At 46.1% G+C, this 69,664-nt stretch overlaps 19 non-coding genes across 19 annotated transcripts; all 19 read left to right on the top strand.

Annotated features, from left to right (window-relative positions):
* Positions 1-11,770: 11,770 nt before the first annotated feature.
* On the top strand, positions 11,771-11,841 carry trnag-ccc (transfer RNA glycine (anticodon CCC)). The gene has a single exon. It is a non-coding gene; the product is annotated as a tRNA-Gly (tRNA).
* A 4,714-nt stretch (positions 11,842-16,555) lies between these two features.
* On the top strand, positions 16,556-16,627 carry trnae-uuc (transfer RNA glutamic acid (anticodon UUC)). Its single transcript has one exon. It is a non-coding gene; the product is annotated as a tRNA-Glu (tRNA).
* Positions 16,628-18,688: 2,061 nt separating this feature from the next.
* On the top strand, positions 18,689-18,760 carry trnae-uuc (transfer RNA glutamic acid (anticodon UUC)). Its single transcript has one exon. It is a non-coding gene; the product is annotated as a tRNA-Glu (tRNA).
* A 1,036-nt stretch (positions 18,761-19,796) lies between these two features.
* Positions 19,797-19,867, top strand: trnag-acc (transfer RNA glycine (anticodon ACC)). Its single transcript has one exon. It is a non-coding gene; the product is annotated as a tRNA-Gly (tRNA).
* A 2,062-nt stretch (positions 19,868-21,929) lies between these two features.
* trnag-gcc (transfer RNA glycine (anticodon GCC)) lies at positions 21,930-22,000 on the top strand. The gene has a single exon. It is a non-coding gene; the product is annotated as a tRNA-Gly (tRNA).
* A 954-nt stretch (positions 22,001-22,954) lies between these two features.
* On the top strand, positions 22,955-23,026 carry trnae-uuc (transfer RNA glutamic acid (anticodon UUC)). Its single transcript has one exon. It is a non-coding gene; the product is annotated as a tRNA-Glu (tRNA).
* A 1,909-nt stretch (positions 23,027-24,935) lies between these two features.
* trnag-acc (transfer RNA glycine (anticodon ACC)) lies at positions 24,936-25,006 on the top strand. The gene has a single exon. It is a non-coding gene; the product is annotated as a tRNA-Gly (tRNA).
* Positions 25,007-27,068: 2,062 nt separating this feature from the next.
* Positions 27,069-27,139, top strand: trnag-gcc (transfer RNA glycine (anticodon GCC)). Its single transcript has one exon. It is a non-coding gene; the product is annotated as a tRNA-Gly (tRNA).
* Positions 27,140-28,093: 954 nt separating this feature from the next.
* On the top strand, positions 28,094-28,165 carry trnae-uuc (transfer RNA glutamic acid (anticodon UUC)). Its single transcript has one exon. It is a non-coding gene; the product is annotated as a tRNA-Glu (tRNA).
* Positions 28,166-30,074: 1,909 nt separating this feature from the next.
* trnag-acc (transfer RNA glycine (anticodon ACC)) lies at positions 30,075-30,145 on the top strand. The gene has a single exon. It is a non-coding gene; the product is annotated as a tRNA-Gly (tRNA).
* A 4,194-nt stretch (positions 30,146-34,339) lies between these two features.
* On the top strand, positions 34,340-34,410 carry trnag-gcc (transfer RNA glycine (anticodon GCC)). The gene has a single exon. It is a non-coding gene; the product is annotated as a tRNA-Gly (tRNA).
* A 954-nt stretch (positions 34,411-35,364) lies between these two features.
* Positions 35,365-35,436, top strand: trnae-uuc (transfer RNA glutamic acid (anticodon UUC)). The gene has a single exon. It is a non-coding gene; the product is annotated as a tRNA-Glu (tRNA).
* Positions 35,437-36,472: 1,036 nt separating this feature from the next.
* trnag-gcc (transfer RNA glycine (anticodon GCC)) lies at positions 36,473-36,543 on the top strand. Its single transcript has one exon. It is a non-coding gene; the product is annotated as a tRNA-Gly (tRNA).
* Positions 36,544-40,734: 4,191 nt separating this feature from the next.
* trnag-acc (transfer RNA glycine (anticodon ACC)) lies at positions 40,735-40,805 on the top strand. Its single transcript has one exon. It is a non-coding gene; the product is annotated as a tRNA-Gly (tRNA).
* Positions 40,806-42,867: 2,062 nt separating this feature from the next.
* Positions 42,868-42,938, top strand: trnag-gcc (transfer RNA glycine (anticodon GCC)). The gene has a single exon. It is a non-coding gene; the product is annotated as a tRNA-Gly (tRNA).
* A 2,062-nt stretch (positions 42,939-45,000) lies between these two features.
* trnag-gcc (transfer RNA glycine (anticodon GCC)) lies at positions 45,001-45,071 on the top strand. Its single transcript has one exon. It is a non-coding gene; the product is annotated as a tRNA-Gly (tRNA).
* Positions 45,072-49,268: 4,197 nt separating this feature from the next.
* On the top strand, positions 49,269-49,339 carry trnag-gcc (transfer RNA glycine (anticodon GCC)). Its single transcript has one exon. It is a non-coding gene; the product is annotated as a tRNA-Gly (tRNA).
* Positions 49,340-51,402: 2,063 nt separating this feature from the next.
* trnag-gcc (transfer RNA glycine (anticodon GCC)) lies at positions 51,403-51,473 on the top strand. The gene has a single exon. It is a non-coding gene; the product is annotated as a tRNA-Gly (tRNA).
* A 2,064-nt stretch (positions 51,474-53,537) lies between these two features.
* trnag-gcc (transfer RNA glycine (anticodon GCC)) lies at positions 53,538-53,608 on the top strand. The gene has a single exon. It is a non-coding gene; the product is annotated as a tRNA-Gly (tRNA).
* The last annotated feature ends 16,056 nt before the right edge of the window (positions 53,609-69,664 follow it).

The following is a 69,664-nucleotide window of genomic DNA, read 5'->3' as shown; positions in this document are numbered from 1 at the left end:
GGCCAGGTTGTGGTCAATGGGTCAGTTTCGGTGTGTTGGGTCAGGTTTTGGTATGAAGTCCCTTTTCTGTGAGCTCGGACAGGTTCTGGTCAGTGAGTCAGTTTCAGTTTTTTTCATTCAGGTTGTGGTCCATGGGTCAGTTTATTTGTGTTCGGTCAGATTGGGCTCAGTGGGACATTATCAATGCTTTCGGTCAGGTTATGTCAGTGGGTCAGCTTCTGTGTGATCGGTCAGCTTGTGTTCAGTGGGTCCGATTCTGTTTGCTTGGACTGGTTGTGGTCAGTGGTTAAGTTTATGTGTGTTCGGTAAGGATTTGGTCAGTGGGTCAATTTCTGAGTCTTCGGTCAGGTTGTGGTCAGTGGGTAAGTTTCTGTGTGTTCGTTCAGGTTGTGGTCAGTGTGCCAGTTTCTGTGTGATCGGTCAGTTGTGGTCAGTGGATCAGTTTCTTTGTGGTTGGTCAGGATCTGTTCAGTGGGTCCGTTTCTGTGTGCTAGATCAGGTTGTGGTCAGTGGGTTTCTTTCTGTGTGTTTGTTCAGGTTGTGGTCATTGTGTCAGTGTCTGTGTGTTTTGTCAGGTTGTGGTCAGTCGTCATTTTCTATGTGTTCACTCAGGTCTAGGTCACTGAGTCAATTTTTGTGTATTCAGTCAGGTTAAGATCAGTGTGACAGTTTCTGCATGTTCGGTCAGGTTGTTGGCAGTGTGTCATTTTCTGTGTGTTTCATCAGGTTGTGGTCAGTGGGTGAGTTTGTGTGTGTTTGGTCAGGTTGTGGTCAGTGGGTCAGTTACTGTGTGCTCGGTCAGGTTTTGGTCAGTGTGTCAGATTCTATGAGTTCGTTCAGGAGGTGTTCAGTGGGTCAGTTTCTGTGTGTTCAGTCAGGTTGTGGTCAGTGGATCAATTTCTGTCGATTCCTTCCGTTTGTGGTCAGTGGGACAGATTCTGTGTGTTCAGTCATGTAATTGTCAGTGTTCCAGGTCATGTGTGTTCGGTCAGGATTTGTTCAGTTGATCACTTTCTGTGTGTTTGGCCAGGTTGTGGCCATTGTGTCAGTTTATGTGTCTTTTGTCAGGATGTGGTCAGTGGGTCATTTTCTGTATGTTCAGTCAGGACTTGGTCACAGTGTCAGTTTTTGCGTGTTCAGTCAGGGTGAGGTCAGGTTGACAGTTTCTGTATTTTCGGTCAGGTTGTGGGCAGTGTGTCAGTTTCTGTGTGTTCGGTCAGGTTGTGGTCAGTGGGTCCGTTTCTGTGTGTATCTTCAGAATGTTGTCAGTGGGTCAGTTTCTGTGTGTTCGGCCAGGATTTGTTCAGTGGGTCAGATTCTATGTGTTCTGCCAGGTTCTGGTCAGTGGGACAGTTTCTGTGTGCTCAGTCTGGCTGTGGTATGTGGCCCAGTTTCTCTGTGTTCCATCAGGTTGGGGTTAGTGGATCAGTTTCTGTGTGTTCGGTCAGTTTGTGGTCATTGGTCAGTTTGTGTGTGTTCGGCCAGGTTGTGTTCATGAGTCAGTTTCTGTGTCTTCAGCCAGGTTTTTGTCAGTGGGTCAGTTTCTGTGTGTATTGACAGGTGCTGGTCTACGGGTCACTTTTTGCATGTTTGGTCAGGTTGTCGTCAGTGGGTCAATTCCTGCGTGTTCATTCAAGTTGTGGTCAGTGTGTCAGTTTCTGTGTGTTCGGTCAGTTTGTGGTCAGTTGCTCAGTTTCTGTGTGGTCGATCAGGTTGTGGTCAGTGGGACCGTTTCTGTGTGTTTGGTCAGGTTGTGGTCAGTGAGTCAGGGTCTGTGTGTTCGGTAAGGTTGTGGTCAATGGGTGAGTCTTTGTGTGTTTGGTCAGGTTGTGGTTACTGGGTCAGTTACTGCGTGCTCGGTCAGATTTTTGTCAGTGTGTCATATTCTGTGAGTCCGTTCAGAATGTGTTAAGTGGGTCAGTTTCTGTGTGTTCAGTCAGGTTGTGGTCAGTGGAACAATTTCTGTCGATTCCTTCAGTTTGTGGTCAGTGGGTCAGTTTCTGTGTGTTCAGTCAAGTTTTTGTTAGTGTCCCGGTTTCTGTGTGTTCGGTCAGGATTTGCTCAGTGTGTCAGTTCCTATGTACTCGGTCAGGTTGTGTTCAATGGGTCAATTTCTGTCTGTTCGGAGAGGATCTGGTCAGTGGGTCAGTTTCTGTGTGTATCGTCAAAACGTTGTCAGTGGGTCAGTTTCTGTGTGTTCGGCCAGGATTTGTACAGTGGGTCAGATTCTATGTGTTCTGTCAGTTTCTGGTCAGTGGGTCAGTTTCTGTGTGCTCAGTTTGGCTGTGGTATGTGGGCCAGTTTATCTGTGTTCCATCAGGTTGCGGTTAGTGGGTCAGTTTCTGTTTGTTCGGTCAGTTTGTGGTCATTGGTCAGTTTGTGTGTGTTCGGCCAGGTTGTGTTCATGAGTGAGTTTCTGTGTCTTCAGCCAGGTTGTTGTCAGTGGGTCAGTATCTGTGTGTTTTGACAGGTGCTGGTCTATGGGTCACTTTCTGCGTGTTTGGTCAGGTTGTCGCCAGTGGGTCAATTCCTGTGTGTTCATTCAAGTTGTGGTCAGTGTTTCAGTTTCTGTGTGCTCAGTCAGGAGTTGGTCATTGTATCAGTTTCTGTGTGTTCGGTCAGGTTGTGGTCAATGGGTCAGTTTCTGTTTGTTCACTCAGGTTGTGGTTATTTTGTCAGTTTCGGTGTGTTCAGTCAGGTTGTTGTCAGTGGGTTAGTTTCTCTGTGTTGGGACTAGCTGTGGTCAATGGGTCAGTTTCTGTATTGTGAGTCAGGATTTGGTCAGTGTTTCAGTTTCTGTCTGATCGGTCAGGATGTGTTCCATGCGTAAGTTTCTGCGTGTGTGGTCAAACTGTTATCAGTGGGTCACTTACTGTGTGCTTGGACAGGTGGTGGTCAGTGGGTCAGGTTCTGTGTGTTCGGAGAGGCGGTGATCAGTAAGTCAGTTTCTGTGTGTTCTGTCAGGTTGTGGTCAGTGAATCATTATCTGTGTATTTGCTCAGGTTGTGGTCATTTGGTCACTTTCTGTGTGTTCGGTCAGGGTCTGGTCAGTGCGTCAGTTTCTCTGTGCACCGTCAGGTTGTTGTCAGTGGTTCAGTTTTGGCGTACTCGGTGAGGTTGTGGTCACTTGGTCACTTTGAGTGTATTGGGTCAGATTGTGGTCAATGGGCCAGTGTTTGTCTGTTCGGACAAGTTGTTTTTAGTGTGTCAATTTCCATGTGTTTGGTCCGAATATGGTCAGTTGGTCAGTTTCTGTGTGTTCAGTCAATTTGTGGTCAGCGGATCAGTTTCTGTGGGTTCCGTCATTGTGTGGTCAGTAGGTCAGTTTCTGTCTGTTCCATCAAGTTGTTGTCAGATGTTCAGTTTCTGTGTGTTCTGTCAGGATTTGTTCATTTGGTCAGTTGCTGTGTGTTTGGCCAGGTTGCGGTCAATGGGTCGGTTTTTGTGTTCGGTCAGGTTGTGCTAGGAAGGTCAGTTTTTGTGTGCTTGGTCATGTTATGGTCAGTGGTTCAGTTTCAGTGTTTTTTCGGTCAGGTTGTGGTCAATGTGTCAGTTTTTGTTTGTTCGGTCAGGTTGTCGTCAGTTTTTCACATTCTGTGTGTTTGGTCAGGTTGTGGTCAGTGGGTCTGTTTCTGTGTTCTCGGTCAGGTTGTGCCCAGTGGGTTTGTTTATGTGTGTTCGGTCAGGTTGTGGTCAGTGGATATATTTCTGTCAGTTTCGTCAGTGTGTGGTCCGTGGATCAGTTTCTGTGTGTTCAGTCAAGTTCTCAGGATTTTATCAGTTGGTCAGTTACTGTGTGTTTGTAAAGGTTGTGGTCAATGGGTCGGTTACTCTGTGTTCGCTCAGGTTGTGGTTTGAAGGTCAGTTTTTGTGTGCTCTATCATGTTTTGATCAGTGGGTCAGTTTCAGTGTTTGTTCGGTCAGGTTGTGGTCAATGGGTCAGTTTCTGTGTGTTCGGTCATGTTCTGGTCAGTGAGTCAGTTTCTCTGTGCACCGTCAGGTTGTATCAGTGGTTCAGTTTTGGTGTACTCGGTCAGGTTATGGTCATTTGGTCACTGTGAGTGTATTGGGTCAGATTGTGGTCAATGGGTCAGTGTTTCTCTGGTCGGACAAATTGTGGTCAGTGTGTCAATTTCTGTGTGTTTGGTCCAAATATGGTCAGTTAGTCAGTTTCTGTGTGTTCAGTCAGTTTGTGGTCAGCGGATCAGTTTCTGCGGGTTCCGTCATTGTGTGGTCAGTGGGTCAGTTTCTGTCTGTTCCGTCAAGTTGTTGTCCAATGTTCATTTTCTGTGTGTTCTGTCAGGATTTGTTCATTTGGTCAGTTGCTGTGTGTTTGGCCAGGTTTCGGTGAATGGGTCGGTTTCTGTGTGTTCGGTCAGCTTGTGGTAGGTAGGTCAGTTTCTGTGTGCTTGGTCATGTTATGGTCAGTGGGTCAGTTTCAGTGTTTTTTCGGTCAGGTTGTGGTCAATGTGTCAGTTTCTGTTTGTTCGGTCAGGTTGTCATCAGTTTGTCAGATTCTGTGTGTTTGGTCAGGTTGTGGTCAGTGGGTCAGTTTCTGTGTGCTCGGTCAGTTTGTGCCCAATGGGTTTGTTTATGGGTGTTCGGTCAGGTTGTGGTCAGTGGATAATTTTCTGTCAGTTCTGTCAGTGTGTGGTCCGTGGATCAATTTCTGTGTGTTCAGCCAAGTTGTCAGGATTTGTTCAGTTGGTCAGGTTGTGGTCAATGGGTCGGTTGCTTTGTGTTCACTCAGGTTGTGGTTGGAAGGTTAGTTTCTGTGTGCTGTCTCATGTTTTGGTCAGTGGGTCAGTTTCAGTGATTGTTCGGTCAGGTTGTGGTCAATGGGTCAGTTTCTGTCTGTTCAGTCAGGTTGTGGTCAGTGGATCATATCCTGTGTTTTCGGTCTGGATATGTCAGTGTGTGATACTCTGCATGTTCGGTCAGGTTGTGGTCAGTTGCTCAGTCTGGTTGAGTTCGGTCAGTATGTGGTCAGTGGGCCAGTTTCTGTTTGTTCGATCAGGTTGTGGCCAGTGGGTCAGTTTGTGTGTGATTGGTCAGCTTGTGGCCAGTTGCTCAGTTACTGCGTGCTCTCTCAGGTTGTGCTCAGTGGGTCAGTTTCACTGTGTTCGTTCAGTATTTGTTCAGTGTGTCAGTTTCTGTGTGCTCGTTCAGGTTGTGGTCATTGTGTCAGGTTCCGTGTTTTCTGTCAGGTTGTTGTCAGTGGGTCAGTTTCTGTGTGTTCAGCCAGGTTGTTGACAGTGGGTCAGGTACTTTGTGTTTGGTCATGTTGTGGTCAGTCGGTCAGTTTCTGTGTCTTCGCTCAGGTCATGGCCAGAAGGTTAGTTTCTGCATGTTTTGTCAGGTTGTGGTCAGTGGCTCAGTCTGGTTCAGTTCGGTCAGGTTGTGGTCAATGGGCCAGTTTCTATTTGTTCTGTCATGTGTTGTCAGTGGATCAGTTTCTGTGTGTTCAGTCAGGTTCTGCTCAGTGGGTCAGTTACTGTGTGTTCAGTCAGATTGTGGTCAGTGGGTCAGTTTCTATGTGATTGGTCAGGATGTGGTCAGTTGCTCAATTTCTGTGTGCTCGTTCAATTTGTGGTCAGTGTGTCAGTTTCAGTGTCTTTGGTCAGGTTGTGGTCAGTGGGACAGTTTTTGTGTGTTCAGCCAGGTTGTGGTCAGTAGGTCAGTTTCTTTGTGTTTGGTAAGGCTGTGGTCAGAGTGTCAGTTTCTGTGTTTTTGATCAGGTTCTGGTCCGTTGGTCAGTTTCTGTGTGTTCGGTCAGGTTGTGTTCAGTTGGCCAGTTTCTGCATGTCCGGCCAGGTTATCATCAGAAGGTCAGTTTCTGAGTTTTGGGCAGGCTGTGATCAGTGGTTCAGTTTGGTTGACTTTGGTCAGTATGTGGTCAGTGGATCAGTTTCTGTTTGTTTGGAAAGGTGGTGGTTAATGGGTCAGTTTCTGTGTGATCGTACAGGTTGCCGTCAGTGTGTCAGTTGCTGTGTGATCTGTCAGGTTGTGGTCAGTGGGTCAGTTTCTGTGTGTTCGGTCAATTTGTGGTCAGTGGGTCAGTTTATGTGTGATCGGACATGTTGTGGTCAGTGGTTTTGTTTCTGTGTGTTTGGTCATGTTGTGGTTAGTGGGCCAGTTTCTGTGTGTTTTGTCACGTTGTGGTCAGTGGGTCAGTTTCTGTGTGTTCAGTCAGGACTTGGTCACTGTGTCAGTTTATGTTTGATCAGCCAGGTTGTGGTCAGTGGGTCAGTTTCTGTGCTATCGGTCTGGTTGTGGTCAGTGGGTTCGTTTCTGTGTGTTCGGTAACTTTTTGGTCAGTATGTCAGTTTATGTGCGTTCAGTCACGTTGTGGTTAGTGTATCAGAATCAGTATGTTCGATCAGGTTGTGGACAGTGTGTCAGTTACTTTGTGTTCGGTCAGGTTGTGGTAAGTGAGCCAATTTATGTGTGTTACGTCTGGTTGTCTTCAGTGTTTCAGTTTCTTTGTATTTGTTCAAGTTTTGGTCAGTGGGTCAGTTCTGTGTGCTCAGTAAGGTTGTTGTCATTTTGTCAGATTCTGTGAGTACGGTCATGTTGTGTCCGGTGGGTCAGTTTCTGTGAGTTTGTTCAGGTTGAGCTCATTGTGCCAGTCTTTGTGTGCTCGGTCAGTTTGTGGTCAGTGGGTTTGTTTCTTTGTTTTCGGTCAGTTTGTGGTCAGTGGATCATTTTCTGTCAGTTCCATCAGTGTTTGATCAGTGGTACAGTTTCTCTGTGTTAGGTTAAGTTGTTGTCAGTGGGTCAGTTTCTGTTTCTTCAGTCATGATTTGTTCAGTTGGTCACTTTCTGTGTGTTTGTCCAGGTTGTGGTCAATGGGTCACTTTCGGTGTCTTAGGTCAGTTTGTGGTCAGTGTGAGAGTTTCAGTGTTTGTTCCATCAGGTTTTAGTCAATGGGTCAGTTTCTGTGTGTTCTTTCAGATTGTGATCATTTGGTCACTTTCTTTGTGATCGGTCAGCTTGTGGTCAGTGGGTCAGAAGCAAATAGATTTCAGGTGGATGCCTACCCGCACTTGATGCTGTGGGTTCCTGAACATGTCCTTTGTGATCCCGCCTAAAAAATGTCATCTTGTACGAAAAGATGCCTGGCGTGGAAGTGACCTGAATTTCAAAGAAGCATGGAGGAAAGACTGCATTGTTCTGCTTGCTGGCAGGACGCTTTTCGCAGTTTCCCTGGTGGTATAGTGGTTCGGATTCGGCGCTTTCACCACCGCGACCCGAATTCGATTACCCGGTCAGGAAAATAGTGCGTTTTCTGGCAGTTTAAAATGCCAGCAATCAAAGCCAAAACAATGCATCAACTTTTCAACTTTCCACACCGCTGCTGTTGCCTCAACAGTCAGCAGTGCATCATTCGGTATCGAGGTGCAACATTCACTTGCCTTGCCTTCTGTAAAATGCCTGCTGTTTCAAAGTCAGCAGGAAATGACATTGGGAACAAGGCACTTGAATTGCCCACATTTATGTGTACCTCACAGTGTCAGAACAGTCACGGTTATTATCCGCCTTCCATGTATTATTTTGCCGAATTCATCTCCCTAACAAATTTAGCTGATCACAGCACGGCTATCAGTCAACTCATTGCCAGTGTGAAAAATGCCACATTAGCAACGTGTGCAAGACTCGAATGACAGAGTACCTGGGCCGTGATAACTTATCCTGATATTCATGAGGCCTTAACATTCGCTGCATAAGACAATTCTACCTCTGGTTACCATCCCTTCTGCCATTGGAAAGCGTTTGTCTTTATTTCCTCTATCAAAACCCACTGTAATATTGCAAGCCTCTATTAAATTTCCTCTTAGCCTCCAGGGGAAAGCAATCCCAGCTTTTCCACACAATCAACATAACTGAAGTCGCTTGTCCATCGGGCCACACTCTAAGCCGTCAAACGGGTTCTGTATGTCTGATAGACATATATTTCAGCTACAGGGGAGTCAAGGGTTATGGGGAGTGGGCGGCAAAGTTGCGTTGTGTCGAAGATCTCATCAGCCACGAACTTATTAAATGGCGGGGCTCGAGGAGCTGAATGGCCCAATCCTGCTCCTATTTATTCTTTTGGGGAACGTTAGTTTCTTAATTAGGTAATTTTTGAGAAGCTAAACAACGTTGGAAGGAAACTCCCACAGCACCTAGAAAAGTGGAAAATCTTAGCTCAACCGTGAGCTCATGCACCTGAGAGGTTAACCCTGTGATTCTCTATCCACGGATCTTCCAGGACCTTCGAAGTGTTTCCAGCATTTAGTCAACAATTCCAGATGCAGTATCTGCTGCATTTTGCTTTTTATGTTAACGCAGTGTCCCCGCTTGTATTAACAAAAGCCAAAAATAAATTATCGCTGCCAGAAAATGGAATTTCTCAACTCGGCGTGCATTGGTGGTTCAGGGGTAGAATTCTCGCCTGCCGCGCGGGGACCCGGGTTCGATTCCCGGCCAATGCAGGATAACATTTTAAACAATTCATTTCATAGCAAACACATCACTTGAGCGTAAATAATATATTAGCTGCATCTGTGCAACTGGATCAAGGGTATGAATGTTCTGCTCCTGTTCCTGTGCAACAGCTTTCAGGGGCTGAATGGCATCCTGTTCCTGTGTAACAGGCTCGATTCTTACTCTGACAGACATTACATTGCTCACTTCCTCGTTAGTATAGCTGTGAGTATCCCCACCTGTCACGCGGGAGACTGGGGTGAAATTCCTCGACGGGGCAGAATTTTAACATCCCCAATTTTAAACCTTTGGGCAGCAATTTAACGTGCTCCTTGGAAAAGATCAACAGCGAAAAATTGAACCTAAAATAATTTTAAACGGTGAGGAACTGTATAAAAGCCTCCTGCATCAATTCCTCGTTAGCATAGTGTTCTCCTTCTGGTTGTCTTTTGTGCGGGGCACTGCGGAACGAGAGAGGACAGGGAAATGCAGATAACAGCGGGAGAAAGCAAGTCTGATCTTTCAAGGGGACAGCACTGGCACGATTGGCCGAATGGCCTCACACTGTACTGCAAGCTTCCATGAATCATATGGATATCTGAGACATACCCACACAAAGTGAGCACACATCTGTGTTCGTGTATGTGTTTGAGTCTTTGTCTCAAGCAGTGCATTACTATTTCCTCTGTGCTTTCCTTGATATTTTGTTGCTGATTATTAAATATCCCGACGGCTTTTCTCTGACTGTGTATCACTGAGAAAAGCACAGAAGCAAATAGATTTCAGGTGGACGCCTACCCGCAATTGATGCTGTGGTTTCTTGAACATGTCGTTTGTGATCTCGCCTAAAAAATGACATCTTGTACGAAAAGTTTGCCTGGCGCGAAAGTGACCTTAATTTCAAAGCAGCAAGGAGGAAAGACTGCATTGTTCTGCTTGCTGGCAGGATATTTTCCATAGTTTCCTTGGTGGTCAAGTGGTTAGGATTCGGTGCTTTCAACGCCGCGGCCCGGGTTCTGATTCCCGTTCAGGGAACCAGTGCTTTTTCTGGCTGTTTGAAATGCCAGCAATCAAAGCACCCGCGCGAAACAATGCTTGCACCTCATCAACCTTTCAACTTTCCACGCAGTTGTGACCCCGGTTCGATTACCGGCTAATGCAGGTTAACATTTTAAACAATTCATTTCATAGCAAACACATCACTTGAGCTTAAATAATATATTAGCTGTATCTGTGCAACTGGATCAAGGGAATGAATGTTCTGCTCCTGTTCCTGTGCAACAGTTTTCAGGGGCTGAATGGCATCCTGTTTTTGTGTAACAGGCTCGATTCTTACTCTGACAGACATTACATTGCTCACTTCCTCGTTAGTATAGTTGTGAGTATCCCCACCTGTCACGCGGGAGACCGGGGTGAAATTCCCCGACGGGGATGAATTTTAACATCCCCAATTTTAAACCTTAGGGCAGCACCTTAACGTGCTCCTTGGAAAAGATCAACAGCGAAAAATTGAACCTAAACTGATTTTAAACGGTGAGGAACTGTATAAAAAGCTCCTGCATCAATTCCTCGTTAGCATAGTGTTCTCCTTCTGTTTGTCTTTTGTGCGGGGCACTGCGGAACGAGAGAGGACAGGGAAATGCAAATAACAGCGGGAGAAAGCACGTCTGATCTTTCAAGGGGACAGCACTGGCACGATTGGCCGAATGGCCTCATACTGTACTGCAAGCTTCCATGAATCATATGGATATCTGAGATATACCCACACAAAGTGAGCACACATCTGTGTTCGTGTATGTGTTTGAGCCTTTGTCTCAAGCAGTGCATTACTATTTCCTCTGTGTTGTCCTTGATATTTTGGTGCTGATTATTCAATATCCCGACGGCTTTTCTCTGACTATGTATCACTGAGAAAAGCACAGAAGCAAATAGATTTCAGGTGGACGCCTACCCGCAATTGATGCTGTGGTTTCTTGAACATGTCGTTTGTGATCGCGCCGAAAAAATGTCATCTGGTACGAAAGGTTTCCCTGGCGCGAAAGTGACCTGAATTTCAAAGCAGCAAGGAGGAAAGACTGCATTGTTCTGCTTGCTGGCAGGATGCTTTCCACAGCTTCCCTGGTGGTCTAGTGGTTAGGATTCGGCGCTTTCACCGCGGCGGCCCGGGTTCGATTCCCGGTCAGTGGAGCCAATGCTTTTTTTGGCTGTTTGAAATGCCAGCAATCAAAGCACCCGCGCGAAACAATGCTTGCACCTCATCAACCTTTCAACTTTCCACGCTGCTGTTGCCTCAACAGTCAGCAGCGCAACATTCGGTACCGAGGTGCAACATTCACTTCCTTGCCTTCTGTAAAATGCCTGCTGTTTCAAAGTCAGCAGGAAATGACATTGGGAAGAAGACTCCTTAAATGCCCACATTTATGTGTACCTCACAGTGTCAGAACAGTCACGGTGATTATCGGCATTCCATGTATTATTTTGCCGACTGCATCTCCCTAACAAACTTAGCTGATCACAGCACGGCTGTCAGTCAACTCATTGCCAGTGTGAAGAATGCAACATTAGCTACGTGTTCAAGACTCGAATGACAGAGTACCTGGGCCGTGATAATTTATCCTGATATTCATGAGGCCTTAACATTCGCTGCATAAGACAATTCTACCTCTGGTTACCATCCCTCCTGCCATTGGAAAGCGGTTGTCTTTATTTCCTCTATCAAAAGCCATTGTAATTTTGCAAGCCTTTATTAAATTTCCTCTTAGCCTCCAGAGGAAAGCAATTCCAGCTTGTCCACCCCATCAACATAACTGAAATCGCTTGTCCCTCGGGCCACACTGTAAGACGTCAAACGAGTTCTGTATGTCGGGGAGTCAAGGGTTATGGGTAGCGGGCGGAAAAGTTGCGTTTTGTCGAAGATCTCATCAGCCACGAACTTATTAAATGGCGGGGCTCGAGGAGCTGAATGGCCCAATCCTGCTCCGATTTATTCTTTTGGGGAACGTTAGTTTCTTAATTATGTAATTTTTGAGAAGCTAAACAACGTTGGAAGGAAACTCCCACGGCACCTAGAAAAGTGGAAAATCTTAGCTCAACCGTGAGCTCATGCACCTGAGAGGTTAACCCTGTGATTCTCTATCCACGGATCTTCCAGGACCTTCGAAGTGTTTCCAGCATTTAGTCAACAATTCCAGATGCAGTATCTGCTGCATTTAGCTTTTTATGTTAACGCAGTGTCCCCGCTTGTATTAACAAAAGCCAAAAATAAATTGTAGCTACCAGAAAATGGAATTTGTTAACTCGGCGTGCATTGGTGGTTCAGGGGTAGAATTCTCGCTTCCCACGCGGGTGACCCGGGTTCGATTCCCGGCCAATGCAGTTTAACATTTTAAACAATTCATTTCATAGCAAACACATCACTTGAGCATAAATAATATATTAGCTGTATCTGTGCAACTGGATCAAGGGAATGAATGTTCTGCTCCTGTTCCTGTGCAACAGTTTTCAGGGGATGAATGGCATCCTGTTCCTGTGTAACAGGCTCGATTCTTACTCTGACAGACATTACATTGCTCACTTCCTCGTTAGTATAGTTGTGAGTATCCCCACCTGTCATGCGGGAGACCGGGGTGAAATTCCCCGACGGGGAGGAATTTTAACATCCCCAATTTTAAACCTTTGGGCAGCACCTTAACGTGCTCCTTGGAAAAGATCAACAGCGAAAAATTGAACCTAAAATAATTTTAAACGGTGAGGAACTGTATAAAAAGCTCCTGCATCAATTCCTCGTTAGCACAGTGTTCTCCTTCTGTTTGTCTTTTGTGCGGGGCACTGCGGAACGAGAGAGGACAGGGAAATGCAGATAACAGCGGGAGTAAGCACGTCTGATCTTTCAAGGGGACAGCACTGGCACGATTGGCCGAATGGCCTCATACTGTACTGCAAGCTTCCATGAATCATATGGATATCTGAGACATACCCACACAAAGTGAGCACACATCTGTGTTCGTGTATGTGTTTAAGCCTTTGTCTCAAGCAGTGCATTAATATTTCCTCTGTGTTGTCCTTGATATTTTGGTGCTGATTATTCAATATCCCGACGGCTTTTCTCTGACTGTGTATCACTGAGAAAAGCACAGAAGCAAATAGATTTCAGGTGGACGCCTACCCGCAATTGATGCTGTGGTTTCTTGAACATGTCATTTGTGATCTCGCCTAAAAAATGACATCTTGTACGAAAAGTTTGCCTGGCGCGAAAGTGACCTGAATTTCAAAGCAGCAAGGAGGAAAGACTGCATTGTTCTGCTTGCTGGCAGGATGCTTTCCGCAGCTTCCCTGGTGGTCTAGTGGTTAGGATTCGGCGCTTTCACCGCCGCGGCCCGGGTTTGAATTCCAGGTCAGCGAATCAGTGCTTTTTCTGGCTGTTTGAAATGCCAGCAATCAAAGCACCCGCGCGAAACAATGCTTGCACCTCATCAACCTTTCAACTTTCCACGCTGCTGTTGCCTCAACAGTCAGCAGCGCAACATTCGGTACCGAGGTGCAACATTCACTTCCTTGCCTTCTTTAAAATGCCTGCTGTTTCAAAGTCAGCAGGAAATGACATTGGGAACAAGACACCTTAAATGCCCACATTTATGTGTACCTCACAGTGTCAGAACAGTCACGGTTATTATCCGCCTTCCATGTATTATTTTGCCGACTGCATCTCCCCAACAAACTTAGCTGATCACAGCACGGCTATCAGTGAACTCATTGCCAGTGTGAAAAATGCCACATTAGCTACGTGTGCAAGACTCGAATGACAGAGTACCTGGGCCGTGATAACTTATCCTGATATTCATGAGGCCTTAACATTCGCTGCATAAGACAATTCTACCTCTGGTTACCATCCCTTCTGCCATTGGAAAGCGTTTGTCTTTATTTCCTCTATCAAAAGACATTGTAATTTTGCAAGCCATTATTAAATTTCATCTTAGCCTCCAGAGGAAAGCAATTCCAGCTTGTCCACACCATCAACATAACTGAAGTCGCTTGTCCCTCGGGCCACACTGTAAGACGTCAAACGAGTTCTGTATGTCGGGGAGTCAAGGGTTATGGGGAGCGGGCGGAAATGTAGCGTTGTGTCGAAGATCTCATCAGTCACGAACTTATTCAATGTCGGGGCTAGAGGGGCCGAATGGCCCAATCCAGCTCCTATTTATTCTTTTGGAGAAGGTTAGTTTCTTAATTATGTAATTTTTGAGTAGCTAAAAAACGTTGGAAGGAAACTCCCACGGCACCTAGAAAAGTGCAAAATCTTAGCTCTGCCGTGAGCTCATGCATCTGAGAGGTTAACCTTTGATTCTCTGTCCACAGATCTTCCAGGACCTTCGAAGTGTTTCCAGCATTTAGTCAACAATTCCAGATGCAGTATCTGCTGCATTTTGCATTTCATGTTAACGCAGTGTCCCCGCTTGTATTAACAAAAGCCAAAAATAAATTGTAGCTCCCAGAAAATGGAATTTGCTTACTCGGTGAGCATTGGTGGTTCAGCGGTCGAATTCTCGCCTGCCACGCAGGGGACCCGGTTTCGATTCCCGGCCAATGCAGGATAACATTTTAAACAATTCATTTCATAGCAAACACATCACTTGAGCATAAATAATATATTAGTTGTATCTTGGCAACTGGATCAAGGGTATGAATGTTCTGCTCCTGTTCCTGTGCAACAGCTTTCAGGTGCTGAATGGCATCCTGTTTCTGTGTAACAGGCTCGATTCTTACTCTGACAGACATTACATTGCTCACTTCCTCGTTAGTATAGTTGTGAGTATCCCCACCTGTCACGCGGGAGACCGGGGTGAAATTCCCCGACGGGGAGGAATTTTAACATCCCCAATTTTAAACCTTTGGGCAGCACCTTAACGTGCTCATTGGAAAAGATCAACAGCGAAAAATTGAACCTAAAATAATTTTAAACGGTGAGGAACTGTATAAAAAGCTCCTGCATCAATTCCTCGTTAGCACAGTGTTCTCCTTCTGTTTGTCTTTGTCTCAAGTAGTGCATTACTATTTCCTCTGTGTTGTCCTTGATATTTTGGTGCTGATTATTCAATATCCCGACGGCTTTTCTCTGACTGTGTATCACTGAGAAATGCACAGAAGCAAATAGATTTCAGGTGGACGCCTACCCGCAATTGATGCTGTGGTTTCTTGAACATGTCGTTTGTGATCTCGCCTAAAAAATGACATCTTGTACGAAAAGTTTGCCTGGCGCGAAAGTGACCTGAATTTCAAAGCAGCAAGGAGGAAAGACTGCATTGTTCTGCTTGCTGGCAGGATGCTTTCCGCAGCTTCCCTCGTGGTCTAGTGGTTAGGATTCGTCGTCTTTCACTGCCGCGGCCCGGGTTTGAATTCCAGGTCAGGGAACCAGTGCTTTTTCTGGCTGTTTGAAATGCCATCAATCAAAGCACCCGCGTTTGTCTTTATTTCCTCTATCAAAAGCCATTGTAATTTTGCAATCCTTTATTAAATTTCATCTTAGCCTCCAGAGGATAGCAATTCCAGCTTGTCCACACCATCAACATAACTGAAGTCGCTTGTCCCTCGGGCCACACTGTAAGACGTCAAACGAGTTCTGTATGTCGGGGAGTCAAGGGTTATGGGGAGCGGGCGGAAAAGTTGCGTTGTGTCGAAGATCTCATCAGCCACGTACTTATTAAATGGCGGGGCTCGAGGGGCCGAATGGCCCAATCCAGCTCCTATTTATTCTTTTGGGGAAGGTTAGTTTCTTAATTATGTAATTTTTGAGCAGCTAAACAACTTTGGAAGGAAACTCCCACAGCACCGAGAAAAGTGCAAAATCTTAGCTCTGCCGTGAGCTCATGCACCTGAGAGGTTAACCCTGTGATTCTCTGTCCACAGATCTTCCAGGACCTTCGAAGTGTTTCCAGCATTTAGTCAACAATTCCAGATGCAGTATCTGCTGCATTTTGCTTTTTATGTTAACGCAGTGTCCCCGCTTGTATTAACAAAAGCCAAAAATAAATTGTCGCTGCCAGAAAATGGAATTTCTCAACTCGGCGTGCATTGGTGGTTCAGGGGTAGAATTCTCGCCTGCCGCGCGGGGACCCGGGTTCGATTCCCGGCCAATGCAGGATAACATTTTAAACAATTCATTTCATAGCAAACACATCACTTGAGCGTAAATAATATATTAGCTGCATCTGTGCAACTGGATCAAGGGTATGAATGTTCTGCTCCTGTTCCTGTGCAACAGCTTTCAGGGGCTGAATGGCATCCTGTTCCTGTGTAACAGGCTCGATTCTTACTCTGACAGACATTACATTGCTCACTTCCTCGTTAGTGTAGTTGTGTGTATCCCCACCTGTCACGCGGGAGACCGGGGTGAAATTCCCCGACGGGGAGGAATTTTAACATCCCCAATTTTAAACGTTTTGGCAGCACCTTAAAGCGCTCCTTGGAAAAGATCAACAGCGAAAGATTGAACCTAAAACAATTTTAAACGGTGAGGAACTGCATAAAAACCTCCTGCATCAATTCCTCGTTAGCATAGTGTTCTCCTTCTGTTTGTCTTTTGTGCGGGGCACTGCGGAACGAGAGAGGACAGGGAAATGCAGATAACAGCGGGAGAAAGCACGTCTGATCTTTCAAGTGGACGGCACTGGCACGATTGGCCGAATGGCCTCACACTGTACTGCACGCCTCCATGAATCATATGGATATCTGAGACATACTCACACAAAGTGAGCACACATCTGTGTTCGTGCATATGTTTGAGTCTTTGTCTCAAGCAGTGCATTACTGTTTCCTCTGTATTGTCCTTGATATTTTGGTGCTGATTATTCAATATCCCGACGGCTTTTCTCTGACTGTGTACCTCTGAGAAAAGCACAGAAGCAAATAGATTTCAGGTGGACGCCTACACGCACTTGATGCTGTGGTTTCCTGAACATGTCCTTTGTGATCTCGCCTAAAAAATGTCATCTTGTACGAAAAGTTTGCCTGGCGTGAAAGTGACCTGAATTTCAAAGCAGCAAGGAGGAAAGACTGCCTTGTTCTGCTTGCTGGCAGGCCGCTTCTCACACCTTCCCTGGTGGTCTAGTGGATAGGATTCGGCGCTTTCACCGCCGCGGCCCGGGTTCGATTCCCGGTTAGGGAACCAGTGTGTTTTCTGGCTGTTTGAAATGCCAGCAATCAAAGCACCCGCGCGAAACAATGCTTGCACCTCATCAACCTTTCAATTTTCCACACCGCTGCTGTTGCCTCAACAGTCAGCAGCGCATCATTCGGTACCGAGGTGCAACATTCGCTTCCTTGCCTCACAGTGTCAGAACAGTCACGGTTATTATCCGTCTTCCATGTATTATTTTGCCGACTGCATCTCCCTAACAAACTTAGCTGATCACAGCACGGCTATCAGTCAACTCATTGCCAGTGTGAAAAATGCCACATTAGCAACGTGTGCAAGACTCGAATGACAAAGTAACTGGGCCGTGATAACTTATCCTGATATTCATGAGGCCTTAACATTCGCTGCATAAGACAATTCTACCTCTGGTTACCATCCCTCCTGCCATTGGAAAGCGTTTGTCTTTATTTCCTCTATCAAAACCCATTGTAATTTTGCAAGCCTCTATTAAATTTCCTCTTAGCCTTCAGAGGAAAGCAATCCCAGCTTCTCCACACTATCCCTCGGGCCACACTGTAAGACGTCAAACGGGTTCTGTATGTCTGATAGACATATATTTCAGCTACAGGGGAGTCAAAGGTTATGGGGAACGGGCGGCAAAGTTGCGTTGTGTCGAAGATCTCATCAGCCACGAACTTTTTAAATGGCGGGCTCGAGGGGCCGAATGGCCCAATCCTGCTCCTATTTTTTCTTTTGGGGAAGGTTAGTTTCTTAATTATGTAATTTTTGAGCAGCTAAACAACGTTGGAAGGAAACTCCCACGGGACGTAGAAAAGTGCAAAATTTTAGCTCTACCGAGAGCTCATGCACCTGAGAGGTTAACCCTGTGTTTCTCTGTCCACAGATCTTCCAGGACCTTCGAAGTGTTTCCAGCATTTAATCAACAATTCCAGATGCAGTATCTGCTGCATATTGCTTTTTATGTTAACGCAGTGTCCGCGCTTGTATTAACAAAAGTCAAAAATAAATTGTAGCTACCAGAAAATAGAATCGATTAAGTCGGCGTGCATTGGTGGTTCAGGGGTAGAATTCTCGCCTGCCACGCGGGAGACCCGGGTTCGATTCCCGGCCAATGAAGGCTAATTTTTTTAACAATTCATTTCATAGCAAACACATCACATGAGCATAAATAATTTATTAGCTGTACCTGTGCAAGTGGATCAAGGGTATGAATGTTCTGCTCCTGTTCCTGTGCAACAGCTTTGAGGGGCTGAATGGCATCCTGTTCCTGTGTAACAGGCTCGATTCTTACTCTGACAGACATTGCATTGCTCACTTCCTCGTTAGTCTCGTTGTGAGTATCCCCGCCTGTCACGCGGGAGACCGGGGTGAAAATCCCCGACGGGAAGGAATTTTAACATCCCCAATTTTAAACGTTTTGGCAGCACCTTAAAGCGCTCCTTGGAAAAGATCAAAAGCGAAAGATTGAACCTAAAACAATTATAAACGGTGAGGAACTGCATAAAAACCTCCTGCATCAATTCCTCGTTAGCATAGTGTTCTCCTTCTGTTTGTCTTTTGTGCGGGGCACTGCGGAACGAGAGAGGACAGGGAAATGCAGATAACAGCGGGAGAAAGCACGTCTGATCTTTCAAGTGGACAGCACTGGCACGATTGGCCGAATGGCCTCACACTGTACTGCACGCCTCCATGAATCATATGGATATCTGAGACATACTCACACAAAGTGAGCACACATCTGTGTTCGTGCATATGTTTGAGTCTTTGTCTCAAGCAGTGCATTACTGTTTCCTCTGTATTGTCCTTGATATTTTGGTGCTGATTATTCAATATCCCGGCGGCTTTTCTCTGACTGTGTATCTCTGAGAGAAGCACAGAAGCAAATAGATTTCAGGTGGACGCCTACACGCACTTGATGCTGTGGTTTCCTGAACATGTCCTTTGTGATCTCGCCTAAAAGATGTCATCTTGTACGAAAAGTTTGCCTGGCGTGAAAGTGACCTGAATTTCAAAGCAGCAAGGAGGAAAGACTGCCTTGTTCTGCTTGCTGGCAGGCCGCTTCGCACAGCTTCCCTGGTGGTCTAGTGGATAGGATTCGGCGCTTTCACCGCCGCGACCCGGGTTCGATTCCCGGTCAGGGAACCAGTGCGTTTTCTGGATGTTTGAAATGCCAGCAATCAAAGCACCCGCGCGAAACAATGCTTGCACCTCATCAACCTTTCAATTTTCCACACCGCTGCTGTTGCCTCAACAGTCAGCAGCGCATCATTCGGTACCGAGGTGCAGCATTCGCTTCCTTGCCTCGCAGTGTCAGAACAGTCACGGTTATTATCCGTCTTCCATGTATTATTTTGCCGACTGCATCTCCCTAACAAACTTAGCTGATCACAGCACGGCTATCAGTCAACTCATTGCCAGTGTGAAAAATGCCACATTAGCAACGTGTGCAAGACTCGAATGACAGAGTAACTGGGCCGTGATAACTTATCCTGATATTCATGAGGCCTTAACATTCGCTGCATAAGACAATTCTACCTCTGGTTACCATCCCTCCTGCCATTGGAAAGCGTTTGTCTTTATTTCCTCTATCAAAACCCATTGTAATTTTGCAAGCCTCTGTTAAATTTCCTCTTAGCCTCCAGAGGAAAGCAATCCCAGCTTCTCCACACTATCCCTCGGGCCACACTGTAAGACGTCAAACGGGTTCTGTATGTCTGATAGACATATATTTCAGCTACAGGGGAGTCAAAGGTTATGGGGAACGGGCGGCAAAGTTGCGTTGTGTCGAAGATCTCATCAGCCACGAACTTTTTAAATGGCGGGCTCGAGGGGCCGAATGGCCCAATCCTGCTCCTATTTTTTCTTTTGGGGAAGGTTAGTTTCTTAATTATGTAATTTTTGAGCAGCTAAACAACGTTGGAAGGAAACTCCCACGGGACGTAGAAAAGTGCAAAATCTTAGCTCTACCGAGAGCTCATGAACCTGAGAGGTTAACCCTGTGTTTCTCTGTCCACAGATCTTCGAGGACCTTCGAAGTGTTTCCAGCATTTAATCAACAATTCCAGATGCAGTATCTGCTGCATATTGCTTTTTATGTTAACGCAGTGTCCCCGCTTGTATTAACAAAAGTCAAAAATAAATTGTAGCTACCAGAAAATAGAATCGATTAAGTCGGCGTGCATTGGTGGTTCAGGGGTAGAATTCTCGCCTACCACGCGGGAGACCCGGGTTCGATTCCCGGCCAATGCAGGCTAATTTTTTTAACAATTCATTTCATAGCAAACACATCACATGAGCATAAATAATTTATTAGCTGTACCTCTGCAAGTGGATCAAGGGTATGAATGTTCTGCTCCTGTTGCTGTGCAACAGATTTGAGGGGCTGAATGGCATCCTGTTCCTGTGTAACAGGCTCGATTCTTACTCTGACAGACATTGCATTGCTCACTTCCTCGTTAGTCTCGTTGTGAGTATCCCCGCCTGTCACGCGGGAGACCGGGGTGAAATTCCCCGACGGGAAGGAATTTTAACATCCCCAATTTTAAACGTTTTGGCAGCACCTTAAAGCGCTCCTTGGAAAAGATCAACAGCGAAAGATTGAACCTAAAACAATTTTAAACGGTGAGGAACTGCATAAAAACCTCCTGCATCAATTCCTCGTTAGCATAGTGTTCTCCTTCTGTTTGTCTTTTGTGCGGGGCACTGCGGAACGAGAGAGGACAGGGAAATGCAGAAAACAGCGGGAGAAAGCACGTCTGATCTTTCAAGTGAACAGCACTGGCACGATTGGCCGAATGGTCTCACACTGTACTGCACGCCTCCATGAATCATATGGATATCTGAGACATACTCACAAAAAGTGAGCACACATCTGTGCTCGTGCATATGTTTGAGTCTTTGTCTCAAGCAGTGCATTACTGTGTCCTCTGTATTGTCCTTGATATTTTGGTGCTGATTATTCAATATCCCGACGGCTTTTCTCTGACTGTGTATCTCTGAGAAAAGCACAGAAGCAAATAGATTTCAGGTGGACGCCTACACGCACTTGATGCTGTGGTTTCCTGAACATGTCCTTTGTGATCTCGCCTAAAAAATGTCATCTTGTCCGAAAAGTTTGCCTGGCGTGAAAGTGACCTGAATTTCAAAGCAGCAAGGAGGAAAGACTGCCTTGTTCTGCTTGCTGGCAGGCCGCTTCTCACAGCTTCACTGGTGGTCTAGTGGATAGGATTCGGCGCTTTCACCGCCGCGGCCCGGGTTCGATTCCCGGTCAACGAACCAGTGCGTTTTCTGGATGGTTGAAATGCCAGCAATCAAAGCATCCGCGCGAAACAATGCTTGCACCTCATCAACCTTTCAATTTTCCACACCGCTGCTGTTGCCTCAACAGTCAGCAGCGCATCATTCGGTACCGAGGTGCAGCATTCGCTTCCTTGCCTCGCAGTGTCAGAACAGTCACGGTTATTATCCGTCTTCCATGTATTATTTTGCCGACTGCATCTCCCTAACAAACTTAGCTGATCACAGCACGGCTATCAGTCAACTCATTGCCAGTGTGAAAAATGCCACATTAGCAACGTGTGCAAGACTCGAATGACAGAGTAACTGGGCCGTGATAACTTATCCTGATATTCATGAGGCCTTAACATTCGCTGCATAAGACAATTCTACCTCTGGTTACCATCCCTCCTGCCATTGGAAAGCGTTTGTCTTTATTTCCTCTATCAAAACTCATTGTAATTTTGCAAGCCTCTATTAAATTTCCTCTTAGCCTCCAGAGGAAAGCAATCCCAGCTTCTCCACACTATCCCTCGGGCCACACTGTAAGACGTCAAACGGGTTCTGTATGTCTGATAGACATATATTTCAGCTACAGGGGAGTCAAAGGTTATGGGGAACGGGCGGCAAAGTTGCGTTGTGTCGAAGATCTCATCAGCCACGAACTTTTTAAATGACGGGCTCGAGGGGCCGAATGGCCCAATCCTGCTCCTATTTTTTCTTTTGGGGAAGGTTAGTTTCTTAATTATGTAATTTTTGAGCAGCTAAACAACGTTGGAAGGAAACTCCCACGGGACGTAGAAAAGTGCAAAATCTTAGCTCTACCGAGAGCTCATGCACCTGAGAGGTTAACCCTGTGTTTCTCTGTCCACAGATCTTCCAGGATCTTCGAAGTGTTTCCAGCATTTAATCAACAATTCCAGATGCAGTATCTGCTGCATATTGCTTTTTATGTTAACGCAGTGTCCCCGCTTGTATTAACAAAAGTCAAAAATAAATTGTAGCTACCAGAAAATAGAATCGATTAAGTCGGCGTGCATTGGTGGTTCAGGGGTAGAATTCTCGCCTGCCACGCGGGAGACCCGGGTTCGATTCCCGGCCAATGCAGGCTAATTTTTTTAACAATTCATTTCATAGCAAACACATCACATGAGCATAAATAATTTATTAGCTGTACCTGTGCAAGTGGATCAAGGGTATGAATGTTCTGCTCCTGTTGCTGTGCAACAGATTTGAGGGGCTGAATGGCATCCTGTTCCTGTGTAACAGGCTCGATTCTTACTCTGACAGACATTGCATTGCTCACTTCCTCGTTAGTCTCGTTGTGAGTATCCCCGCCTGTCACGCGGGAGACCGGGGTGAAATTCCCCGACGGGAAGGAATTTTAACATCCCCAATTTTAAACGTTTTGGCAGCACCTTAAAGCGCTCCTTGGAAAAGATCAACAGCGAAAGATTGAACCTAAAACAATTTTAAACGGTGAGGAACTGCATAAAAACCTCCTGCATCAATTCCTCGTTAGCATAGTGTTCTCCTTCTGTTTGTCTTTTGTGCGGGGCACTGCGGAACGAGAGAGGACAGGGAAATGCAGAAAACAGCGGGAGAAAGCACGTCTGATCTTTCAAGTGAACAGCACTGGCACGATTGGCCGAATGGTCTCACACTGTACTGCACGCCTCCATGAATCATATGGATATCTGAGACATACTCACAAAAAGTGAGCACACATCTGTGTTCGTGCATATGTTTGAGTCTTTGTCTCAAGCAGTGCATTACTGTGTCCTCTGTATTGTCCTTGATATTTTGGTGCTGATTATTCAATATCCCGACGGCTTTTCTCTGACTGTGTATCTCTGAGAAAAGCACAGAAGCAAATAGATTTCAGGTGGACGCCTACACGCACTTGATGCTGTGGTTTCCTGAACATGTCCTTTGTGATCTCGCCTAAAAGATGTCATCTTGTACGAAAAGTTTGCCTGGCGTGAAAGTGACCTGAATTTCAAAGCAGCAAGGAGGAAAGACTGCCTTGTTCTGCTTGCTGGCAGGCCGCTTCGCACAGCTTCCCTGGTGGTCTAGTGGATAGGATTCGGCGCTTTCACCGCCGCGGCCCGGGTTCGATTCCCGGTCAGGGAACCAGTGCGTTTTCTGGATGTTTGAAATGCCAGCAATCAAAGCACCCGCGCGAAACAATGCTTGCACCTCATCAACCTTTCAATTTTCCACACCGCTGCTGTTGCCTCAACAGTCAGCAGCGCATCATTCGGTACCGAGGTGCAGCATTCGCTTCCTTGCCTCGCAGTGTCAGAACAGTCACGGTTATTATCCGTCTTCCATGTATTATTTTGCCGACTGCATCTCCCTAACAAACTTAGCTGATCACAGCACGGCTATCAGTCAACTCATTGCCAGTGTGAAAAATGCCACATTAGCAACGTGTGCAAGACTCGAATGACAGAGTAACTGGGCCGTGATAACTTATCCTGATATTCATGAGGCCTTAACATTCGCTGCATAAGACAATTCTACCTTATGATTTGGACAGATTGGGCGGATAAATGGCAGATGCACTATAATGTGGACAAGTGCGAAGTTATCCACCTTGGGTTCAGGAACGGGAGGGCAAATTATTATTTAAATGGCAATAGATTGGGAGAGGGGGAAGTACAGAGAGACCTGGGTGTTCTTGTACACCAGTCACTGAAGGCGAGCATGCAGGTGCAACAGGCGGTCAAGAAGGCAAACGGTATGCTGGCCTTCATAGCAAAAGGGTTAGAATACAGGAACAGGGATACCTTGCTGCAGCTGTACAGGGCACTGGTGAGACCACACCTCGAGTACTGTGTACAGTTTTGGTCGCCTCATCTGAGGAAGGATGTTCTTGCCATGGAGGGGGTGCAGCGGCGATTCACCAGGCTGATACCAGGAATGGCGGGAATGACCTATGAGGAGAGACTATGTAGTTTAGGGATGTACACACTGGAGTTTAGAAGATTGAGAGGGGACCTCATAGAAGTGTATAAAATTCTGACAGGTCTAGACAGACTGGATGCAGAAGGAATGTTTCCCTTGGCGGGTGAGAACAGAACTAGAGGACATCATTTGAGGATAAGGGCTAAACCATTTAGGACAGAGATGAGGGGGAATTTCTTCACTCAGAGAGTGGTGAACCTGTGGAACTCATTGCCACAGAGGGCAGTGTACGCCAGCTCATTAAATATATTTAAGAGGGAATTAGATATATTTCTACGGGCAAAAGGGGTTAAGGGTTACGGAGAGAAGGCGGGGACGGGATACTGAATTAAAAGATCAGCCATGATCTCATCGAATGGCGGAGCAGGCACGAAGGGCCGAATGGCCTACTCCTGCTCCTATCTTCTATGTATCTATGTATCTATGTACCTCTGGTTACCATCCCTCCTGCCATTGGAAAGCGTTTGTCTTTATTTCCTCTATCAAAACCCATTGTAATTTTGCAAGCCTCTGTTAAATTTCCTCTTAGCCTCCAGAGGAAAGCAATCCCAGCTTCTCCACACTATCCCTCGGGCCACACTGTAAGACGTCAAACGGGTTCTGTATGTCTGATAGACATATATTTCAGCTACAGGGGAGTCAAAGGTTATGGGGAACGGGCGGCAAAGTTGCGTTGTGTCGAAGATCTCATCAGCCACGAACTTTTTAAATGGCGGGCTCGAGGGGCCGAATGGCCCAATCCTGCTCCTATTTTTTCTTTTGGGGAAGGTTAGTTTCTTAATTATGTAATTTTTGAGCAGCTAAACAACGTTGGAAGGAAACTCCCACGGGACGTAGAAAAGTGCAAAATCTTAGCTCTACCGAGAGCTCATGAACCTGAGAGGTTAACCCTGTGTTTCTCTGTCCACAGATCTTCGAGGACCTTCGAAGTGTTTCCAGCATTTAATCAACAATTCCAGATGCAGTATCTGCTGCATATTGCTTTTTATGTTAACGCAGTGTCCCCGCTTGTATTAACAAAAGTCAAAAATAAATTGTAGCTACCAGAAAATAGAATCGATTAAGTCGGCGTGCATTGGTGGTTCAGGGGTAGAATTCTCGCCTACCACACGGGAGACCCGGGTTCGATTCCCGGCCAATGCAGGCTAATTTTTTTAACAATTCATTTCATAGCAAACACATCACATGAGCATAAATAATTTATTAGCTGTACCTGTGCAAGTGGATCAAGGGTATGAATGTTCTGCTCCTGTTGCTGTGCAACAGATTTGAGGGGCTGAATGGCATCCTGTTCCTGTGTAACAGGCTCGATTCTTACTCTGACAGACATTGCATTGCTCACTTCCTCGTTAGTCTCGTTGTGAGTATCCCCGCCTGTCACGCGGGAGACCGGGGTGAAATTCCCCGACGGGAAGGAATTTTAACATCCCCAATTTTAAACGTTTTGGCAGCACCTTAAAGCGCTCCTTGGAAAAGATCAACAGCGAAAGATTGAACCTAAAACAATTTTAAACGGTGAGGAACTGCATAAAAACCTCCTGCATCAATTCCTCGTTAGCATAGTGTTCTCCTTCTGTTTGTCTTTTGTGCAGGGCACTGCGGAACGAGAGAGGACAGGGAAATGCAGAAAACAGCGGGAGAAAGCACGTCTGATCTTTCAAGTGAACAGCACTGGCACGATTGGCCGAATGGTCTCACACTGTACTGCACGCCTCCATGAATCATATGGATATCTGAGACATACTCACAGAAAGTGAGCACACATCTGTGCTCGTGCATATGTTTGAGTCTTTGTCTCAAGCAGTGCATTACTGTGTCCTCTGTATTGTCCTTGATATTTTGGTGCTGATTATTCAATATCCCGACGGCTTTTCTCTGACTGTGTATCTCTGAGAAAAGCACAGAAGCAAATAGATTTCAGGTGGACGCCTACACGCACTTGATGCTGTGGTTTCCTGAACATGTCCTTTGTGATCTCGCCTAAAAAATGTCATCTTGTCCGAAAAGTTTGCCTGGCGTGAAAGTGACCTGAATTTCAAAGCAGCAAGGAGGAAAGACTGCCTTGTTCTGCTTGCTGGCAGGCCGCTTCTCACAGCTTCACTGGTGGTCTAGTGGATAGGATTCGGCGCTTTCACCGCCGCGGCCCGGGTTCGATTCCCGGTCAACGAACCAGTGCGTTTTCTGGATGGTTGAAATGCCAGCAATCAAAGCATCCGCGCGAAACAATGCTTGCACCTCATCAACCTTTCAATTTTCCACACCGCTGCTGTTGCCTCAACAGTCAGCAGCGCATCATTCGGTACCGAGGTGCAGCATTCGCTTCCTTGCCTCGCAGTGTCAGAACAGTCACGGTTATTATCCGTCTTCCATGTATTATTTTGCCGACTGCATCTCCCTAACAAACTTAGCTGATCACAGCACGGCTATCAGTCAACTCATTGCCAGTGTGAAAAATGCCACATTAGCAACGTGTGCAAGACTCGAATGACAGAGTAACTGGGCCGTGATAACTTATCCTGATATTCATGAGGCCTTAACATTCGCTGCATAAGACAATTCTACCTCTGGTTACCATCCCTCCTGCCATTGGAAAGCGTTTGTCTTTATTTCCTCTATCAAAACTCATTGTAATTTTGCAAGCCTCTATTAAATTTCCTCTTAGCCTCCAGAGGAAAGCAATCCCAGCTTCTCCACACTATCCCTCGGGCCACACTGTAAGACGTCAAACGGGTTCTGTATGTCTGATAGACATATATTTCAGCTACAGGGGAGTCAAAGGTTATGGGGAACGGGCGGCAAAGTTGCGTTGTGTCGAAGATCTCATCAGCCACGAACTTTTTAAATGACGGGCTCGAGGGGCCGAATGGCCCAATCCTGCTCCTATTTTTTCTTTTGGGGAAGGTTAGTTTCTTAATTATGTAATTTTTGAGCAGCTAAACAACGTTGGAAGGAAACTCCCACGGGACGTAGAAAAGTGCAAAATCTTAGCTCTACCGAGAGCTCATGCACCTGAGAGGTTAACCCTGTGTTTCTCTGTCCACAGATCTTCCAGGATCTTCGAAGTGTTTCCAGCATTTAATCAACAATTCCAGATGCAGTATCTGCTGCATATTGCTTTTTATGTTAACGCAGTGTCCCCGCTTGTATTAACAAAAGTCAAAAATAAATTGTAGCTACCAGAAAATAGAATCGATTAAGTCGGCGTGCATTGGTGGTTCAGGGGTAGAATTCTCGCCTGCCACGCGGGAGACCCGGGTTCGATTCCCGGCCAATGCAGGCTAATTTTTTTAACAATTCATTTCATAGCAAACACATCACATGAGCATAAATAATTTATTAGCTGTACCTGTGCAAGTGGATCAAGGGTATGAATGTTCTGCTCCTGTTGCTGTGCAACAGATTTGAGGGGCTGAATGGCATCCTGTTCCTGTGTAACAGGCTCGATTCTTACTCTGACAGACATTGCATTGCTCACTTCCTCGTTAGTCTCGTTGTGAGTATCCCCGCCTGTCACGCGGGAGACCGGGGTGAAATTCCCCGACGGGAAGGAATTTTAACATCCCCAATTTTAAACGTTTTGGCAGCACCTTAAAGCGCTCCTTGGAAAAGATCAACAGCGAAAGATTGAACCTAAAACAATTTTAAACGGTGAGGAACTGCATAAAAACCTCCTGCATCAATTCCTCGTTAGCATAGTGTTCTCCTTCTGTTTGTCTTTTGTGCGGGGCACTGCGGAACGAGAGAGGACAGGGAAATGCAGAAAACAGCGGGAGAAAGCACGTCTGATCTTTCAAGTGAACAGCACTGGCACGATTGGCCGAATGGTCTCACACTGTACTGCACGCCTCCATGAATCATATGGATATCTGAGACATACTCACAAAAAGTGAGCACACATCTGTGTTCGTGCATATGTTTGAGTCTTTGTCTCAAGCAGTGCATTACTGTGTCCTCTGTATTGTCCTTGATATTTTGGTGCTGATTATTCAATATCCCGACGGCTTTTCTCTGACTGTGTATCTCTGAGAAAAGCACAGAAGCAAATAGATTTCAGGTGGACGCCTACACGCACTTGATGCTGTGGTTTCCTGAACATGTCCTTTGTGATCTCGCCTAAAAGATGTCATCTTGTACGAAAAGTTTGCCTGGCGTGAAAGTGACCTGAATTTCAAAGCAGCAAGGAGGAAAGACTGCCTTGTTCTGCTTGCTGGCAGGCCGCTTCGCACAGCTTCCCTGGTGGTCTAGTGGATAGGATTCGGCGCTTTCACCGCCGCGGCCCGGGTTCGATTCCCGGTCAGGGAACCAGTGCGTTTTCTGGATGTTTGAAATGCCAGCAATCAAAGCACCCGCGCGAAACAATGCTTGCACCTCATCAACCTTTCAATTTTCCACACCGCTGCTGTTGCCTCAACAGTCAGCAGCGCATCATTCGGTACCGAGGTGCAGCATTCGCTTCCTTGCCTCGCAGTGTCAGAACAGTCACGGTTATTATCCGTCTTCCATGTATTATTTTGCCGACTGCATCTCCCTAACAAACTTAGCTGATCACAGCACGGCTATCAGTCAACTCATTGCCAGTGTGAAAAATGCCACATTAGCAACGTGTGCAAGACTCGAATGACAGAGTAACTGGGCCGTGATAACTTATCCTGATATTCATGAGGCCTTAACATTCGCTGCATAAGACAATTCTACCTTATGATTTGGACAGATTGGGCGGATAAATGGCAGATGCACTATAATGTGGACAAGTGCGAAGTTATCCACCTTGGGTTCAGGAACGGGAGGGCAAATTATTATTTAAATGGCAATAGATTGGGAGAGGGGGAAGTACAGAGAGACCTGGGTGTTCTTGTACACCAGTCACTGAAGGCGAGCATGCAGGTGCAACAGGCGGTCAAGAAGGCAAACGGTATGCTGGCCTTCATAGCAAAAGGGTTAGAATACAGGAACAGGGATACCTTGCTGCAGCTGTACAGGGCACTGGTGAGACCACACCTCGAGTACTGTGTACAGTTTTGGTCGCCTCATCTGAGGAAGGATGTTCTTGCCATGGAGGGGGTGCAGCGGCGATTCACCAGGCTGATACCAGGAATGGCGGGAATGACCTATGAGGAGAGACTATGTAGTTTAGGGATGTACACACTGGAGTTTAGAAGATTGAGAGGGGACCTCATAGAAGTGTATAAAATTCTGACAGGTCTAGACAGACTGGATGCAGAAGGAATGTTTCCCTTGGCGGGTGAGAACAGAACTAGAGGACATCATTTGAGGATAAGGGCTAAACCATTTAGGACAGAGATGAGGGGGAATTTCTTCACTCAGAGAGTGGTGAACCTGTGGAACTCATTGCCACAGAGGGCAGTGTACGCCAGCTCATTAAATATATTTAAGAGGGAATTAGATATATTTCTACGGGCAAAAGGGGTTAAGGGTTACGGAGAGAAGGCGGGGACGGGATACTGAATTAAAAGATCAGCCATGATCTCATCGAATGGCGGAGCAGGCACGAAGGGCCGAATGGCCTACTCCTGCTCCTATCTTCTATGTATCTATGTATCTATGTACCTCTGGTTACCATCCCTCCTGCCATTGGAAAGCGTTTGTCTTTATTTCCTCTATCAAAACCCATTGTAATTTTGCAAGCCTCTGTTAAATTTCCTCTTAGCCTCCAGAGGAAAGCAATCCCAGCTTCTCCACACTATCCCTCGGGCCACACTGTAAGACGTCAAACGGGTTCTGTATGTCTGATAGACATATATTTCAGCTACAGGGGAGTCAAAGGTTATGGGGAACGGGCGGCAAAGTTGCGTTGTGTCGAAGATCTCATCAGCCACGAACTTTTTAAATGGCGGGCTCGAGGGGCCGAATGGCCCAATCCTGCTCCTATTTTTTCTTTTGGGGAAGGTTAGTTTCTTAATTATGTAATTTTTGAGCAGCTAAACAACGTTGGAAGGAAACTCCCACGGGACGTAGAAAAGTGCAAAATCTTAGCTCTACCGAGAGCTCATGAACCTGAGAGGTTAACCCTGTGTTTCTCTGTCCACAGATCTTCGAGGACCTTCGAAGTGTTTCCAGCATTTAATCAACAATTCCAGATGCAGTATCTGCTGCATATTGCTTTTTATGTTAACGCAGTGTCCCCGCTTGTATTAACAAAAGTCAAAAATAAATTGTAGCTACCAGAAAATAGAATCGATTAAGTCGGCGTGCATTGGTGGTTCAGGGGTAGAATTCTCGCCTACCACACGGGAGACCCGGGTTCGATTCCCGGCCAATGCAGGCTAATTTTTTTAACAATTCATTTCATAGCAAACACATCACATGAGCATAAATAATTTATTAGCTGTACCTGTGCAAGTGGATCAAGGGTATGAATGTTCTGCTCCTGTTGCTGTGCAACAGATTTGAGGGGCTGAATGGCATCCTGTTCCTGTGTAACAGGCTCGATTCTTACTCTGACAGACATTGCATTGCTCACTTCCTCGTTAGTCTCGTTGTGAGTATCCCCGCCTGTCACGCGGGAGACCGGGGTGAAATTCCCCGACGGGAAGGAATTTTAACATCCCCAATTTTAAACGTTTTGGCAGCACCTTAAAGCGCTCCTTGGAAAAGATCAACAGCGAAAGATTGAACCTAAAACAATTTTAAACGGTGAGGAACTGCATAAAAACCTCCTGCATCAATTCCTCGTTAGCATAGTGTTCTCCTTCTGTTTGTCTTTTGTGCAGGGCACTGCGGAACGAGAGAGGACAGGGAAATGCAGAAAACAGCGGGAGAAAGCACGTCTGATCTTTCAAGTGAACAGCACTGGCACGATTGGCCGAATGGTCTCACACTGTACTGCACGCCTCCATGAATCATATGGATATCTGAGACATACTCACAGAAAGTGAGCACACATCTGTGCTCGTGCATATGTTTGAGTCTTTGTCTCAAGCAGTGCATTACTGTGTCCTCTGTATTGTCCTTGATATTTTGGTGCTGATTATTCAATATCCCGACGGCTTTTCTCTGACTGTGTATCTCTGAGAAAAGCACAGAAGCAAATAGATTTCAGGTGGACGCCTACACGCACTTGATGCTGTGGTTTCCTGAACATGTCCTTTGTGATCTCGCCTAAAAAATGTCATCTTGTCCGAAAAGTTTGCCTGGCGTGAAAGTGACCTGAATTTCAAAGCAGCAAGGAGGAAAGACTGCCTTGTTCTGCTTGCTGGCAGGCCGCTTCTCACAGCTTCACTGGTGGTCTAGTGGATAGGATTCGGCGCTTTCACCGCCGCGGCCCGGGTTCGATTCCCGGTCAACGAACCAGTGCGTTTTCTGGATGGTTGAAATGCCAGCAATCAAAGCATCCGCGCGAAACAATGCTTGCACCTCATCAACCTTTCAATTTTCCACACCGCTGCTGTTGCCTCAACAGTCAGCAGCGCATCATTCGGTACCGAGGTGCAGCATTCGCTTCCTTGCCTCGCAGTGTCAGAACAGTCACGGTTATTATCCGTCTTCCATGTATTATTTTGCCGACTGCATCTCCCTAACAAACTTAGCTGATCACAGCACGGCTATCAGTCAACTCATTGCCAGTGTGAAAAATGCCACATTAGCAACGTGTGCAAGACTCGAATGACAGAGTAACTGGGCCGTGATAACTTATCCTGATATTCATGAGGCCTTAACATTCGCTGCATAAGACAATTCTACCTCTGGTTACCATCCCTCCTGCCATTGGAAAGCGTTTGTCTTTATTTCCTCTATCAAAACTCATTGTAATTTTGCAAGCCTCTATTAAATTTCCTCTTAGCCTCCAGAGGAAAGCAATCCCAGCTTCTCCACACTATCCCTCGGGCCACACTGTAAGACGTCAAACGGGTTCTGTATGTCTGATAGACATATATTTCAGCTACAGGGGAGTCAAAGGTTATGGGGAACGGGCGGCAAAGTTGCGTTGTGTCGAAGATCTCATCAGCCACGAACTTTTTAAATGACGGGCTCGAGGGGCCGAATGGCCCAATCCTGCTCCTATTTTTTCTTTTGGGGAAGGTTAGTTTCTTAATTATGTAATTTTTGAGCAGCTAAACAACGTTGGAAGGAAACTCCCACGGGACGTAGAAAAGTGCAAAATCTTAGCTCTACCGAGAGCTCATGCACCTGAGAGGTTAACCCTGTGTTTCTCTGTCCACAGATCTTCCAGGATCTTCGAAGTGTTTCCAGCATTTAATCAACAATTCCAGATGCAGTATCTGCTGCATATTGCTTTTTATGTTAACGCAGTGTCCCCGCTTGTATTAACAAAAGTCAAAAATAAATTGTAGCTACCAGAAAATAGAATCGATTAAGTCGGCGTGCATTGGTGGTTCAGGGGTAGAATTCTCGCCTGCCACTGGGAGACCCGGGTTCGATTCCCGGCCAATGCAGGCTAATTTTTTTAACAATTCATTTCATAGCAAACACATCACATGAGCATAAATAATTTATTAGCTGTACCTGTGCAAGTGGATCAAGGGTATGAATGTTCTGCTCCTGTTGCTGTGCAACAGATTTGAGGGGCTGAATGGCATCCTGTTCCTGTGTAACAGGCTCGATTCTTACTCTGACAGACATTGCATTGCTCACTTCCTCGTTAGTCTCGTTGTGAGTATCCCCGCCTGTCACGCGGGAGACCGGGGTGAAATTCCCCGACGGGAAGGAATTTTAACATCCCCAATTTTAAACGTTTTGGCAGCACCTTAAAGCGCTCCTTGGAAAAGATCAACAGCGAAAGATTGAACCAAAAACAATTTTAAACGGTGAGGAACTGCATAAAAACCTCCTGCATCAATTCCTCGTTAGCATAGTGTTCTCCTTCTGTTTGTCTTTTGTGCGGGGCACTGCGGAACGAGAGAGGACAGGGAAATGCAGAAAACAGCGGGAGAAAGCACGTCTGATCTTTCAAGTGAACAGCACTGGCACGATTGGCCGAATGGTCTCACACTGTACTGCACGCCTCCATGAATCATATGGATATCTGAGACATACTCACAAAAAGTGAGCACACATCTGTGTTCGTGCATATGTTTGAGTCTTTGTCTCAAGCAGTGCATTACTGTGTCCTCTGTATTGTCCTTGATATTTTGGTGCTGATTATTCAATATCCCGACGGCTTTTCTCTGACTGTGTATCTCTGAGAAAAGCACAGAAGCAAATAGATTTCAGGTGGACGCCTACACGCACTTGATGCTGTGGTTTCCTGAACATGTCCTTTGTGATCTCGCCTAAAAAATGTCATCTTGTCCGAAAAGTTTGCCTGGCGTGAAAGTGACCTGAATTTCAAAGCAGCAAGGAGGAAAGACTGCCTTGTTCTGCTTGCTGGCAGGCCGCTTCTCACAGCTTCACTGGTGGTCTAGTGGATAGGATTCGGCGCTTTCACCGCCGCGGCCCGGGTTCGATTCCCGGTCAACGAACCAGTGCGTTTTCTGGATGGTTGAAATGCCAGCAATCAAAGCATCCGCGCGAAACAATGCTTGCACCTCATCAACCTTTCAATTTTCCACACCGCTGCTGTTGCCTCAACAGTCAGCAGCGCATCATTCGGTACCGAGATGCAGCATTCGCTTCCTTGCCTCGCAGTGTCAGAACAGTCACGGTTATTATCCGTCTTCCATGTATTATTTTGCCGACTGCATCTCCCTAACAAACTTAGCTGATCACAGCACGGCTATCAGTCAACTCATTGCCAGTGTGAAAAATGCCACATTAGCAACGTGTGCAAGACTCGAATGACAGAGTAACTGGGCCGTGATAACTTATCCTGATATTCATGAGGCCTTAACATTCGCTGCATAAGACAATTCTACCTCTGGTTACCATCCCTCCTGCCATTGGAAAGCGTTTGTCTTTATTTCCTCTATCAAAACTCATTGTAATTTTGCAAGCCTCTATTAAATTTCCTCTTAGCCTCCAGAGGAAAGCAATCCCAGCTTCTCCACACTATCCCTCGGGCCACACTGTAAGACGTCAAACGGGTTCTGTATGTCTGATAGACATATATTTCAGCTACAGGGGAGTCAAAGGTTATGGGGAACGGGCGGCAAAGTTGCGTTGTGTCGAAGATCTCATCAGCCACGAACTTTTTAAATGGCGGGCTCGAGGGGCCGAATGGCCCAATCCTGCTCCTATTTTTTCTTTTGGGGAAGGTTAGTTTCTTAATTATGTAATTTTTGAGCAGCTAAACAACGTTGGAAGGAAACTCCCACGGGACGTAGAAAAGTGCAAAATCTTAGCTCTACCGAGAGCTCATGCACCTGAGAGGTTAACCCTGTGTTTCCCTGTCCACAGATCTTCCAGGACCTTCGAAGTGTTTCCAGCATTTAATCAACAATTCCAGATGCAGTATCTGCTGCATATTGCTTTTTATGTTAACGCAGTGTCCCCGCTTGTATTAACAAAAGTCAAAAATAAATTGTAGCTACCAGAAAATAGAATCGATTAAGTCGGCGTGCATTGGTGGTTCAGGGGTAGAATTCTCGCCTGCCACGCGGGAGACCCGGGTTCGATTCCCGGCCAATGCAGGCTAATTTTTTTAACAATTCATTTCATAGCAAACACATCACATGAGCATAAATAATTTATTAGCTGTACCTGTGCAAGTGGATCAAGGGTATGAATGTTCTGCTCCTGTTCCTGTGCAACAACTTTGAGGGGCTGAATGGCATCCTGTTCCTGTGTAACAGGCTCGATTCTTACTCTGACAGACATTGCATTGCTCACTTCCTCGTTAGTCTCGTTGTGAGTATCCCCGCCTGTCACGCGGGAGACCGGGGTGAAAATCCCCGACGGGAAGGAATTTTAACATCCCCAATTTTAAACGTTTTGGCAGCACCTTAAAGCGCTCCTTGGAAAAGATCAAAAGCGAAAGATTGAACCTAAAACAATTATAAACGGTGAGGAACTGCATAAAAACCTCCTGCTTCAATTCCTCGTTAGCATAGTGTTCTCCTTCTGTTTGTCTTTTGTGCGGGGCACTGCGGAACGAGAGAGGACAGGGAAATGCAGATAACAGCGGGAGATAGCACGTCTGATCTTTCAAGTGGACAGCACTGGCACGATTGGCCGAATGGCCTCACACTGTACTGCACGCCTCCATGAATCATATGGATATCTGAGACATACTCACACAAAGTGAGCACACATCTGTGTTCGTGCATATGTTTGAGTCTTTGTCTCAAGCAGTGCATTACTGTTTCCTCTGTATTGTCCTTGATATTTTGGTGCTGATTATTCAATATCCCGGCGGCTTTTCTCTGACTGTGTATCTCTGAGAGAAGCACAGAAGCAAATAGATTTCAGGTGGACGCCTACACGCACTTGATGCTGTGGTTTCCTGAACATGTCCTTTGTGATCTCGCCTAAAAGATGTCATCTTGTACGAAAAGTTTGCCTGGCGTGAAAGTGACCTGAATTTCAAAGCAGCAAGGAGGAAAGACTGCCTTGTTCTGCTTGCTGGCAGGCCGCTTCGCGCAGCTTCCCTGGTGGTCTAGTGGATAGGATTCGGCGCTTTCACCGCCGCGGCCCGGGTTCGATTCCCGGTCAGGGAACCAGTGCGTTTTCTGGATGGTTGAAATGCCAGCAATCAAAGCATCCGCGCGAAACAATGCTTGCACCTCATCAACCTTTCAATTTTCCACACCGCTGCTGTTGCCTCAACAGTCAGCAGCGCATCATTCAGTACCGAGGTGCAGCATTCGCTTCCTTGCCTCGCAGTGTCAGAACAGTCACGGTTATTATCCGTCTTCCATGTATTATTTTGCCGACTGCATCTCCCTAACAAACTTAGCTGATCACAGCACGGCTATCAGTCAACTCATTGCCAGTGTGAAAAATGCCACATTAGCAACGTGTGCAAGACTCGAATGACAGAGTAACTGGGCCGTGATAACTTATCCTGATATTCATGAGGCCTTAACATTCGCTGCATAAGACAATTCTACCTCTGGTTACCATCCCTCCTGCCATTGGAAAGCGTTTGTCTTTATTTCCTCTATCAAAACTCATTGTAATTTTGCAAGCCTCTATTAAATTTCCTCTTAGCCTCCAGAGGAAAGCAATCCCAGCTTCTCCACACTATCCCTCGGGCCACACTGTAAGACGTCAAACGGGTTCTGTATGTCTGATAGACATATATTTCAGCTACAGGGGAGTCAAAGGTTATGGGGAACGGGCGGCAAAGTTGCGTTGTGTCGAAGATCTCATCAGCCACGAACTTTTTAAATGGCGGGCTCGAGGGGCCGAATGGCCCAATCCTGCTCCTATTTTTTCTTTTGGGGAAGGTTAGTTTCTTAATTATGTAATTTTTGAGCAGCTAAACAACGTTGGAAGGAAACTCCCACGGGACGTAGAAAAGTGCAAAATCTTAGCTCTACCGAGAGCTCATGCACCTGAGAGGTTAACCCTGTGTTTCTCTGTCCACAGATCTTCCAGGACCTTCGAAGTGTTTCCAGCATTTAATCAACAATTCCAGATGCAGTATCTGCTGCATATTGCTTTTTATGTTAACGCAGTGTCCCCGCTTGTATTAACAAAAGTCAAAAATAAATTGTAGCTACCAGAAAATAGAATCGATTAAGTCGGCGTGCATTGGTGGTTCAGGGGTAGAATTCTCGCCTGCCACGCGGGAGACCCGGGTTCGATTCCCGGCCAATGCAGGCTAATTTTTTTAACAATTCATTTCATAGCAAACACATCACATGAGCATAAATAATTTATTAGCTGTACCTGTGCAAGTGGATCAAGGGTATGAATGTTCAGCTCCTGTTCCTGTGCGAACAGTTTTGAGGGGCTGAATGGCATCCTGTTCCTGTGTAACAGGCTCGATTCTTACTCTGACAGACATTGCATTGCTCACTTCCTCGTTAGTCTCGTTGTGAGTATCCCCGCCTGTCACGCGGGAGACCGGGGTGAAATTCCCCGACGGGAAGGAATTTTAACATCCCCAATTTTAAACGTTTTGGCAGCACCTTAAAGCGCTCCTTGGAAAAGATCAACAGCGAAAGATTGAACCTAAAACAATTTTAAACGGTGAGGAACTGCATAAAAACCTCCTGCATCAATTCCTCGTTAGCATAGTGTTCTCCTTCTGTTTGTCTTTTGTGCGGGGCACTGCGGAACGAGAGAGGACAGGGAAATGCAGATAACAGCGGGAGAAAGCACGTCTGATCTTTCAAGTGGACAGCACTGGCACGATTGGCCGAATGGCCTCACACTGTACTGCACGCCTCCATGAATCATATGGATATCTGAGACATACTCACACAAAGTGAGCACACATCTGTGTTCGTGCATATGTTTGAGTCTTTATCTCAAGCAGTGCATTACTGTTTCCTCTGTATTGTCCTTGATATTTTGGTGCTGATTATTCAATATCCCGGCGGCTTTTCTCTGACTGTGTATCTCTGAGAGAAGCACAGAAGCAAATAGATTTCAGGTGGACGCCTACACGCACTTGATGCTGTGGTTTCCTGAACATGTCCTTTGTGATCTCGCCTAAAAGATGTCATCTTGTACGAAAAGTTTGCCTGGCGTGAAAGTGACCTGAATTTCAAAGCAGCAAGGAGGAAAGACTGCCTTGTTCTGCTTGCTGGCAGGCTGCTTCTCACAGCTTCCCTGGTGGTCTAGTGGATAGGATTCAGCGCTTTCACCGCCGCGGCCCGGGTTAGATTCCCGGTCAGGGAACCAGTGCGTTTTCTGGCTGTTTGTAAATGCCAGCAATCAAAGCACCCGCGCGAAACAATGCTTGCACCTCATCAACCTTTCAATTTTCCACACCGCTGCTGTTGCCTCAACAGTCAGCAGCGCATCATTCGGTACCGAGGTGCAGCATTCGCTTCCTTGCCTCGCAGTGTCAGAACAGTCACGGTTATTATCCGTCTTCCATGTATTATTTTGCCGACTGCATCTCCCTAACAAACTTAGCTGATCACAGCACGGCTATCAGTCAACTCATTGCCAGTGTGAAAAATGCCACATTAGCAACGTGTGCAAGACTCGAATGACAGAGTAACTGGGCCGTGATAACTTATCCTGATATTCATGAGGCCTTAACATTCGCTGCATAAGACAATTCTACCTCTGGTTACCATCCCTCCTGCCATTGGAAAGCGTTTGTCTTTATTTCCTCTTTCAAAACCCATTGTAATTTTGCAAGCCTCTATTAAATTTCCTCTTAGCCTCCAGAGGAAAGCAATCCCAGCTTCTCCACACTATCCCTCGGGCCACACTGTAAGACGTCAAACGGGTTCTGTATGTCTGATAGACATATATTTCAGCTACAGGGGAGTCAAAGTTATGGGGAACGGGCGGCAAAGTTGCGTTGTGTCGAAGATCTCATCAGCCACGAACTTTTTAAATGGCGGGCTCGAGGGGCCGAATGGCCCAATCCTGCTCCTATTTTTTCTTTTGGGGAAGGTTAGTTTCTTAATTATGTAATTTTTGAGCAGTTAAACAACGTTGGAAGGAAACTCCCACGGGACGTAGAAAAGTGCAAAATCTTAGCTCTACCGAGAGTCATGCACCTGAGAGGTTAACCCTGTGTTTCTCTGTCCACAGATCTTCCAGGACCTTCGAAGTGTTTCCAGCATTTAATCAACAATTCCAGATGCAGTATCTGCTGCATATTGCTTTTTATGTTAACGCAGTGTCCCCGCTTGTATTAACAAAAGTCAAAAATAAATTGTAGCTACCAGAAAATAAAATCGATTAAGTCGGCGTGCATTGGTGGTTCAGGGGTAGAATTCTCGCCTGCCACGCGGGAGACCGGGTTCGATTCCCGGCCAATGCAGGCTAATTTTTTTAACAATTCATTTCATAGCAAACACATCACATGAGCATAAATAATTTATTAGCTGTACCTGTGCAAGTGGATCAAGGGTATGAATGTTCTGCTCCTGTTCCTGTGCAACAGCTTTGAGGGGCTGAATGGCATCCTGTTCCTGTGTAACAGGCTCGATTCTTACTCTGACAGACATTGCATTGCTCACTTCCTCGTTAGTCTCGTTGTGAGTATCCCCGCCTGTCACGCGGGAGACCGGGGTGAAAATCCCCGACGGGAAGGAATTTTAACATCCCCAATTTTAAATGTTTTGGCAGCACCTTAAAGCGCTCCTTGGAAAAGATCAAAAGCGAAAGATTGAACCAGAACAATTTTAAACGGTGAGGAACTGCATAAAAACCTCCTGCATCAATTCCTCGTTAGCATAGTGTTCTCCTTCTGTTTGTCTTTTGTGCGGGGCACTGCGGAACGAGATAGGACAGGGAAATGCAGATAACAGCGGGAGAAAGCACGTCTGATCTTTCAAGTGGACAGCACTGGCACGATTGGCCGAATGGCCTCACACTGTACTGCACGCCTCCATGAATCATATGGATATCTGAGACATACTCACACAAAGTGAGCACACATCTGTGTTCGTGCATATGTTTGAGTCTTTGTCTCAAGCAGTGCATTACTGTTTCCTCTGTATTGTCCTTGATATTTTGGTGCTGATTATTCAATATCCCGGCGGCTTTTCTCTGACTGTGTATCTCTGAGAGAAGCACAGAAGCAAATAGATTTCAGGTGGACGCCTACACGCACTTGATGCTGTGGTTTCCTGAACATGTCCTTTGTGATCTCGCCTAAAAGATGTCATCTTGTACGAAAAGTTTGCCTGGCGTGAAAGTGACCTGAATTTCAAAGCAGCAAGGAGGAAAGACTGCCTTGTTCTGCTTGCTGGCAGGCCGCTTCGCACAGCTTCCCTGGTGGTCTAGTGGATAGGATTCGGCGCTTTCACCGCCGCGGCCCGGGTTCGATTCCCGGTCAACGAACCAGTGCGTTTTCTGGATGTTTGAAATGCCAGCAATCAAAGCACCCGCGCGAAACAATGCTTGCACCTCATCAACCTTTCAATTTTCCACACCGCTGCTGTTGCCTCAACAGTCAGCAGCGCATCATTCGGTACCGAGGTGCAGCATTCGCTTCCTTGCCTCGCAGTGTCAGAACAGTCACGGTTATTATCCGTCTTCCATGTATTATTTTGCCGACTGCATCTCCCTAACAAACTTAGCTGATCACAGCACGGCTATCAGTCAACTCATTGCCAGTGTGAAAAATGCCACATTAGCAACGTGTGCAAGACTCGAATGACAGAGTAACTGGGCCGTGATAACTTATCCTGATATTCATGAGGCCTTAACATTCGCTGCATAAGACAATTCTACCTCTGGTTACCATCCCTCCTGCCATTGGAAAGCGTTTGTCTTTATTTCCTCTTTCAAAACCCATTGTAATTTTGCAAGCCTCTATTAAATTTCCTCTTAGCCTCCAGAGGAAAGCAATCCCAGCTTCTCCACACTATCCCTCGGGCCACACTGTAAGACGTCAAACGGGTTCTGTATGTCTGATAGACATATATTTCAGCTACAGGGGAGTCAAAGTTATGGGGAACGGGCGGCAAAGTTGCGTTGTGTCGAAGATCTCATCAGCCACGAACTTTTTAAATGGCGGGCTCGAGGGGCCGAATGGCCCAATCCTGCTCCTATTTTTTCTTTTGGGGAAGGTTAGTTTCTTAATTATGTAATTTTTGAGCAGTTAAACAACGTTGGAAGGAAACTCCCACGGGACGTAGAAAAGTGCAAAATCTTAGCTCTACCGAGAGTCATGCACCTGAGAGGTTAACCCTGTGTTTCTCTGTCCACAGATCTTCCAGGACCTTCGAAGTGTTTCCAGCATTTAATCAACAATTCCAGATGCAGTATCTGCTGCATATTGCTTTTTATGTTAACGCAGTGTCCCCGCTTGTATTAACAAAAGTCAAAAATAAATTGTAGCTACCAGAAAATAGAATCGATTAAGTCGGCGTGCATTGGTGGTTCAGGGGTAGAATTCTCGCCTACCACACGGGAGACCCGGGTTCGATTCCCGGCCAATGCAGGCTAATTTTTTTAACAATTCATTTCATAGCAAACACATCACATGAGCATAAATAATTTATTAGCTGTACCTGTGCAAGTGGATCAAGGGTATGAATGTTCTGCTCCTGTTGCTGTGCAACAGATTTGAGGGGCTGAATGGCATCCTGTTCCTGTGTAACAGGCTCGATTCTTACTCTGACAGACATTGCATTGCTCACTTCCTCGTTAGTCTCGTTGTGAGTATCCCCGCCTGTCACGCGGGAGACCGGGGTGAAATTCCCCGACGGGAAGGAATTTTAACATCCCCAATTTTAAACGTTTTGGCAGCACCTTAAAGCGCTCCTTGGAAAAGATCAACAGCGAAAGATTGAACCTAAAACAATTTTAAACGGTGAGGAACTGCATAAAAACCTCCTGCATCAATTCCTCGTTAGCATAGTGTTCTCCTTCTGTTTGTCTTTTGTGCGGGGCACTGCGGAACGAGAGAGGACAGGGAAATGCAGAAAACAGCGGGAGAAAGCACGTCTGATCTTTCAAGTGAACAGCACTGGCACGATTGGCCGAATGGTCTCACACTGTACTGCACGCCTCCATGAATCATATGGATATCTGAGACATACTCACAAAAAGTGAGCACACATCTGTGTTCGTGCATATGTTTGAGTCTTTGTCTCAAGCAGTGCATTACTGTGTCCTCTGTATTGTCCTTGATATTTTGGTGCTGATTATTCAATATCCCGACGGCTTTTCTCTGACTGTGTATCTCTGAGAAAAGCACAGAAGCAAATAGATTTCAGGTGGACGCCTACACGCACTTGATGCTGTGGTTTCCTGAACATGTCCTTTGTGATCTCGCCTAAAAAATGTCATCTTGTCCGAAAAGTTTGCCTGGCGTGAAAGTGACCTGAATTTCAAAGCAGCAAGGAGGAAAGACTGCCTTGTTCTGCTTGCTGGCAGGCCGCTTCTCACAGCTTCACTGGTGGTCTAGTGGATAGGATTCGGCGCTTTCACCGCCGCGGCCCGGGTTCGATTCCCGGTCAACGAACCAGTGCGTTTTCTGGATGGTTGAAATGCCAGCAATCAAAGCATCCGCGCGAAACAATGCTTGCACCTCATCAACCTTTCAATTTTCCACACCGCTGCTGTTGCCTCAACAGTCAGCAGCGCATCATTCGGTACCGAGGTGCAGCATTCGCTTCCTTGCCTCGCAGTGTCAGAACAGTCACGGTTATTATCCGTCTTCCATGTATTATTTTGCCGACTGCATCTCCCTAACAAACTTAGCTGATCACAGCACGGCTATCAGTCAACTCATTGCCAGTGTGAAAAATGCCACATTAGCAACGTGTGCAAGACTCGAATGACAGAGTAACTGGGCCGTGATAACTTATCCTGATATTCATGAGGCCTTAACATTCGCTGCATAAGACAATTCTACCTCTGGTTACCATCCCTCCTGCCATTGGAAAGCGTTTGTCTTTATTTCCTCTATCAAAACTCATTGTAATTTTGCAAGCCTCTATTAAATTTCCTCTTAGCCTCCAGAGGAAAGCAATCCCAGCTTCTCCACACTATCCCTCGGGCCACACTGTAAGACGTCAAACGGGTTCTGTATGTCTGATAGACATATATTTCAGCTACAGGGGAGTCAAAGGTTATGGGGAACGGGCGGCAAAGTTGCGTTGTGTCGAAGATCTCATCAGCCACGAACTTTTTAAATGACGGGCTCGAGGGGCCGAATGGCCCAATCCTGCTCCTATTTTTTCTTTTGGGGAAGGTTAGTTTCTTAATTATGTAATTTTTGAGCAGCTAAACAACGTTGGAAGGAAACTCCCACGGGACGTAGAAAAGTGCAAAATCTTAGCTCTACCGAGAGCTCATGCACCTGAGAGGTTAACCCTGTGTTTCTCTGTCCACAGATCTTCCAGGACCTTCGAAGTGTTTCCAGCATTTAATCAACAATTCCAGATGCAGTATCTGCTGCATATTGCTTTTTATGTTAACGCAGTGTCCCCGCTTGTATTAACAAAAGTCAAAAATAAATTGTAGCTACCAGAAAATAGAATCGATTAAGTCGGCGTGCATTGGTGGTTCAGGGGTAGAATTCTCGCCTGCCACGCGGGAGACCCGGGTTCGATTCCCGGCCAATGCAGGCTAATTTTTTTACCAATTCATTTCATAGCAAACACATCACATGAGCATAAATAATTTATTAGCTGTACCTGTGCAAGTGGATCAAGGGTATGAATGTTCTGCTCCTGTTGCTGTGCAACAGATTTGAGGGGCTGAATGGCATCCTGTTCCTGTGTAACAGGCTCGATTCTTACTCTGACAGACATTGCATTGCTCACTTCCTCGTTAGTCTCGTTGTGAGTATCCCCGCCTGTCACGCGGGAGACCGGGGTGAAATTCCCCGACGGGAAGGAATTTTAACATCCCCAATTTTAAACGTTTTGGCAGCACCTTAAAGCGCTCCTTGGAAAAGATCAACAGCGAAAGATTGAACCTAAAACAATTTTAAACGGTGAGGAACTGCATAAAAACCTCCTGCATCAATTCCTCGTTAGCATAGTGTTCTCCTTCTGTTTGTCTTTTGTGCGGGGCACTGCGGAACGAGAGAGGACAGGGAAATGCAGAAAACAGCGGGAGAAAGCACGTCTGATCTTTCAAGTGAACAGCACTGGCACGATTGGCCGAATGGTCTCACACTGTACTGCACGCCTCCATGAATCATATGGATATCTGAGACATACTCACAAAAAGTGAGCACACATCTGTGTTCGTGCATATGTTTGAGTCTTTGTCTCAAGCAGTGCATTACTGTGTCCTCTGTATTGTCCTTGATATTTTGGTGCTGATTATTCAATATCCCGACGGCTTTTCTCTGACTGTGTATCTCTGAGAAAAGCACAGAAGCAAATAGATTTCAGGTGGACGCCTACACGCACTTGATGCTGTGGTTTCCTGAACATGTCCTTTGTGATCTCGCCTAAAAAATGTCATCTTGTCCGAAAAGTTTGCCTGGCGTGAAAGTGACCTGAATTTCAAAGCAGCAAGGAGGAAAGACTGCCTTGTTCTGCTTGCTGGCAGGCCGCTTCTCACAGCTTCACTGGTGGTCTAGTGGATAGGATTCGGCGCTTTCACCGCCGCGGCCCGGGTTCGATTCCCGGTCAACGAACCAGTGCGTTTTCTGGATGGTTGAAATGCCAGCAATCAAAGCATCCGCGCGAAACAATGCTTGCACCTCATCAACCTTTCAATTTTCCACACCGCTGCTGTTGCCTCAACAGTCAGCAGCGCATCATTCGGTACCGAGGTGCAGCATTCGCTTCCTTGCCTCGCAGTGTCAGAACAGTCACGGTTATTATCCGTCTTCCATGTATTATTTTGCCGACTGCATCTCCCTAACAAACTTAGCTGATCACAGCACGGCTATCAGTCAACTCATTGCCAGTGTGAAAAATGCCACATTAGCAACGTGTGCAAGACTCGAATGACAGAGTAACTGGGCCGTGATAACTTATCCTGATATTCATGAGGCCTTAACATTCGCTGCATAAGACAATTCTACCTCTGGTTACCATCCCTCCTGCCATTGGAAAGCGTTTGTCTTTATTTCCTCTATCAAAACTCATTGTAATTTTGCAAGCCTCTATTAAATTTCCTCTTAGCCTCCAGAGGAAAGCAATCCCAGCTTCTCCACACTATCCCTCGGGCCACACTGTAAGACGTCAAACGGGTTCTGTATGTCTGATAGACATATATTTCAGCTACAGGGGAGTCAAAGGTTATGGGGAACGGGCGGCAAAGTTGCGTTGTGTCGAAGATCTCATCAGCCACGAACTTTTTAAATGACGGGCTCGAGGGGCCGAATGGCCCAATCCTGCTCCTATTTTTTCTTTTGGGGAAGGTTAGTTTCTTAATTATGTAATTTTTGAGCAGCTAAACAACGTTGGAAGGAAACTCCCACGGGACGTAGAAAAGTGCAAAATCTTAGCTCTACCGAGAGCTCATGCACCTGAGAGGTTAACCCTGTGTTTCTCTGTCCACAGATCTTCCAGGACCTTCGAAGTGTTTCCAGCATTTAATCAACAATTCCAGATGCAGTATCTGCTGCATATTGCTTTTTATGTTAACGCAGTGTCCCCGCTTGTATTAACAAAAGTCAAAAATAAATTGTAGCTACCAGAAAATAGAATCGATTAAGTCGGCGTGCATTGGTGGTTCAGGGGTAGAATTCTCGCCTGCCACGCGGGAGCCCCGGGTTCGATTCCCGGCCAATGCAGGCTAATTTTTTTAACAATTCATTTCATAGCAAACACATCACATGAGCATAAATAATTTATTAGCTGTACCTGTGCAAGTGGATCAAGGGTATGAATGTTCAGCTCCTGTTCCTGTGCGAACAGTTTTGAGGGGCTGAATGGCATCCTGTTCCTGTGTAACAGGCTCGATTCTTACTCTGACAGACATTGCATTGCTCACTTCCTCGTTAGTCTCGTTGTGAGTATCCCCGCCTGTCACGCGGGAGACCGGGGTGAAATTCCCCGACGGGAAGGAATTTTAACATCCCCAATTTTAAACGTTTTGGCAGCACCTTAAAGCGCTCCTTGGAAAAGATCAACAGCGAAAGATTGAACCTAAAACAATTTTAAACGGTGAGGAACTGCATAAAAACCTCCTGCATCAATTCCTCGTTAGCATAGTGTTCTCCTTCTGTTTGTCTTTTGTGCGGGGCACTGCGGAACGAGAGAGGACAGGGAAATGCAGAAAACAGCGGGAGAAAGCACGTCTGATCTTTCAAGTGAACAGCACTGGCACGATTGGCCGAATGGTCTCACACTGTACTGCACGCCTCCATGAATCATATGGATATCTGAGACATACTCACAAAAAGTGAGCACACATCTGTGTTCGTGCATATGTTTGAGTCTTTGTCTCAAGCAGTGCATTACTGTGTCCTCTGTATTGTCCTTGATATTTTGGTGCTGATTATTCAATATCCCGACGGCTTTTCTCTGACTGTGTATCTCTGAGAAAAGCACAGAAGCAAATAGATTTCAGGTGGACGCCTACACGCACTTGATGCTGTGGTTTCCTGAACATGTCCTTTGTGATCTCGCCTAAAAAATGTCATCTTGTCCGAAAAGTTTGCCTGGCGTGAAAGTGACCTGAATTTCAAAGCAGCAAGGAGGAAAGACTGCCTTGTTCTGCTTGCTGGCAGGCCGCTTCTCACAGCTACACTGGTGGTCTAGTGGATAGGATTCGGCGCTTTCACCGCCGCGGCCCGGGTTCGATTCCCGGTCAACGAACCAGTGCGTTTTCTGGATGGTTGAAATGCCAGCAATCAAAGCATCCGCGCGAAACAATGCTTGCACCTCATCAACCTTTCAATTTTCCACACCGCTGCTGTTGCCTCAACAGTCAGCAGCGCATCATTCGGTACCGAGGTGCAGCATTCGCTTCCTTGCCTCGCAGTGTCAGAACAGTCACGGTTATTATCCGTCTTCCATGTATTATTTTGCCGACTGCATCTCCCTAACAAACTTAGCTGATCACAGCACGGCTATCAGTCAACTCATTGCCAGTGTGAAAAATGCCACATTAGCAACGTGTGCAAGACTCGAATGACAGAGTAACTGGGCCGTGATAACTTATCCTGATATTCATGAGGCCTTAACATTCGCTGCATAAGACAATTCTACCTCTGGTTACCATCCCTCCTGCCATTGGAAAGCGTTTGTCTTTATTTCCTCTATCAAAACTCATTGTAATTTTGCAAGCCTCTATTAAATTTCCTCTTAGCCTCCAGAGGAAAGCAATCCCAGCTTCTCCACACTATCCCTCGGGCCACACTGTAAGACGTCAAACGGGTTCTGTATGTCTGATAGACATATATTTCAGCTACAGGGGAGTCAAAGGTTATGGGGAACGGGCGGCAAAGTTGCGTTGTGTCGAAGATCTCATCAGCCACGAACTTTTTAAATGACGGGCTCGAGGGGCCGAATGGCCCAATCCTGCTCCTATTTTTTCTTTTGGGGAAGGTTAGTTTCTTAATTATGTAATTTTTGAGCAGCTAAACAACGTTGGAAGGAAACTCCCACGGGACGTAGAAAAGTGCAAAATCTTAGCTCTACCGAGAGCTCATGCACCTGAGAGGTTAACCCTGTGTTTCTCTGTCCACAGATCTTCCAGGACCTTCGAAGTGTTTCCAGCATTTAATCAACAATTCCAGATGCAGTATCTGCTGCATATTGCTTTTTATGTTAACGCAGTGTCCCCGCTTGTATTAACAAAAGTCAAAAATAAATTGTAGCTACCAGAAAATAGAATCGATTAAGTCGGCGTGCATTGGTGGTTCAGGGGTAGAATTCTCGCCTGCCACGCGGGAGACCCGCGTTCGATTCCCAGCCAATGCAGGCTAATTTTTTTAACAATTCATTTCATAGCAAACACATCACATGAGCATAAATAATTTATTAGCTGTACCTGTGCAAGTGGATCAAGGGTATGAATGTTCAGCTCCTGTTCCTGTGCGAACAGTTTTGAGGGGCTGAATGGCATCCTGTTCCTGTGTAACAGGCTCGATTCTTACTCTGACAGACATTGCATTGCTCACTTCCTCGTTAGTCTCGTTGTGAGTATCCCCGCCTGTCACGCGGGAGACCGGGGTGAAATTCCCCGACGGGAAGGAATTTTAACATCCCCAATTTTAAACGTTTTGGCAGCACCTTAAAGCGCTCCTTGGAAAAGATCAACAGCGAAAGATTGAACCTAAAACAATTTTAAACGGTGAGGAACTGCATAAAAACCTCCTGCATCAATTCCTCGTTAGCATAGTGTTCTCCTTCTGTTTGTCTTTTGTGCGGGGCACTGCGGAACGAGAGAGGACAGGGAAATGCAGATAACAGCGGGAGAAAGCACGTCTGATCTTTCAAGTGGACAGCACTGGCACGATTGGCCGAATGGCCTCACACTGTACTGCACGCCTCCATGAATCATATGGATATCTGAGACATACTCACACAAAGTGAGCACACATCAGTGTTCGTGCATATGTTTGAGTCTTTGTCTCAAGCAGTGCATTACTGTTTCCTCTGTATTGTCCTTGATATTTTGGTGCTGATTATTCAATATCCCGGCGGCTTTTCTCTGACTGTGTATCTCTGAGAGAAGCACAGAAGCAAATAGATTTCAGGTGGACGCCTACACGCACTTGATGCTGTGGTTTCCTGAACATGTCCTTTGTGATCTCGCCTAAAAGATGTCATCTTGTACGAAAAGTTTGCCTGGCGTGAAAGTGACCTGAATTTCAAAGCAGCAAGGAGGAAAGACTGCCTTGTTCTGCTTGCTGGCAGGCCGCTTCTCACAGCTTCACTGGTGGTCTAGTGGATAGGATTCGGCGCTTTCACCGCCGCGGCCCGGGTTCGATTCCCGGTCAACGAACCAGTGCGTTTTCTGGATGGTTGAAATGCCAGCAATCAAAGCATCCGCGCGAAACAATGCTTGCACCTCATCAACCTTTCAATTTTCCACACCGCTGCTGTTGCCTCAACAGTCAGCAGCGCATCATTCGGTACCGAGGTGCAGCATTCGCTTCCTTGCCTCGCAGTGTCAGAACAGTCACGGTTATTATCCGTCTTCCATGTATTATTTTGCCGACTGCATCTCCCTAACAAACTTAGCTGATCACAGCACGGCTATCAGTCAACTCATTGCCAGTGTGAAAAATGCCACATTAGCAACGTGTGCAAGACTCGAATGACAGAGTAACTGGGCCGTGATAACTTATCCTGATATTCATGAGGCCTTAACATTCGCTGCATAAGACAATTCTACCTCTGGTTACCATCCCTCCTGCCATTGGAAAGCGTTTGTCTTTATTTCCTCTATCAAAACTCATTGTAATTTTGCAAGCCTCTATTAAATTTCCTCTTAGCCTCCAGAGGAAAGTAATCCCAGCTTCTCCACACTATCCCTCGGGCCACACTGTAAGACGTCAAACGGGTTCTGTATGTCTGATAGACATATATTTCAGCTACAGGGGAGTCAAAGGTTATGGGGAACGGGCGGCAAAGTTGCGTTGTGTCGAAGATCTCATCAGCCACGAACTTTTTAAATGACGGGCTCGAGGGGCCGAATGGCCCAATCCTGCTCCTATTTTTTCTTTTGGGGAAGGTTAGTTTCTTAATTATGTAATTTTTGAGCAGCTAAACAACGTTGGAAGGAAACTCCCACGGGACGTAGAAAAGTGCAAAATCTTAGCTCTACCGAGAGCTCATGCACCTGAGAGGTTAACCCTGTGTTTCTCTGTCCACAGATCTTCCAGGACCTTCGAAGTGTTTCCAGCATTTAATCAACAATTCCAGATGCAGTATCTGCTGCATATTGCTTTTTATGTTAACGCAGTGTCCCCGCTTGTATTAACAAAAGTCAAAAATAAATTGTAGCTACCAGAAAATAGAATCGATTAAGTCGGCGTGCATTGGTGGTTCAGGGGTAGAATTCTCGCCTGCCACGCGGGAGACCCGGGTTCGATTCCCGGCCAATGCAGGCTAATTTTTTTAACAATTCATTTCATAGCAAACACATCACATGAGCATAAATAATTTATTAGCTGTACCTGTGCAAGTGGATCAAGGGTATGAATGTTCAGCTCCTGTTCCTGTGCGAACAGTTTTGAGGGGCTGAATGGCATCCTGTTCCTGTGTAACAGGCTCGATTCTTACTCTGACAGACATTGCATTGCTCACTTCCTCGTTAGTCTCGTTGTGAGTATCCCCGCCTGTCACGCGGGAGACCGGGGTGAAATTCCCCGACGGGAAGGAATTTTAACATCCCCAATTTTAAACGTTTTGGCAGCACCTTAAAGCGCTCCTTGGAAAAGATCAACAGCGAAAGATTGAACCTAAAACAATTTTAAACGGTGAGGAACTGCATAAAAACCTCCTGCATCAATTCCTCGTTAGCATAGTGTTCTCCTTCTGTTTGTCTTTTGTGCGGGGCACTGCGGAACGAGAGAGGACAGGGAAATGCAGATAACAGCGGGAGAAAGCACGTCTGATCTTTCAAGTGGACAGCACTGGCACGATTGGCCGAATGGCCTCACACTGTACTGCACGCCTCCATGAATCATATGGATATCTGAGACATACTCACACAAAGTGAGCACACATCTGTGTTCGTGCATATGTTTGAGTCTTTGTCTCAAGCAGTGCATTACTGTTTCCTCTGTATTGTCCTTGATATTTTGGTGCTGATTATTCAATATCCCGGCGGCTTTTCTCTGACTGTGTATCTCTGAGAGAAGCACAGAAGCAAATAGATTTCAGGTGGACGCCTACACGCACTTGATGCTGTGGTTTCCTGAACATGTCCTTTGTGATCTCGCCTAAAAGATGTCATCTTGTACGAAAAGTTTGCCTGGCGTGAAAGTGACCTGAATTTCAAAGCAGCAAGGAGGAAAGACTGCCTTGTTCTGCTTGCTGGCAGGCTGCTTCTCACAGCTTCCCTGGTGGTCTAGTGGATAGGATTCAGCGCTTTCACCGCCGCGGCCCGGGTTAGATTCCCGGTCAGGGAACCAGTGCGTTTTCTGGCTGTTTGTAAATGCCAGCAATCAAAGCACCCGCGCGAAACAATGCTTGCACCTCATCAACCTTTCAATTTTCCACACCGCTGCTGTTGCCTCAACAGTCAGCAGCGCATCATTCGGTACCGAGGTGCAGCATTCGCTTCCTTGCCTCGCAGTGTCAGAACAGTCACGGTTATTATCCGTCTTCCATGTATTATTTTGCCGACTGCATCTCCCTAACAAACTTAGCTGATCACAGCACGGCTATCAGTCAACTCATTGCCAGTGTGAAAAATGCCACATTAGCAACGTGTGCAAGACTCGAATGACAGAGTAACTGGGCCGTGATAACTTATCCTGATATTCATGAGGCCTTAACATTCGCTGCATAAGACAATTCTACCTCTGGTTACCATCCCTCCTGCCATTGGAAAGCGTTTGTCTTTATTTCCTCTTTCAAAACCCATTGTAATTTTGCAAGCCTCTATTAAATTTCCTCTTAGCCTCCAGAGGAAAGCAATCCCAGCTTCTCCACACTATCCCTCGGGCCACACTGTAAGACGTCAAACGGGTTCTGTATGTCTGATAGACATATATTTCAGCTACAGGGGAGTCAAAGTTATGGGGAACGGGCGGCAAAGTTGCGTTGTGTCGAAGATCTCATCAGCCACGAACTTTTTAAATGGCGGGCTCGAGGGGCCGAATGGCCCAATCCTGCTCCTATTTTTTCTTTTGGGGAAGGTTAGTTTCTTAATTATGTAATTTTTGAGCAGCTAAACAACGTTGGAAGGAAACTCCCACGGGACGTAGAAAAGTGCAAAATCTTAGCTCTACCGAGAGCTCATGCACCTGAGAGGTTAACCCTGTGTTTCTCTGTCCACAGATCTTCCAGGACCTTCGAAGTGTTTCCAGCATTTAATCAACAATTCCAGATGCAGTATCTGCTGCATATTGCTTTTTATGTTAACGCAGTGTCCCCGCTTGTATTAACAAAAGTCAAAAATAAATTGTAGCTACCAGAAAATAGAATCGATTAAGTCGGCGTGCATTGGTGGTTCAGGGGTAGAATTCTCGCCTGCCACGCGGGAGACCCGGGTTCGATTCCCGGCCAATGCAGGCTAATTTTTTTAACAATTCATTTCATAGCAAACACATCACATGAGCATAAATAATTTATTAGCTGTACCTGTGCAAGTGGATCAAGGGTATGAATGTTCAGCTCCTGTTCCTGTGCGAACAGTTTTGAGGGGCTGAATGGCATCCTGTTCCTGTGTAACAGGCTCGATTCTTACTCTGACAGACATTGCATTGCTCACTTCCTCGTTAGTCTCGTTGTGAGTATCCCCGCCTGTCACGCGGGAGACCGGGGTGAAATTCCCCGACGGGAAGGAATTTTAACATCCCCAATTTTAAACGTTTTGGCAGCACCTTAAAGCGCTCCTTGGAAAAGATCAACAGCGAAAGATTGAACCTAAAACAATTTTAAACGGTGAGGAACTGCATAAAAACCTCCTGCATCAATTCCTCGTTAGCATAGTGTTCTCCTTCTGTTTGTCTTTTGTGCGGGGCACTGCGGAACGAGAGAGGACAGGGAAATGCAGATAACAGCGGGAGAAAGCACGTCTGATCTTTCAAGTGGACAGCACTGGCACGATTGGCCGAATGGCCTCACACTGTACTGCACGCCTCCATGAATCATATGGATATCTGAGACATACTCACACAAAGTGAGCACACATCTGTGTTCGTGCATATGTTTGAGTCTTTGTCTCAAGCAGTGCATTACTGTTTCCTCTGTATTGTCCTTGATATTTTGGTGCTGATTATTCAATATCCCGGCGGCTTTTCTCTGACTGTGTATCTCTGAGAGAAGCACAGAAGCAAATAGATTTCAGGTGGACGCCTACACGCACTTGATGCTGTGGTTTCCTGAACATGTCCTTTGTGATCTCGCCTAAAAGATGTCATCTTGTACGAAAAGTTTGCCTGGCGTGAAAGTGACCTGAATTTCAAAGCAGCAAGGAGGAAAGACTGCCTTGTTCTGCTTGCTGGCAGGCTGCTTCTCACAGCTTCCCTGGTGGTCTAGTGGATAGGATTCGGCGCTTTTACCGCCGCGGCCCGGGTTAGATTCCCGGTCAGGGAACCAGTGCGTTTTCTGGCTGTTTGTAAATGCCAGCAATCAAAGCACCCGCGCGAAACAATGCTTGCACCTCATCAACCTTTCAATTTTCCACACCGCTGCTGTTGCCTCAACAGTCAGCAGCGCATCATTCGGTACCGAGGTGCAGCATTCGCTTCCTTGCCTCGCAGTGTCAGAACAGTCACGGTTATTATCCGTCTTCCATGTATTATTTTGCCGACTGCATCTCCCTAACAAACTTAGCTGATCACAGCACGGCTATCAGTCAACTCATTGCCAGTGTGAAAAATGCCACATTAGCAACGTGTGCAAGACTCGAATGACAGAGTAACTGGGCCGTGATAACTTATCCTGATATTCATGAGGCCTTAACATTCGCTGCATAAGACAATTCTACCTCTGGTTACCATCCCTCCTGCCATTGGAAAGCGTTTGTCTTTATTTCCTCTATCAAAACTCATTGTAATTTTGCAAGCCTCTATTAAATTTCCTCTTAGCCTCCAGAGGAAAGCAATCCCAGCTTCTCCACACTATCCCTCGGGCCACACTGTAAGACGTCAAACGGGTTCTGTATGTCTGATAGACATATATTTCAGCTACAGGGGAGTCAAAGGTTATGGGGAACGGGCGGCAAAGTTGCGTTGTGTCGAAGATCTCATCAGCCACGAACTTTTTAAATGGCGGGCTCGAGGGGCCGAATGGCCCAATCCTGCTCCTATTTTTTCTTTTGGGGAAGGTTAGTTTCTTAATTATGTAATTTTTGAGCAGCTAAACAACGTTGGAAGGAAACTCCCACGGGACGTAGAAAAGTGCAAAATCTTAGCTCTACCGAGAGCTCATGCACCTGAGAGGTTAACCCTGTGTTTCTCTGTCCACAGATCTTCCAGGACCTTCGAAGTGTTTCCAGCATTTAATCAACAATTCCAGATGCAGTATCTGCTGCATATTGCTTTTTATGTTAACGCAGTGTCCCCGCTTGTATTAACAAAAGTCAAAAATAAATTGTAGCTACCAGAAAATAGAATCGATTAAGTCGGCGTGCATTGGTGGTTCAGGGGTAGAATTCTCGCCTGCCACGCGGGAGACCCGGGTTCGATTCCCGGCCAATGCAGGCTAATTTTTTTAACAATTCATTTCATAGCAAACACATCACATGAGCATAAATAATTTATTAGCTGTACCTGTGCAAGTGGATCAAGGGTATGAATGTTCAGCTCCTGTTCCTGTGCGAACAGTTTTGAGGGGCTGAATGGCATCCTGTTCCTGTGTAACAGGCTCGATTCTTACTCTGACAGACATTGCATTGCTCACTTCCTCGTTAGTCTCGTTGTGAGTATCCCCGCCTGTCACGCGGGAGACCGGGGTGAAAATCCCCGACGGGAAGGAATTTTAACATCCCCATTTTTAAACGTTTTGGCAGCACCTTAAAGCGCTCCTTGGAAAAGATCAAAAGCGAAAGATTGAACCAGAACAATTTTAAACGGTGAGGAACTGCATAAAAACCTCCTGCATCAATTCCTCGTTAGCATAGTGTTCTCCTTCTGTTTGTCTTTTGTGCGGGGCACTGCGGAACGAGAGAGGACAGGGAAATGCAGATAACAGCGGGAGAAAGCACGTCTGATCTTTCAAGTGGACAGCACTGGCACGATTGGCCGAATGGCCTCACACTGTACTGCACGCCTCCATGAATCATATGGATATCTGAGACATACTCACACAAAGTGAGCACACATCTGTGTTCGTGCATATGTTTGAGTCTTTGTCTCAAGCAGTGCATTACTGTTTCCTCTGTATTGTCCTTGATATTTTGGTGCTGATTATTCAATATCCCGACGGCTTTTCTCTGACTGTGTATCTCTGAGAGAAGCACAGAAGCAAATAGATTTCAGGTGGACGCCTACACGCACTTGATGCTGTGGTTTCCTGAACATGTCCTTTGTGATCTCGCCTAAAAAATGTCATCTTGTCCGAAAAGTTTGCCTGGCGTGAAAGTGACCTGAATTTCAAAGCAGCAAGGAGGAAAGACTGCCTTGTTCTGCTTGCTGGCAGGCCGCTTCTCACAGCTTCCCTGGTGGTCTAGTGGATCGGATTCGGCGCTTTCACCGCCGTCGGCCCGGGTTCGATTCCCGGTCAGGGAACCAGTGCGTTTTCTGGATGGTTGAAATGCCAGCAATCAAAGCATCCGCGCGAAACAATGCTTGCACCTCATCAACCTTTCAATTTTCCACACCGCTGCTGTTGCCTCAACAGTCAGCAGCGCATCATTCGGTACCGAGGTGCAGCATTCGCTTCCTTGCCTCACAGTGTCAGAACAGTCACGGTTATTATCCGTCTTCCATGTATTATTTTGCCGACTGCATCTCCCTAACAAACTTAGCTGATCACAGCACGGCTATCAGTCAACTCATTGCCAGTGTGAAAAATGCCACATTAGCAACGTGTGCAAGACTCGAATGACAGAGTAACTGGGCCGTGATAACTTATCCTGATTCATGTGGCCTTAACATTCGCTGCATAAGACAATTCTACCTCTGTTTACCATCCCTCCTGCCATTGGAAAGCGTTTGTCTTTATTTCCTCCATCAAAACCCATTGTAATTTTGCAAGCCTCTATTAAATTTCCTCTTAGCCTCCAGAGGAAAGCAATCCCAGCTTCTCCACACTATCCCTCGGGCCACACTGTAAGACGTCAAACGGGTTCTGTATGTCTGATAGACATATATTTCAGCTACAGGGGAGTCAAAGGTTATGGGAAACGGGCGGCAAAGTTGCGTTGTGTCGAAGATCTCATCAGCCACGAACTTTTTAAATGGCGGGCTCGAGGGGCCGAATGGCCCAATCCTGCTCCTATTTTTTCTTTTGGGGAAGGTTAGTTTCTTAATTATGTAATTTTTGAGCAGCTAAACAACGTTGGAAGGAAACTCCCACGGGACGTAGAAAGGTGCAAAATCTTAGCTCTACCGAGAGCTCATGCATCTGAGAGGTTAACCCTGTGTTTCTCTGTCCACAGATCTTCCAGGACCTTCGAAGTGTTTCCAGCATTTAATCAACAATTCCAGATGCAGTATCTGCTGCATATTGCTTTTTATGTTAACGCAGTGTCCCCGCTTGTATTAACAAAAGTCAGACATAAATTGTAGCTACCAGAAAAAGGGATCTGTTAACTTGGTGTGCATTGGTGGTTCAGCGATAGAATTTTCGCCTGCCACGCTAGAGACCCGGGTTCGATTCCCAGCAAATGCAGGTTAATACTTTTAACAATTCATTTCATTGCAAACACATCACATGAGCTTAAATAATATATTAGCTGTACCTGTGCAACTGGATCAAGGGTATGAATGTTCTGCTTGCACCTCATCAACCTTTCACACCGCTGCTGTTGCCTCAACCGACAGCAGCGAATCATTCGGTGCAGAGCTGCAACATTCACTTCCTGCCTTGCCTGTTGTTTCAAAGTCAGCAGGAAATGACATTGGGAACAAGACACTTTAAATGTCCACATTTAACTGTGTCAGAACAGTCACGGTTATTATCCGTCTTCCATGTTTTATCTTACCGACTGCATCTCCCTAACAAACTTAGCTGATCACAGCACGGCTATCAGTCAACTCATTGCCAGTGTGAAAAATTAGCATCGTGTGTAAGTCTGGAATGAGAGAATACCTTGGCCGTGATAACTTATTCAGATATTTATTATGCCTTAACACTTGCTGCATAAGACAATTCTCCCTCTGCTTACCATCTCTCCTGCCACTGGAAAGCGTTTCCCTTTATTTCATCTATCAAAACCCCTTGTAATTTTGCAAGCCTCTATTACATTTCCTCTTAGCCTTCAGAGGAAAGCAGTCCCAGCTTCGCCACACTATCAACATAATTGAAGTTGCTTATCCCTCGGGCCACTCTGTAAGTCGTCAAACGGGCTCTGTATGTCGGCGGAGATAGATATATATTTCAGCTACAGGGGAGTCAAGCTTTATGGGGAGCGGGTAGCAAAGTGGCGTTGTGTTGGAGATCTCATCAGCCATGAAATTATTAAATGGCGAGTTAGGCTCGAGGGGCCGAATGGCCTAATCCTGCACCTATTTATTATTTTGGGGAAGGTTAGTTTCTTAATTATCTAATTTTTGAGCAGCTTAACAACTTTGGATGGAAACTCACACGGGAACTACAAAACCGCAAAATTTTATCTCTGCCGAGAGCTCATGGTCCTGAAAGATTAACACTGTGTTTCTCTGTCCACAGATGTTCCAGGACCGTCGGAGTGTTTCCAGCATTTAATCAACAATTCCAGATCCAGCATCTGCTGCATTTTGCTTTTTATGTTAACGCAGTGTCCTCGCTTGTATTAACAAAAGTCAAAATTAAATTGTAGCTACCAGAAAATGGAATCGGCTGATCCTGTGTGCATTGGTGGTGCAGGGGTAGAATTCTCGCCTGCCAGCGTAGCAGAACCTGGGTTCGAATCTTGGTCAATGCAGTGTAATTTTTTAACAATTTATATCATAGCAAACACATCACATGAAGCATTAATAATATATTAGCTGTACCTGTGCAACTGGGTCAAGGTTATGAATGTTCTGCTCCTGTTCCTGTGCAACTGGTTTGAGGGGCTGAATGGCATCCTGTTGCTGTGTAACTGGCTTAATCCCAATTTTAAACCTTTGGGCAGCACATTAAAGTGCTCCTTCGAAAAGAATAACAGAATAAAAATGAACCTAAAATAATTTTAAACGGTGGAGAACTGTATAACAACTTCCTGCATCAATTCTTCGTTCGTGTTTTGTTTCTGTTTGTCTTTTGTGCGGGGCATTGCGGAAGGAGAGAGGACAGGGAAATGTAGATAGCAGCGGAAGAAAGCACGCCTGCTCTTTCAAGGAGACAGCACTGGCACGATTGGCCGAATGGCCACACACTATGCTGCAGGCCTCCATGAATCATAAGGATATCTGAGACATACCCACACAAAGTGGGCACACATCTGTGTTCGTGTATGTGTTTGAGTCTTTGGCTCAAGCACTGCATTACTATTTCCTCTATAGTGTCCTTGATATTTTAGTCCTGATTATTCAATATCCCGAAGGGTTTTCTCTGACTGTGTGTCTCTGAGAAAAGCACAGAAGCAAATAGATTTCAGGTGGACGCCTCCGCGCACTTGATGCTGTGGTTTCGTGAACATGTCCTTTGTGATCTCGCCGAAATAATGTCATCGTGTACGAAAAGTTTGCCTGGCATGAATGTGACCTGAATTTCAAAGCAGCAAGGAGGAAAGACTGCAGTGTTCTGCTTGCTGGCAGGACGCTTCCTGGTCTAGTGGTTAGGATTTGGCGCTTAAACCGCCGCGGCACGGGTTCCATTCGCAGTCAGAGAACAGTGCATTTTTCGGCTGTTTGTAATAGCAGCATTCAAAGCAACCGCGAGAAAAATTGCGTGCACCTCTGAACCTTTCAACTTTCCACACCGCTGCTGTTGCCTCAACAATCAGCAGCGCATCATTCGGTACAGAGGTACAAAATGAGTGCGATTAGCAGAGAGTGCTGTGAAAGTTTGGGTAAATGACATAGTTCTTTAATGGTTATTTCTCTATGAATCATTTCGAGTGGTGCAAATTTTGAGTGGCATTTGCCTGTAGTATCTTGATAAGATTACTTAAGCAGTTTAAGTAAAGGGGAAAAGTTAAATATTTGAGATTCTGTTGATTTAAGAAGAGTAATGCAAGGTAACAGTGCAGTCAGAGTTAATTGGCAGGCAGTAAAAACTAGTTCTCTAACCAATCAGCAGGGCTGATTCAATTGGTTACAAACAAACAGTATAAAAAGATCAGTGCGAGTAGCAGAGCGTGCTGTGAGAGTTTGGGTAAGTGAGAGAGTTAGGGTAATTGGGGTGTGAGGTGCTGTTTCTGTTTTGTTTCTGGCCTTGTTTTCATGCCAGTCTCAGGATTAGCAGACATCGTGGAGGCGGAGCAGCGAGGCGCGGCCCAGTCGAGGCTGCTGGTAGCAGCAGTGGGTGTTGAGTCGAGTCAGAGCAGCGAGGCGAAGCAGCCTAATAAGGCTACAAAGGCAACATACCAAGGGGACGTCAGAATTCAAAAGTGACATCACAGAAAAGCTGGTAGGTGATTGGCTGGTTCATGAGTACTTTTCCTTCCCTTTCAAACCTTTATAAGTTGATAAGTTCAATTAAATAGAGGTGCGATATTCATCATCTAGAATCGGGGCAGAGGGTATTTAAAAATAATATTAATAAATGTAATTAATTACAGAGAATGAGAGAGCTGGTGATGTGTTACTGCTGCAATATGTGGGAGCTGGTGGACAGCATTGATGTTCACAGTGATCACATTTGCAGTAAGTGCTGGCTGCTCGAGGAACTCTGGCTCCGTGTTGATGAGCTGGAGACCGAGCTTCAAACACTGTGACACATCAGGGAGGGGGAGAGTTACCTGGACTCTGTGTTTCTGGAAGTAGTCACACCAATTCAGATGTAGTCCGTGGTCAGGGCAGGATGGTGTGACTATTATTGAGGCAGGGACGGGGAAGCAGGAGGTAGTGCTGGACGAGCCACAGTCCTTGCTCTTGTCCAACAGGTTCGAGGCTCTTACTCCCTGTGAGGACGGGAACGGGGACTGCAGGGATGATGAGCAACCTGGCCACAGCACCGTGGAAGGAGGGGCCATTCAAGTTGGGGGAGTAAATAGAAATGTTGTAGTGGTAGGGGGTAGCATCATTAGGAGGATAGATAGGGTTCTTTGCAGCCGAGAGTGAGAGTCCCAAAGGCTGTGTTGCCTGCCCAGTGCCATGGTTAAGGACATCTCCTCTAGGCTGGAGAGAAACTTGGAGTGGGAGGGGGAGAATCCAGTTGTCGTGGTCCTTGTTGGTACCAACGACATAAATAGGACAAGGAAAGAGGTTCTTCTGAGGGAGTATGAGCAGCTAGGTGCCAAATTAAAAAGCAGAACCAGAAGGGTAATAATCTCTGGATTACTACCTGAGCCACGAGCAAATTTGGCTTGGGTAAATAAAATCAGAGAGTTAAATGCTTGGCTACAAGACTGGTGTGGGAGAAATGGGTTTTGCTTCTTAGGACACTGGCACCAGTACTGGGACAGGAGAGAGCTTTTCCGTTGTGACGGACTTCACTTGGCCAGTGCTGGGACTAGAATCCTGGCGAATCGAAAAACTAGTGCTGCAGAGAGGGCTTTAAAATAATTAGTGGGGGGAGGGAGGTTTCAAGAGAGTGAAAAATAAAAATGTCAACGGAGAAGGCAATAGAGCAAGGTAGCAGTGGGGGAATTAAAAACCAAGGTAGCAGTGCGGGAATTAAAAACCAGATCGTGTCAGGAAGGGACAGAATATATAAAAATAAAGGTAAAGTAGTAAAGGGGGTAAAAGCAGGAATTAATTGTCACAAAGCATATTTAAAGGTTCTTTATCTGAATGCATGCAGCATTCGTAATAAAATAGACGAGTTGACGGTACAAATAATTACACATGGGTATGTTCTGCTGGCCATTACGGAGACATGGCTGCAGGGTGACCAGGACTGGGAACTAAACATCCAGGGGCACTTGACTATTAGGAAGGACAGACAGGAAGGAAAGGAAGGTTGGGTGGCTGTGTTAATAAAGATGGAATCACTGCAATAGTGAGAAATTATATTCGGTCAAATGTTCAGGATAGTGGAACGGTTTGGGTGGCGATAAGGAATAATAAGGGGAAAAAGTCACTAGTGGGCGTAGTCTATAGGCCTCCTAATAGTGGGAACTCTATTGGTTGGAGTATAAATCAGGAAATAGTTTCGGCTTGGAATAAGGGAACAGCTATAATCATGGGAGATTTTAACTTTCATAATGACTGGACAAATGAAATTGGTCAGCGCACCCATGAGGAAGATTTCATAGAGTGTATTAGGGACGGGTTCCTTGAGCAGTATGTTACTGAACCAACCAGGGGGCAGGCAATCTTAGATCTGGTCTTGTGTAATGAGACAGGATTAATAAAAAATGTCCTAGTAAAGGATCCCCTTGGAATGACTGACCATAACATGGTTGAATTCCAAATTCAGTTGGAGGGTGAGACATTTGGAGCTCAAACCAGCGTACTAACCTTAAGTAAAGGAGATTATGAAGGTATGAAAGCAGAGTTGACTAAAGTGGACTGGGAAGATAGATTAAGGTGTAAGACGGTACGTGAGCAGTGGTGTACATTCAAGGAGATATTACACAACTTTCAAGAAAAATATATTCCACTGAGGAAAAAGGGGCATGAAAGAAAAGACAGCCATCCATGGCTAAGGAAAGGAATAAAGGATAGTATCCGACTGTAAACAAGGGCATATAAAGTGGCCAAATCTACTGGGAGGAGAGAAGATTGGCAAGCATTTAAAAGCCAGCAAAGAATAACTAAAAGATTAATTAAGAAAGGGAAGATTAATTATGAAAGTAAACTAGCAAATAATAGATTACAAGTGTTTCTACAGTTATATAAAAAGAAAAAGTGTGGCTAAAGTGAATGTTGGTCCCTTAGAGGACAAGACCGGCAAATTACTGCTGGGGAACATGGAGATGGCAGAAACGCTGATCAAATATTTTGTATCAATCGTTACAGTAGAGGAAACTAAAACTATCCCAACACTGGACAAACAGGGGGCTATAGGGGTGGAGGAGCTAAACACGATTAAAGTCACTAAGGAGATGGTACTCGGTAAGATAATGGGACTTAAGGCGGACAAATCCCCTGGACATGATGGTTTACATCCCCGGGTCTTTAGAGAAGCAGCAGTAGGGATTGCTGATGCATTGGTGGTAATATCCAAAACTCCCTGGATTCAGGAAAGGTCCCAGCAGATTGGAAAACTGCTAATGTAAAGCCCTTATTTAAAAGGGAGGTAGACATAAGGCTGGAAAGTATGGAGCAGTTAGCCTAACATCTGTGGTTGGTAAAATGTTGGAGTCCATTATTAAGGAAGCAGTAACAGGACATTTGGATAAGCATAATTTAATCGGACAGAGTCAGCATGGTTTCATGAAGGGGAAGTCATGTTTGACAAATTTGCTTGATTTCTTTCAGGTGTAACAAACAGTGTGGATAAAGGGGAACCAGTGGTTGTGGTGTATTTGGAATTCCAAAAGGCATTTGACAAGGTGCCACACAAAAGGTTACTGCACATGATAAAATACCACGGGATTTGGGGTTATATCCTGCATGGGTCGAATATTGGCTATCTAACAGAAAACAGAGAGTTGGGAAAATGTTTCATTCTCAGGTTGGCAATCAGTAACTAGTGGTGTTCCGCGGGGATCAGTCCTGGGACCACAACTCTTTACAATCTATATTAACGATTTGGAGGAGGGGACCAGTTGCAACATATCCAAGTTTGCCGATGATACAAAGATGCGAGGGCAAGCAGTGAGTGAGGAGGACATAAAAATCCTGCAAAAAGGACATAGACAGGCTAAGTGAGTGGGCAGACATTTGCCAGATGGAATATAATGTTGGAAATTGTGAGGTTATGCACTTTGGCAGAAAAAAATCAAAGAGGAGGTTATTATCTAAATGGAGAGCAACTGTAAAGTGCTACAGTACAAAGGGATCTGGGGGTCCTGGCACAGGAAACAGAGAATGTTGGTATGCAGGTACAGCAGGTGATCAGGAAGGCCAATGGAATCTTGGCTTTTATTGCAAGGGGGATGGAGTATAAAAGCAGCGAAGTCTTGCTTCAGTTATACAGGGTACTGGTGAGGCCACACCTGGAATATTGCGTACAGTTTTGGTTTCCATATTTAAGAAAAGATATACTTGCTCTCAAGGCAGTTCAGAGAAGGTTCACATGGTTGATTCCGGAGATGAGTGGGTTGACCTATGAGGAAAGGTTGAGTAGGTTGGGCCTCTACTCATTGGAATGCAGAAGAATGAGTGGCGATCTTATCGAAACATATAAGATTGAAAGGTAGCTTGATCGGGTGGATGTGGGGAGGATGTTTCCGCTGATGGGTGAGAATAGAACTAGGGTACATCATCTATAAAAATAAACGGACCGTTCTTTCTGTCTTTCTGTCCTTCTGTCTGTACTTCTGTCTGTCATTCTGTCTGTCCATCTGTCTGTCCTCGGGTGTGCGTCTGTCCGGCTATGCACTCGAAAGTTACAGAGCGTACCTATGCGTGCCTTACGTCAAAAGGAAGCTCACCGTTCCAAAACGATGGTAAGCATATTTACGTTTCGGCCGGACAAAAATTGTGCCCGCGGTATCCGAAAAACCTTCAACATTCCGCTCATTATCCACTCATTACCATAGAGTGACCAACCCGATGGTCGACCAATCAATGCGTGGCGGGGGCGGGTTCGTCGCATGTGAAGCCGGGCCCTCCTAGAGTCGAGTGACAGGGCGATTGACCAATCCTATGCTTCGGTGACATGACAATCGACCAATCAGTGCTACTGTGGCGGGCCTTATCGTTCTGAACTGAGGTGAGTGGCCGCCATCTTTATTCTCACCTTCTGTGTGTTTATTGTCTGGGTGGGGCCTAATCCTTCACAGACTATAAATACATTAGCTTAGCATTCTTTCATCAACAAAGAGACGGACACTGGCCTGAGTACACGTGAGTCACTTGCAGGATTAAGATGTGAGTGAAATTTCTGTTGTTTTGTTAGGAGCGATTTTTTTTTTTAAATGCGTAAAACGTAAAAACACAATGTCTAAAACGTTAAAACACAATGAAGATGGTGTCCCATCTTCTTAACAGTTGTTTTAAAAAAAATAACTTTTGGTGTTTTCAGCAAGAATGCGCGTTTCTTCTCCGTGGCAGCTTTTTAAAAAAAAAAATTAAAAATTTCTGTTGGTTTCACAGACTGCGCATTCCTTCTCCATGGCAGCTTTTTAAAAACACTAAAAAACCTTCAAGATGGCCTCCCATCTTCTTAACACCCGTTTATAAAAAAATAAAAAAAATTCTGTTGGTTTCACAGACTGCACGTTCCTTCTCCGTGGCAGCTTTTTAAAAAAAAACTTTAAAAATTCTGTTCGTTTCAGACTGCGCGTTCCTTCTCCGTGGCAGCTTTAAAAAAAAAAAAATTCTGTTTGTTTCCTTCTCCATGGCAGCTTTTTAAAAACATTAAAAACCTTTCAAGATGGCCTCCCATCTTCTTAACACCCGTTTTTGAAAAATAAATTTTTTTGGTCTTTCGCTGACCCCCTCAAAACACTCCTCCCCTCCTCCCACTCTCCTTTCTCCACCTCCTCCCCCCTTCTCACTCTCTCCCCCCCTTCTCACTCTCTCCCCCCTTCTCTCTCTCTCTCTCTCTCTCTCCCACCCCGGCGCCCCCCCCTCCCTCGCGCCCCCCCTCTCCCTCGCCCCCCCTCTCCCTCGCCCTCTCCCTCACCCCCTCTCCCTCGCCCCGCCCCCTCTCCCTCGCCCCCCTCTCCCTCGCCCCCCCTCGCCCCCACTCCCTCGCCCCCGCTCCCTCACCCCCCCTCGCCCGCCCCTCTCCCTCGCCCTCACCCTCTCCCTCGCCCCCCCTCTCCCTCGCCCCCCCTCTCCCTCACCCCCCTCTCCCTTGCCTCCCACTCCCGCGCCCCCCTCTCCCTCGCCCCCCTCTCTCACTCGCTCCCCCCTCTCTCCCTCGCTCTCTTCCCCCCCTCTCTCCCTTGCTCTCTTCCCCCCCACAGTCGCTCGCTCTCTTCCCCCCCCACAGTCGCTTGCTCTCTTCCCCCCCCACAGTCACTCGCTCTCTTTCCCCCCCCCCAGTCGCTCTCTCTCTCTCTCTTCCAACAACATGTCCTCGAAAAAGCCTCGGCACCGCCGGGCACTCCAGCTAGTCTTAGAATAAGGGGCTGCCATTACAAAACTGAGATGAGGAGACACTTCTTCACTCAGAGGGTAGTAAATCTACGGCGTTTGCTACCTCAGAGAGCTGTGGATGCTGCGACATTAAATACATTTAAAAAGGAGATAAACAGTTTCCTATCTGATAAGGGAATTAGGGGTTATGGGGAGCGGGCAGGGAATTGGACGTGAGTCTAGGTTCGGATCAGCCATTATCCTATTGAATGGTGGAGCAGGCCCGAGGGGCCGTATGGTCTACTCCTGCTCCGAGTTCTTATGTAATGTTATGTTATACACTTCATTGCCTTCTGTGAAATGCCTGTTGTTTCAATGTTTGCAGGAAATGACATTGGGAACAAGATACTTTAAATGTTTACTTGCATACATTTAACTGTACCTCACAGTGTCAGAACCGTCACGGTTGTTATCCATCATCCATGTATTTTGTTGCCGACTGCATCTCCCGAACAAACTTAGCTGATCACAGCACGGCTATCAATCAACTCATTGCCAGTGTGAAAAATGCCACATTAGCAACGTGTGCAAGACTGGAATGAGAGTGTACCTGGGCCGTGATAACCTATCCTGAGCATTAAGATATTCATTAGTCCTTACCCCTTGCTACGTAAGACAATTCTCCTCATGCTGGTTCTTTTGCCGGTTATCTCCAATCGGTGTTCTCTGGTTACCGACCCTCCTGCCACTGGAAAGCGTTTCTCCTCATTTCCTCTACCAAATCCCCTTGTAATCTTGCAAGCCTCTATTAAATTTCCTCTTAACCTTCTGAGGAAAGCAATCCCAGTTCTCCACACTATCAACATAACTGAAGTCCCTTATCCCTCGGGCCACTCTGTAAGACGTCAAACTGAGGCTCTCGCTCTGTAGGTCTGGCAGAGATAGACATATATTTGAGCTACAGGGGAGTCAAGGGTTATGGGGAGTTGGCGGGAATCTGGCGTCGAGTGGATGATCTGATCAGCCATGATCTTATTCAATGACGTGGCAGGCTGGAGGGGCCGAATGGCCCACTCCTGCTCCTATTTCTTCTGTTCTTATTCTTCTTTCTCTGCCTTCTGCCTCTTTGTCCCTCGGTCAATTCTAGCACTGACGGACATTGCATCGCTCACTTCTTCCTTAGTATAGTAGTGAGTATCCTTGCCTCTCACGCTGGAGATCGGGGTTTAATTCCGTGACGGAGAGGATTTTTCACCGCCTCCTCCTCTTCCTATATAACAGACTCGAGTGGCTCAATGGCCTCCTCCTGTTCCTGTGTAACATGCTTGAGGGGCTGAATGGCCTCCTCCTGTTCCTGGATAACAGACTCGAGTGGGTGAATGGTCTCCTCCTGACACTGTGTAACAGGCATTAGTGGCTGAATCGCCTCATCCTGTTGCTGTGCAACAGGCTTGAGTGGCTGAATGGACTTCTCCTTTTCCTGTATAACAGACCCGAGTGGCTGAATGGTTACCTCCTGTTCCTGTGTAAAAGGCTCAAGGGGATGAATGTCCTCCTCCCCTTCCTGAATAACAGACTCGAAGAACTGAATAGCCTCCTCCAGTTCCATTGTAACAGGCTTGAGGGGTTGAATGGCCTCCTCCTGTTCTTATGTAACTGGCTCGTGTGGCTGTATGGCCTCCTCTTGTGCATGCATAACAGGATCGAGGGGCTGAATGGCCTCCTCCTATTCATGTATAACAGGATTGAGGGGCTGAATGGCCTCCTCCTGTTCATGTGAAACAGGCTCGTGTGTCTGAATTGTCTCCTCCTGTTCCTGCATAACAGACTTGTTGGAATGAATTGCCTTCTCCTGTTCCTGTATAACTGGATCGTGGCTCTGAATTATCTCCTTGTCATCCTCTGTAACAGGTTCAAGGGGCTGAATGGATTGCTACTGTTCTTATACAGATCTTGTATCACTGAATGGCTTCCTCGAGTCCAATGCAACAGACTCGAGGCGTTAAAGGCCTCCTCTTGCCCCTGTGTAACAGGCTCGAGGGGCTGAATGGCCTCCTCCTGTTCCTGTATAACAGGCTACAGGGGCTGAATGGCCTCCTCCTGTTCCTGTGCGAAAGGCTCATGGGACAGAATGGCATTCTGTTCCTATGTAAAAGTGTCATGGGATTAAATGGCCTCCGCCTGTTCCTGTGTAAAAGGGCCTTGGGACTGAATGGCATGCCTCTGCTCCTTTATTAATGTGTCATGGACCTGAATGGCCTCATCCTGATCCTATGTCAAAGGATCATGCGAAAGAATGGCCTCCTCCTGTTCCTATGTAAGAGGGCCATGGGACTGAAAGGCCTCCTCCTGTTCCTATGTTAAAGGGCCATAGGACTGAATGGCCTTCTCCTGTTTCTATGTAAAAGAGCCATTGGACTGAATGGCCTCCTCCTGCTGCTGTGTAACAGACTCGAGGGGTTCAATTGAATCCTCCTGTTCCTGTGTAACAGATTCAGGGGTTGAGAGGACTCAGAGGGAAAGTGGGGTGGGACTGGAGCCACTTGTGTAAAGGAAGTGTTGGGGGGGGTAGTTTCCCTTCACTGAATTACTGATTTACTGCCAAATGCACCGTCAGTGGAGGAAACACAGAACCCTGACCCAAAATTCAACTCTGGTGGGATTCGAACCCACAGCCTTTGAATGACTTAATCTAATCACATCGAGAATTATAAGTTTAATGCACTTCCATTGCGCCACAGAGCCAACTAAAGGCGCTTGTATTACAAAAGCAAAATATGTTGATGTTGGAAATCTGAAATATAAACAGATAAAATGCTGGAAGCACTTTGCAAGTCAGGCAGCTTTAGATGCCTGTGTAAAATGGTTCTGCTTTCAGTCCCGGATCATTCTGTGTCTATTTAAAAGGGATGTGCTGTCAGTCCCGGATCATTCTTTGACTTTTTAAAAGGGTGTGTTGGCAGTCCCTGATCATTCTGTGTCTGTTTAAAAGGGATCTTCTGTCAGACTCAGTTCATTCTATGTCTGTTTAAAGCGGGTGTTACATATTATTATAGATTCTGCACCACAGAAACAGTCCATTTGCACGAACTGGTCTCCACACGAGGCTCCTCCTTCTGTATTGCAACTCACCAAAAAAAAGCCAAGGTCAGTAATGGTAACCATGAAACTATCGGATTGTCGTAAAAACACATCTGGCTCACTAATGTCTTTCAGGGAAAGAAATCTGCCTTCCTTACCTGGTCTGGCCGATGAGTGGCTCCAGACCCACAGCAATGTGGTTGACTCTGAACTGCCCTCTGAACTGGCCTAGCATGCCACTCAGTTGTAACAAACCGCTATAAAACAAAATAATAAAAATGAATCTGGGAGGATCACCTGTCCTGATCCATATCAGCCTCCTTCTAAGGTCCCCAACACCACAGAAGCCAGACTTCAGCCAATTCGATTCACGCCACGTGATATCAAAAACGGCTGAGCACACTGTCGACAGCAAAGGCTATGGGCCCTGACAACATCCCGGCTATCATGCTGGAGACTTGTGATCCAGAACTTGTTGCGCATCTAGGCAAGCGGTTCTAGTGAGGCTACAACACTGGCATCGAACCAACAATGTGGAAGAGTGCCCAGGTATTTCCTGTCCACAAGAAGCAGGACAAATCCAATCCAGCCAAATACTGCCCCATCAATCTACGCTCAATCATCAGCAAAGTGATGGAAGTTGTCATCGATAGTGCTATCAAGTGACACTTACTCACCAATAACCTGCTAATGGATGCCCAGCTTGGGTTCTGCCAAAACCTCTCGGCTCCCGACTTCATTACAGCCTTGGTCCAAACATGAAATAAGGAGCTGAATTCCAGAGGAGAAGTGCGAGTGACTGCCCTTGGCATCAAGGCAGCATTTGACTGAGTGTGGTATCAAGGAGCCCTAGTAAATCTGAAGTCAATGGGAATCGGGGGGTGGGGTGGAAACTCTCCATTGGTTGGAGTCTTACCTAGCACAAAGGAAGATGGTTGTGGTGACTGAAGGTCAGTCATCACAGCCCCAGGACATCGCTGCAGGATTTACTCAGGGCAGTGTCCTAGGTCGAACCATCTTCAGCTGCTTCATCAATGACCTTCCCTCCAGCATAAGGTCAAACGTGGGGATATCCGCTGATGATTGCAGTGTTCAGTGCCATTAAGAACTCTTCAGATAATGAAGCAATCCATGCCCGGATACAAAAACCCTGGACAGCATTCAGGCTTGTGCTGATAAGTGGCAGGTAACATTCGTTCCACAGAAGTGCCCGGCAATGACTATTTCGAACAAACGAGAGTCTAACCACCTCCCCTTTACATTCAACGACATTACCATCGCCGAATCCCCGACCATCAACATCCTGGGGGATTACCAGTGAGCAGAAACATAACGGGACCAACCCCATAAATACTGTGACAACAAGAGAAGGTGAGAGGCTAGATATTCTGGGGCGTGTGTCTCATCTCCTGACTCCCCAAAGACTTTCTGCCATCTACAAGGCACAAATAAGGAGTGTGATGGAATACTCTCCACTTGCCTGGATGAGCGTTGCACCAACAATACGCAAGAAGCTAGTCACCATCCAGCACAAAGCAACCCGCTTGATTGGTACCCCATCAACCACCTTAAACAATCACTCCCTCCACCAGCGGTGTCCCTTGGCTGCAGTACGTACCATCGACAAGATTCACTGCAGCAACTCACCAAGGCATCTTCGGCAGCACCTGCCAAATACGCAAACTTTTTCTCTAGAAGGAGAAGGGCAGCAGGCGCATGGGAGCGCCCCCACCTCCAAGTTCCCCTGCAAGTCGCAGACCATCCTGCCTTAGAAGTATATTGCTGATTCTTCATTTTCACTGGCTCAAAATCTTGGTTCGAAACCTGCTTGCAGCAACTTTGCCACAAATTCTTTATTTTATTTAATCGGCTCCCTGTGGAGAACACTGGCCCCGAAACTGATCAGAATTCCCTCCTCTGCAATTTATTACACTGATTAGCGCAAAGCTGTTGTTCTAATTGAAACACTAATAATTTATCGGCATGAATTAGATATTGTGGATTTGTTGGGAACTAGTGAGCAATGCACACACAGAACAGCGTCAAAATACTAATTAATAAAGAGCCCTGCAGTGTTTGGAAGGAACTTACCTTCAGCTAATGAGTGGAAACGCAATTTGGTTTTCTAAAGTTGAACACGAATTAAAAAGTTTGTAAAACGACCGCAGCAGGAGTCGACCCTACAATCTTCTGATAACATCAGGAGCAGCTTCGGATCCACGCGCCACTAGAAGTAGTGTGCAGGTCAGGTGATATCTGTAGACAGAGAAACACAGGTTCAACCTTGCAGGTCCTTGAGCTCTCGGCAG

The sequence above is a fragment of the Somniosus microcephalus genome, unplaced genomic scaffold (assembly GCF_052327205.1).
Source record: "Somniosus microcephalus isolate GS21.2 unplaced genomic scaffold, FLI_Smic_1.0 unresolved_chr8, whole genome shotgun sequence".
In the NCBI taxonomy this organism is placed as follows: Eukaryota; Metazoa; Chordata; class Chondrichthyes; order Squaliformes; family Somniosidae; genus Somniosus; species Somniosus microcephalus.
This window is presented reverse-complemented; position numbering and strand designations above follow the sequence as displayed.